The sequence below is a fragment of the Oryza sativa genome, chromosome 11 (genome assembly GCF_034140825.1).
Source record: "Oryza sativa Japonica Group chromosome 11, ASM3414082v1".
In the NCBI taxonomy this organism is placed as follows: Eukaryota; Viridiplantae; Streptophyta; class Magnoliopsida; order Poales; family Poaceae; genus Oryza; species Oryza sativa.
Window position 1 is genome coordinate 9,864,376 of NC_089045.1, and position 72,089 is coordinate 9,936,464.

A 72,089-nucleotide genomic window follows, 5' to 3' on the forward strand; every position below is an offset into this window, starting at 1 on the left:
AACCCCTCACCTTCTCACTTCACTCACACACCTCAAGCAATAGCTCTCTCATTTTTCTCATGTTTAGTTTAGTAGTATCTAGCTGGTGGAATAGAATTAGAATAGGAATCAGGAATCCGGAAGTGACATATTATTTCTTTTTAATATATGTCATCTACCAAATATAATCTAATGTATTACCAGAGGTTGTTTTAATCTTTTATCTCAATTATAAATCATTTGTAAATGGTTTAATTAATTTGGAATAGTCTTTTTCTTTAATAGGTTTAATTGGAATTAAATCTTGTAAAATTCATAACTAATTCATATGAAATCGGAATAAGGACGTTCAAGTCTCTAAATTCATCTAAAATCATGATCTACATGTTTGTTTACTTTGTATGTATTGTTTATTTGGAGTTTCTTAGTCTGTTTCCACGTTTTGCGTGTTAGCTTGTCGTTTCTGTCGTTTCGAAGGTTCGCATGTGCGTCAGGAGTATTCAAGAAGATTAATTGAAGACCGATTATTACAAGGCAAGTCACACAGATCCCAAACACAATTCCTTTGAGCATGTTGGTCCTATATTTAAATTCTCTATTTATTTCAACTGTGCATTTATTTTCGAATGTCACCGGGTGGTGTGAACTTATTCCTTTGTTATGGCCAATTTGCATTGATTACCCTATTTCTTGATTACCTCGGGTTATAATTTCACAGCTATTCGAATAGATTATACTCTGATCAGAGGTGTACATCTTTACCCACAAGACACATCTTCCTCATGTGCAACCACGTGCCACATACCACCACGGTATACAGACGGAAGACGTGACATAGTTTCCAACCCATCCTAGCCATAGACAAGAGTACCGACCCAATCCCACCTACGGCCGGAACCCCCGGGACAGGTAGGCAGGACTGAGCCCCTAGCAGCAGGACACCGGCCCTGTGCCATGACATCTCGACTACCGGGCCGCAGCTCGTGTAGCCTTCATTTGCCCTGGAGATGTCCATCGACCCCCGACTTCGTCCATCTCCATCCGTGTACTTTTGTTTATAACCAGACTGAGCCACAAACTAAGCCTTACCCACTAGACATGTGGAAGTACGGTAGTGCTTTGCAACAGAGGCCCGAAGACCGGTCCTTATATGGCCGAGGTGCTACTATCAAAACCATGCACCCCGAGCCTAGCCTAAAACCATTTTGGGGATTTTGAATAGAGGGGGCGGTGTGAATCCAATTCCACAATACTCCAACAATTCCAAAGTGTCCAGGTGATATGAATATTCCCAAAGTCTAGAGTTGAAAAACCACCTAAAGTTACCTAATTAAATAGCGAAGCATCTACCTAAAATCATACTAGTGGTACCATGAGTAGAGTGTCCACTAGTTGGGGTTTTGTTTAATCTAGGGTGAACAAGGTAATAATAACAATAACAATAATAAGGTCATAACAAAGGTAAATAGGCATGGCTAGATAAAACAGTGATAACGCGGGAATTTAAATAAAGCGATAATGCAATAATTTAAAGCAACATAATTTTATAAACTGGGATTCAATATGTTCAAAGATGATGTGACTTGCCTTGCTCGCTTTCCCAAACGCCGGCTTCAACTTCCACGAAGAGCGGATCTTCCGAGGCTGTAGCGTCTACACGACCAACGGAAAAGAAAAGGCTTTTACTCTAATAAACTCCATATAACAAGCAGAAACAAAGTACAAAAATGGGTTCTTGACTTCTTAAGGAAAAATTAGAGACTTGAACAGTCCAATTCCGAGTTCAAATGGCCAAGTTATGGCCATTTGAAGGTTATATGCTCTTTAAATGAATATTTGCGAATTTCTTCATTTAAATTTTAATTTAAAATGGATTTATTGCGTCAGCCGAGGGGAGGGGCGCGCGGACCGGGTCCACGGGGGTGGGGCCCACGCGGCAGCCCCACGGTCCACGGTGGACCGGGCGCACCCGGGCTCACACCGGCCGGCGCCGTGGGTCCCACGCGTCAGCCGCACCCGAGGGCGCGGGCGGCTGACAGCCGGGCCCCACACGGCAGCCGTGGGGCGCGCCCGAAGGCGGCCACGCCGGCACAGCCGACGGGAGGCGGCGCGCCCGCGCCCCTATGGTCGCCGGCGGCGGCCATAGGTATGGCGGAGCGGCGGCCTAGAGAGGGGAGGGAAGGGGGAAACGAATCGGCGGTCCACGGCTCACCCCGGGTCGACGGCGACGACGGGAACGGCGACCGGAGCGGAGGAAGGCGGCGGCGCGGCTCGGGTCGACGGGGACGGCGGCGTTCCGGCGGTCGGCGAGTGAAACGGAGGGGTGGACGAGGTCGGCGAGGATGCGGCGAAGCCGAAGGAGGCGGCGCCGAAGTGGGAGGTGGTCCAGGGCGACGACGGCGGCGGACCGGAGCTCGGCGGTGACGGCGGAGAGAGAGAGCGACGGCGCGAGCTCGATTCCGGCTGAGAGAGAGGGCAGCGTGTGGCGGAAACGGTGGAGGGAGGCACGGGGAGGGTTTATATAGGGTTGGGAGGGGGAGAGAGCGGTCGGACGAGGGGGAAACGGGCGCGGAAGATCCGGCCGCCATTGATGGCACCGGCGAGGTTAGGGGAGAGGTTTCCAAACGAATCCGAGGGAGAGAGGGAGGGAAAAATGGGGGGAAAGAGGGAGGGAATCACGGGGAATATTTCCCCCCACTTTATTGCGCGCGTGGACGGCGGGAGGCGGCGGGATTCGCGGCGGCGGCGGCGCTAGGGCACGGGCGAGGCGGCGGGAGCGGCGGGAGGAAGGGGATGACGGGTGGGCCCCACCCGTCAGCGAGGGTGGCGGGCGGGCCCGCCCGTCAGCGGCGCGCGCGCGGGGAGAGGCCGGATGGGCCGCGGGGGAAAGGAGAGAGAGGGAGAGAGATGGGCCGAGCCGGCCCAAGAGGGGGAGGGGGGGAAAGGACTTTTTAGGGTTTTTCTTTTTATAAAAATCATTTTAACTTTGTTTATTTCTTCTTAATTATTATTTGTGGTCTGAAAATTCCACTAAAATTTATTTAAGCATTTTAGGCTTTTAGAAAATATACAAAAATCCTCCAAGCCTTATTTGACTTTTAACTTAGCACATTTTAATTGTTGGAGGCTTTTACACGGATTTTAATTATTCTAGGCATAATTTCGAGGATGTATTTTAGAGTCATTTTGGGACGCGACAGGAGATGCGGGGGAGAGGGCGGCGACGTGGGCGCGAGGTGCGGGCGCGGGGCGCGGAAGGCGGAGGAGGTGGGCGCGGCGGTTCCGGTGGCGGCGGTTGGAGCTCCAGCTCCAACGGCTGGAGGTAGGAGACGATCGACAGGTGGGGCCCACCTGTCGGCGTCCCAGAGAGAGGAGGGAGGGGCGCATGGGCCGGCCCAACAGAGAGGAGGCCGAGCGCGGGAGGGTGTGGGCCGACGGCCCAAGAAGAAAAATGAAGGGGAGAAAAAAGAAAAAGGAAAAAGGAAAGGATTTTTCGTAGGATTAAATATTGCACTTGCTCATTTTTAATTGGTTAAAATTACTTTTAAGGCTCTGAAAATTCCACTAAAAATCTTGTTAATGTATTGTGACATGTGGAACCCAAGAAAAATCCCACAATGCCAATTCCAATTATTATTTACATTTATTAATTTAGGGATTCATCTCTAGGTTAATTTGAACCAATTTCTTCAGATGATTTATTTAACAAATTTTAAAGCAAGGAGGGAAACTTCAGGGCGTGACATCCTCTAATCATTTTCCTAAGACGTTCCTCCATATTTTCAGGCCTTGGTGGGTTTGGTAGCCTAAAGTGGTAGCGGTGGCTCAATATTGTTATATTGGCCATACCTAACATCCTGAGGGTATCCCCTATTAGGATCATTGTAAGCATTAGGTATATGTAGAGGAACTTGAGGATTAATAGTAGCTACAGGAGGATCATGTACATGAATATGAGATAAGAGACCGTTATTAGTCATAGGATCAACTTCCTGTATCGGTACGATTGCGCCAGTCTGACCGGCCCAGAGCCCGATCTGACCAGTGGCCAGAGGTGTGGTCGGACTGGCCGGTTGGCCGGTCTGACCGATATAGGTTTGTGCAGTCTGACCGGCCAGAGGATTGCTGGTCAGACCGTGAGGCAAAGCGGTTGGACCGGTGTGGAAACCGCTGGTCAGACCGGACGAAGGCACGGACAGACCAGTAGGGAATCTAGGGTTTTCCTCCCTGGTTGATTTCATGGTCGCCCCATCGGTTTTACTAAATACCTTGACTAGTACTTGCAACAAAATTAGGCAGCAAATCAGTCATATTGGAACCGAATTTGGAACTCATAAAAGCATTAATTTGCTTATCAAAATAAGAACTCATAGCATGCTCAAGTTTATTATTAAAAGTAGAATTAATAGATTCATCTATAGAACCGTGCATACCTCATCACCACTTACCTCATTGATGGTGATTTTCAGTGTAAAACTGGCTTCCGAACAACTCCTTGATGGGTCTTGATGAAGCATCCTATCAAAAACGCCTCTTGCGTCGCCTTGAGATGTTGTTCAATCTCCCGACATTGCTCCTCGTCCAAATCCTCCAATGAGATTGGCAGGACATTGGAAGGATCAATCTCCGGCTTGGTCATGATGAAGACGTCCCCAGCGGAGTCGCCAAAAATCGTATTGGTAACTTTCTTGACAAGTAGACAAGCACGATCGCAACACTTAAATACCTTGCGGTGATTTATAGAGTCGCCAACCACCCTAATCCAGCAAAAGCTAAAACAATATGGGTTTTGATAGATTAAAACGGCTAGTAGAGCCGATTTAGATAAAATGGTGGATAACTACCAGTCTTGTGGGCAAACAAGGTTTACGAGACAAACCTACAAAGGATTTCACAATCTCGCAGCGAAGGCGGACGATTTATGGCGCAAATCGACAAAGATGGATGAATTAAAGTATAGTTGTATGAAAAAGTAGAAGAATATTGAAAAAAGCGATTCGATTGATTGTGTGTTGGATAGATTACAATTGAACCGGCCTTATCTCTTAAATAGGGGTTGGTCTTGTCCTTTACAGGCCCTCCTCCACGTCCTACTCGGGTAGAAACCAAAAGAAATCCGAAACATAGCCTCGCGAGTAAAGAATCCCCAGACCCGACGAAACAGAGTCTTTATCAAACTCTGGCCACGTTCAGACCGGCCCAAACACGGTGGTTAGACTGGCCTGGCACATTTCCCAAATCTTAGCAATTTTCCCTATTTCGATCCTAGGTACCAAATTTTGGTGTGAACACATCCCAGCCGTTGATCTTCATTAAGTAACGTCATCCAACCAGTCTCACATTTCTTCGGAAACTCTGCAATTCCTGCCTGGTGCGTTTCTCCATTTCTTTCTCTGAACTTCCCATCTCTGACAACGGCCTCGCGTACGTGTGCCAACCCCAACTTCACTTCTGCCTGGTGCGTACTTCTATTGCCGTGGCAACAAGCAGCCGACGAGCATCGCGGGATGCCTTAGTGGTGCAAAAATATTTTTTGACCAAAGCACAGCCGTCTTTCTTGATCCCTACCATTCCAATTAATCAAAATACTAGCACTCCCTCCGTTTCGAAATATCTGACACCGTTAACTTTTTAGCACACATGTTTGACCGTTCGTCTTATTCAAAAACTTTTGTGAGATATGTAAAATTATATGCATACATAAAAATATATTTAACAATGAATCAAATAATAGGAAAAAAATTAATAATTACTTAAATTTTTTGAATAAGACGAATGGTCAAACATGTGATAAAAAGTCAATTGCGTCAAATATTTCGAAACGGAGGGAGTAATTAATTAACACTGCATATGCTTGCTCATGGATCTTAGGGTTTTTTTCTTTTGGCATTATTGGCCTTAGGGGTGAGGAAAAACGAGTCGACCGAATTATGTAGGCTTTTGTCTGTCTGTATATATAAACTCACGATCGAGAGGATGGCAAATGAATGCATTGTGAAATACTCCCTCCGTCCCATAATATAAGGGATTTTGAGTTTTTGTTTGTATTGTTTGAACACTCGTCTTATTCAAAAAATTTGTGTAAATATAAAAAACGAAAAGTTGTGCTTAAAGTACTTTAAATAATAAAGTAAGTAAAATAAATAAATAATAATTCCAAAAATTTTTTAATAATACGAGTGATCAAACAGTGTAAGCAAAAACTTAAAATCTCTTATATTATGCGACGGAGGGAGTAGTTGGTGGCAGTTCACCATGTGATAATCTATCTCCCAAGTGAAATTTTATAATGAAAGATTTATTGCAGTCCTAGTCTCCTAGAGGAGGTAATGAGAATGCCTTTTTCTTTTACCGTGAGGGAATGAGTATTGTATTGAGGTACTTAATTAAATAGAGATATTTTCTAGTTCAGTACTTTAGCTTTTATTTGTCTAATGATTATTTTTTTATTGCTACTAGGGCATACCATACTATTTGTAATTATAGTTAGCTATTGATAAATATAGTTTACACTTTACAACTATTTGTATTATTAATTGATAAAAGATATAGATATTGATTTATTGTTTTAGAAAAAATATTTAGATACATCTCTTGGTTGATCTGAGAGGTTCAGTATAAAGACTTTTTATATTTCAATAAATATCCGTTACCATATTCGCTACATTTTCATATTCGCTACATTTTCGTATTCGATAATAGTCGATTCCGTTTCCATATGCAGAGTTTTCAATTCCAATTAAAAACATGTGAAAACGAAAACGATAAAGATGGTTTTCGTCCGTTTTCATCGAACCGTTTTAATTTAGCAAGGTATTATCATGGTGGACGGAAATTCAGACTTGTGGAACCCATCCGCAAGCCTGAAATCTCATCTTACTAGTCATGAACTTAGTTGTGTTCGGAAGCCTATGTTCTCAACCCAAGCTGTACATACGGAAAACGGAGCAGTCCATTTACACGTGATTAATTAAATATTTATTTTTTTCTAAAAATAGATCAATATGTTTTTTTAAGCAACTTTCGTATAAAAACATTTTTAAAAAATGCACCGTTTTGCAGTTTGAAAAGCGTGTGTGTGAAAAACGAGAGTGGCGAGTTGGGAGAACATAAAAACGAGCTATGTTTAGTTCCACGCTAAAACTGGAAGTTTGAAGAAATTGGAATGATATGACGGAATGTTGAAAATTTGTGTATAGGAAAGTTTGATGTGACGAAAAAGTTAGAATCTAAACAGGGCTAGGCATTTGGATTGGCTCAAGCACCAAGGCATGGTGGAATCCCTAGGTCTGCCGCATGTCCTCGGAAATAAAAAAGAAAAAATCTGAAGTCCTCGTCAAGAAATATATCTAATTTAATGAATGTATAGGACATGGTGACCCCATTTTATTTTAGTATGAGACTGGAGTAGCTAAGTTGAAGTCAAAATGACTAATCAGGGTGTAGTAAATCGATCTCGACAAATGGAATCTTCTGTCTATTTGATCGTTGTCAATTTTTTACGACAATTTTTTTTCTTAATCACGTGGTCACCTTTATGTTTTTAGTTTTTAGACCTATGCAAAGATGAAATCAATGTTTAGCTAGGCACGGTGTTGATGTTGATCTGCCTTATGGAATCTTACATTGTTCAATGTTAGGCAATTTCTTTTGATACTAATAATTGCAATTTATTCAGAGGTATTACTTTCGTCTTTAAAATATAGGGAAATTTAAAGTTGGCTATAAATATTAATAAAGCTAGTGGAACTAAGAGAATCTTATGATCGGAAGTGAAAATTGGCCGGTTAAAAAACCGCCACTTATGACCTGTTCCCGACTAGCACCAATAAGGGATTCTGTATTAGTGTGGGTACCTACTATATATAAATATATATCCCAATGAAACACAATAAGATCTTGTTTGGTTTGGAGGGGATTGAAGAGAATTGAAGGAGATTGAAAGAGAATAATTTCACACCACAATAGATATGGAATAAATCCCCTCCAATCACTGGTGGAGAAACCATCTTTAGTCGGTCGGCTGAAATCCACAATAGTCCTGGTTCCATTAAAAACCGGGACTAAAGATCTTTAGTCCCGGTTCTAAAGATGTCAGGCTTTGTCAGGCCCCCTGGGATCTTTAGTCCCGGTTGGGGTTAAGATCCCCTTTATATATGTCTTCTTCCTCTTCCAGCCCGAGCAAGCTTCAAATTTTCTCCAAAAAAGAGGGGAGGTCATGCCAAAATTTCTTGTGAATTTTTTTTGTGATTATATACAAATCGGAGGTGTCTAAAAGGTTAGTAACTTTATCCTCCAATGTTTTTTTACAAGGTTGGATACTCGGACAAACCTTTTGTCCTTGCCAATGATGTAACGCAAGTTTTTTTACATGAAGGACATGTCTAGCAAAGGAAAGAAGAGCAAAGGGCCTGACGAACCAAAGCGCCACGTGGTTCTCCCAGGCAAAGGAAAAATCGTCGGAGTAGAGGACAAGACTGACGAGGATTACAATCAGTTTGATGGGCAACCCTCTTTCATGGTGACGATTGACCCTAACATCCACCTATCAAATGAAGACACCCCTTACTCACGTAGCGATCACAAGGAAGGAACAATAGTGAGGAGAAAGTACGTGCGGTCAACCGTCACCGCCGATGTATTGCCATAATTGTTGTGTACACGATGTAAACTATTTTTGATGTATTGAATATCCATATAAATCAATTGTTGTAAACTATTTTGGATGTATGATTATTATAATTTTTAATAAATTTAAATCATGCATACACTAGTTATATATGATAATTAGAATTTTTAAAAGTTTTAAATCATGCATATGTTTATTATATATGATTATTAGAATTTTTAGAAATTTTAAATCATTCATGTGGTATTTACATATGATTATTAGAATTTTTAACAATTTTAAATCATGCATGTAGTATTTACATATGATTATTAGAATTTTTAACAATTTTAAATCATGCATATGCTAGTTATATATGATTATTAGAATTTTTAATAATTTTAAATCATGCATGTGGTATTTACATATGATTATTAGAATTTTTAACAAATTTAAATCATGCATATGCTAGTTATATATGATTATTAGAATTTTTTATAATTTTAAATCATGCATGTGGTATTTACATATGATTATTAGAATTTTTAACAATTTTAAATCATGTATATGCTAATTATATATGATTATTAGAATTTTTAACAATTTTAAATCATTCGTGTGCTTATTATATATTATCCACTTAATTTACTATAGACAACAATATATTTTGAAGGTTTTGTCATTAATTTTGTGACTTTAAATCATTTTAATGCATTATTTACTATTTTAGAAACCCATATATAATGAAATTTAATATGCAGTGCTATTATCTTTAGTCCCGGTTCTTAACCCTAATCGGGTTAAAAAAGAATTTGAAAATAGCGGGAAAAGATCTTTAGTCCCGGTTGGTGATAACAACCGGGACTAAAGATATCTTTAGTCCCGGTTGTTGTCACGAACCGGGACTAAAGATCCCGGGGTATATATATGCCCGAGGCGCACTTGTCTTCTCCACCAATACTTAAAAGTTTTTCTCCGATCTCGACTGCATCACCTTCGCCGCCGCGCCTAGGGCATCCCTCGCTCCGACGCCGCCATCGTCTCGCTGTCGTCGTCATCACCGCTGACGCCGCCGCCGCCGCATTGGGGTGAGAGGCTCCGCGATCTCGATCTCGATCTCTCTCTCTATCTCTCCAAACCGGCCACCTTGCTCATCGTCGTCGTCCTCGCGCCACTCCTGACGCCGAAGCCGCCGCTGCCGCCACTCCCGACGCCGACGCCAACGCCACCGCACAACGTCACCGTCGCGCCTCGGCCGCTACGACGCGGCGTGGCGCCGACGCCACCGCCGCACCACGCCACTGATGCTGCGCCACGCCACTGTCGACGCCGATGCCAACGACGCGGCCGTCGTTGCGGCCGCCGCCACCGTGCAACGCCACCGCCGCCGTGCCACGCCGCCGCCTTTGCCGACGCCACCTTGGCCGACGCCGTGGCCGCCACTGCCGAACGCGAACGACATGTGAACGAACGGGAACGAAACGCGAACGAACGGGAACGAAACACGAATGAACGTGAATGAACCGCGAACGAATGGGAACGAAACGCGAACGAACGTGAATGAACTGCGAACGAACGCGAACGAAACGTGAACGAACGTGAAGTTACATGTCTCACAAATTAATCCATGAACCTAAACTTCTACTCCCCTCCGTCCTAGTTTAATCATGCAATGCACTAATCAAAATATGTTCCTTTGTGTTTAGACTAATATATTTTTTCCATGTTGCACAAAAGACGTCGTCGTCATCCCTCAAGCCGAGGTGGTAGCTAGCCCTATGAGGAATTTGCGTAGGCAAGTGATGTAAATATATGAGTATTAGAGTATTAATATATGATTATTAGAATTTTAATATAAGAGTATTAGAGTTTTAATATATGATTATTTAGACTTAGCATATATGATTATTAAAGTTTTAATATATGATTATTAGAGTATTAATATATGATTATTTAGACTTAGCATATATGATTATTAGAGTTTTAATATTAGAAACATAGACTTTGCATATATGATTATTAGACTCAGCATATATGATTATTAGAGTTTTCATATAAGATTATTGGTGTTTTAATATATGATTAATTATTAGACTTAGCATATATGATTATTCGACTTAGCATATATGATTATTAGAGTTTTCATATAAGATTATTAGAGTTTTAATATATGATTGATTATTAGACTTAGCATATATGATTATTCGACTTAGCATATATGGTTATTAGAGTTAGCATATATGAATATTAGACTTAGCATATATGATTATTAGACTTAGCATATATTAATATTTATCGTTTTAATATAAGATTATCAGAGTTAGCATAGATGATTATTGTAGTTTTAATATATGATTATTAGAGTTAGCATATATGAATATTAGACTTAGCATATATGATTATTAGACTTAGCATATATTAATATTAGACTTAGCATATATGATTATTAGACTTAGCATATATTAATATTTATCGTTTTAATATAAGATTATCAGAGTTAGCATATATCATTATTAGAGTATTAATATATGATTATCAGAGTTAGCATATATGATTATTTTAGTTTTAATATATCATTATTAGAGTTAGCAAATATGATTACAAGACTTAGCATATATGATTATTAGAGTTCTAATCAAATATTATATACGTAATTAACAAACGGCTGCAAATATTTCTTGTATGAACATATGGCTGATCGCGATGATGAACAGATACTATACGATACAATCGCAGAGGGAAGCAGCCAATACTGGAATGAAGAAGAGGGGAACGAGGATCCAAACCAGTACCTGAACAAGGAGGGGAACGTGGAGAGGGATGCAGAGGGGACTGAGGAGGGGAACGAGAAGGCGGAGGCTAGTGAAAATCAACCATCTGCTGGACAGAAGAGGGCACGCGAACAATGAGGTGCCACGAAGAAGATAGAGGGTCGGCACATCATAACTGAGGTGGACGAAGATGGCCGACCTAGTGCCCCGGCAAAGTAGCCAAGAATTTTGTACGACAGCGGTTGGGTTGTGAGGGATAAGGTGCCTGTCAGCAAGGTGTACTGGCGCAGAACAAGGGCACGGGGGGATTATGACAACTTTGTCCTGGAATCAGAGAAAGATATGCTGTGGACCACAATGCTCGATACGTTCATGCTCCCTGCGGGTACGGAGAACATAGCGAAACAGTGGACTCTTAAGAAAATAGCAAAACAGTTCCAGAGCTTCAAGGGACGTCTCTACAAGAAATACATCCTAAAGGGGCTAACTTCGACGTATTCCCGAAGCTAAGGGATCATTGGGACGAGTTCGTTGCTTACAAGACATGGCAACAAGGGCAAGCGATGATGGACAGAAACAAAGAAAATGCCGCCAAGAAGAAGTACCATCGCCACTTGGGGTCAAGCGGCTATACCGTCGCAATGCTGAAGTGGGAGGAGATGGAGGCCAGCTTGATTGAGACGGGTATCGAACCGGCCACCGCTAAATAGCCGGATCGATCGAAGTTCTGGTACTATGCTCACGGTGGAACGCTTAACCCCGTTGATGGCTCCCTGGTGTTCAGCAATCAGATACGCGAGGCTGCTAGTCGACTAACAGACACAGTGGAAGTCTCTTCTCAGGGCACGTTCCGACCCAACAGAGAGAAGGACGAGCTGTCACTCGCCCTGCAGACTCCCGAGCATCCTGGACGAATACGAGGGAACGACGTGGTTCCTTGGAAGATTGGATTCAAGGACATCCATACGTACAGGAGTCGGATGAGGAGCAAGAGAGATACCGAGGCGAAGATTGCAGATCTTGAGTACAGGGTATCGAGCTACGAGCTCAGCATGCAGGAGGAGGCGGCAAGAAAGGTGGATGAACGCATGGCCGCACATCGGTGCCAGGATCCCCAGCCGTACATTCCTCCTGTAATGGTCAGCCCCTCAGGCAATCGTAGCAGCTGCGCCTCAACGGAGCAGGTAGGATCACAGAGCATGGACGCCATGCAAACTCAGGACGAAACCACCTGCCCCGTTGATGAGATCACGCAGCGGACACCATGTGAGCTGCATATTCCCTTCAAGAACTTATCAATCAAGGTATGCCCGTAGTTTTATGTTTTTTGGACTTGTACATTCCGCAAGTTTCTACTTAGGTTGATTACTAATAGATAACATCTCATAACGTGAAGGTTGCGTCGGGAATGGCCATCCCAACGGACCCTTCAGGGACTTACCACTGCTGGCCGATTCCAGCAGGATACTCGAAGGTCGAAGTTGAACTGGTGGAAGCCGCGTACGAGGACCTCGAGTTGGACTACCCTGGAGGAGACGGTGAGACGCATCTACGCGACACAAGCCAAGCCATTATACTATGGCGCAAGCGCTACATCATCCTCCCTGGGCGACAAGCGGCGTCTCGTGCACCATCCCCTCTGGCTCCACCGTCTCCTCCTGATCAGGCTCCTGCACTGTCTCCTCCTCAGGCTCCTGCACCGACTCCTCCTCAGGTTCCTCTGTCGTGTCTTCCGGCACCTTCCAAGTCAAGAACTCACCAAGCTCCACCGCCTGCCAGCGCAAGGGCAACGAAGAAGGCGAAAGTTGACGCCGCCAAGAACAAGGAGCCCCGTACGATTGCACGCAAGAGGAGCTCTACGCTTACGTGGCAGAAGAAGTGAAGAGGCAATTGAAACCTTGGAGTCCAGAAAAGCAGATTACTATAGACCCGAGTGACAAAGAAGTTCTTCCAGAAGATGTCGGGACCACTCAAGGAGGCCTTAAAGCTAACGGACTATGAGCGAACACTTAGGAAAGCACATTCTGGAAAGTCCAAAAAAGTCCCTCAGCTTGGAGAGCAACCAAACCAGGAGGTCGAGCCGTTGGTGACCGGTTAAGAATTTGGAATAAAAGAATTCATTTCTGACACCCGGCTAACTAGGGCTCAGTTGCTTAAAGGCGCACCAATCCCTAAGGCGGAAGTGAGACACCCGTATGAACTCGGTAAACCGCTTGTCAAGACTAAGCAGCTGCAGTCCCTGCCGAAACAGATGTACTAATTCTATCAAAGGTACATGGAGATGAGCGCCAGCGGTAGTGAGATTATCGGAGCGAGGATCAAGAACGCTGACTTCTTACAAGGAGAAGATGTTCTCTGGATCAATTTTAAGAATATATACAAACTATACCAGCTGGATGCCCTCGACGTCTCTCTTCTGAGCGGATGGATTTTGTACGTATCGTTGAGTTATATTTCTTACGTTCGTTTAGTTAGCTCCTTGTATATATGTACACCATAAAGATGGCTTAGCTGGCCACCTGGCTGACCCATCTTTAGTCCCGGTTGTGACTAAAGATCGATCTTTAGACCCGGTTATTTCACCCGGGACTAAAGATAGCGATCTTTAGTCCCAGATTGGTAGTCCCGGTTTGAGAACCGGGACTACAGGAGGGTTACCAACCGGGACTAATAAGGGTTTCTCCACCAGTGAATTCCTACCTCATGGGGATTAACTGAACGACTGTTTGCTATTCATTGTTTATTGGCATGACGTAATATATACCAATGGTGTGGCGAATCACGACACTTTGGAAACACTCAACAAATTCATAATTTCCCACAGTAAGAAAACATTAATGACGACGAACTGATGTTTCCCTGTCGATCAATCTTCGCATTCAGTCGCTTCATTTGGCCTGATCAGTGAGCAATTCTTTTCGTTTTCGCCATCTACTCTTCATCGTCCCATTCATCCGTCGATTCATTTCGCTCATATATTATTACGGAGTACTACTCACCATAGTTAGCTGGTCTTGTACATTATCTTCTTCCTGCAATGTTAAAAGACGTACATATATAGTCATTATCAGCAGTACAAAAGGGATATATGGAAGTAAACTTTCAAGTGACAGAAAAACTATTCAGCTACAACAAAAATACTTTGTATAGACATTTCTTAATACTACATAGGCACTTTTTAGATGTCTCTACAATACTCTAGAGGCATATCCAAAAATGTCACATAAATATCTTCTAGTAAATTGTCTCTATAAATGAATAGGTACTTTACACAATGTCTCTATGTCTTCTGACATTCTCATAGAGGAACCTTTTTATGTCTATAAGAGAGTATATAGACTTTTTGTAATGGCAATATAACCTGTCACAACAATAGCAAACCAATATAAAAAAGGAAAAACATAACTCTAGACTTTGCAATTGCCAATCCTTAAACTATGGACCTCTTGAATATATCATTTTCAACTTGATTGGTTTAACCATCTGCTACTACTTGTACATTTGTGCCCCGTGTTACTTTTATCTAGTTACTTAGTATAGATTAAAATTTCTATAAGTGCCTCTATATATAGAGATTGAAATGACTCAAGATAAATTTAACAAATTATGCTAAAAAAGACCTCTAAAATATCTCTAGATTAAAAGTGTTTTTGGTAATATTTGCTTCCAAAAACTGTCTCTACACTTTAGAACACCTGATTTTATAAGCATTTTATAAACTGCCTCTGCAAAAGTGCATGAGGTTTTTGGTCATTATCAAATTATAATGAATCAGTATGAATTTAATTTGCACATGTAATAATAAGATGACGCTGGCCTAGAATTAATATTCTTTGATTTATTGTTGCATGCTGTGGTCAATGTATAAGCTTGGAGGAACTATAATTATGTAAACACGACTGGGCAAATGAAGAGAAGACGACGCGTTTACCTTCCATCGCCCATTTGGAATAATGTGTATAGAGATGATAAGATTAGATAAAATAAGCAGTAGAATTGAGTTGGATGAGTTGTGTGTGATTACATGATTTTCGTCTGCTTAATCTGGTACTGGTCAGATGCCCCATGTTTCTCCTTTTCCTTCTCACTGTTAGCCAATGCAAGAAAACAATGAAATCACATATATGGTCACGATAAAACAAAGTACTCATACACAAGCAGTTTTTTTTGGTTACATGTTACAATTAACTTCAAAGAACATTTGAAGTAGTCATAAAGGTCACAATAATATGTGGGAGCTATTTTACGGTCCTCCATTTTTACTCAGGGATTGAAATTTCTGAAATTTCTAACCCTCTAGCAGGTAACAATCTCGGCGACATTTTCAGGTTTTTTCCCCCTTTTTTTTGAAATTTGGTCAAATTATATTCAGATTTAGTTATAATCTGCTAAATTTTCAAAAAAATTCCGTGCAAAATAAAAGTGTGAACCTGTCTTTACCTAGCTATATGGCTACATATATACGGTGCTATGAGTAAACAATACATAGTAAATCGTAACTATTGGATTTTTTTTATTTATACTTTATCTGTTGACGAATATTTATACTTTATTAATGTCCATAATTACTTTTTGCATCCAAGGAATTTTTAGGGCGCCAAAAAAATATAAGTGCATATAATTAATTAACTACTTAATTGGTGGCAAAATAATCAGGATGGGAAAGACTGCACGGTTAACCTGACGTGGAGAATTTGCTCAGGAGACGACGGCCGCCGTGGCCGGGTGATCTCCATCCCGACGGCGGCGCAGCTTTCCGGCCACATCGCCTGCCTCGCCGTGGCGTAGTTCTTGCCGCTGCCGACCTCGATCCCTTCGAGCAGCTCGCAAGCCTCCGCCGCCACCACCTCCCTGTCGGCGGCGGCGGGGTCGTTCGCCGAGTACCACGTGCCGACGAGCTCCTTCCCCGTGCACGCCTCCGCCCTCAGCATCAGCAGCTTCCGCAGCCGCGCGTAGGCGACCTTGTCGCGGAGCAGCGCCGCCACGTAGCCCGGGAGTGGGCGCCGGCGCCGGGCCTCCGGGAGCGCCACCGCGGCGCCCTCCCACACCACGCAGTGGTCGTGCGCCAGCGCCAGCGCGAGGCCCAGCGACGTCGCGTCGCCGTTCACGGCGGCCGCGGTGGGCGCCGGCATCTCGAGCAGGAGCCGGACCACCTCGCCCACGCGCGCCGCCACCTGTTCGTCCGGCTGTCGGGCGGCGTCGTGGTCGACGCCGTCGCAGAAGGAGCCGAGCCTGGAGGTGGTGACGAGGCCTCTCAGCCCCGGCGTGTCCCGGACGGCCGTGAGGCTGGCGATGAGGTCCCCGATGGCCTCGTCGGTGAGATACTGGTGGCCGTCGCTGCTGGCCATGGTGAGGACGAAGATGCCATCGATTGGGGATTGCACCGTGCAGAAACCCATTGCTGATGGCTGTACTGTATCGAGTCAGTCAACCAATGAACTCAACTGATTAGCTTTCTACCAGGGAAATTTGTTTTTGGGAGTTTGGACGATGGAAAGACAGATGCGGGTCTGGGTGGGTATGTGTCACCATTCAGATGAATAAAAAATAGTTTAAATATTTTTTTAAGAAAAATGTAATAAATGGTTTTAAAAACAAATGTTTTTACCCATCTGAGAGAGGACAACGTGATATACAATATTGGTGAAATGTCATTGTGCGGGCTTGTCCTAAAAGTTTATTTTCAAGACTAATTTGTTGGAGTATGTTTCTAAAAGATCAGTTAAAAAGGATAAAAGTGAAAAAAAATCATCTTCCTGTTATAGCTATTCATTTAACTATTAGCTTGTTTCTCTCTAATTTTTCTTCATATGTTGTACTGAACTACTGATAAAAAAACTATTAGGATTTCATCCTTTCAATTATTGCCAACTATTATATGATAACAAACTGTGCAATTAATATTATCCAACAATATAATGTGCATGACGATTTTATTAATTTCAAAAGGACTGTATCATGATAAAGTTCGGATCGATCGAGTATATGGATGAAGATCGATGATCAAATACAAAGTCACAATCGCCAAGAGCAGATATCATCGATGAAGATCTGCCACAACACAAGGAGAAGGGAATTAAAATAGAATCAAAGGTGAACGTCGATCACGATGAGACGAAGAGCTCGTGTCCATGGATGCACGCTGACGCCGGTGAGACGATATCGCTCGAGATTATCCATTATTCGTCATGAACAATGGCACACACGGCCTCCCAGCTCTCCCGGTAGAGCTGCCTCCGCGTCTCGGCGTGCACCTTCCCGTCCTCGCCAGCCGCCGGCCACTCGCCGACGAGCCTCTCCGCCTCCCGCACCACGCCGTCGCGGCTGGCCGCCTCGCCGTCGGCGAAGTACCACCTCCTCATCCAGCTGCCCGTGCGCGGCCTCGACTTGAGCGTCGTCAGCGTGTACCACCGGTCGGTCTTCTCCCGGACGAGCGCCGCCACGTGCGGTGGCACGGCGACGCCGTCCTCGACGTTGCCGAGCTTGTAGTAGGCGTCGCTGAGGACGACGAGGTCGTCGTGCGCGAGCGCCAGGGCGAGGCCCAGCGACGCCGCGCCCCCCGTGGCCGCGCACACTGTGGGCATCGGCATGGCGAGGAGCTCCCGCACCACGGCGGCCATGCCGTCGGCGAGGACCCTGGCCTGCTCGGCCACCGGAGCGGCCATGTTGGCCCGGAGGCTCTTGTGGTCGATGCCGTCGCAGAAGGAGCCCGTCGTCGGCGACGACGGCGAGGAGGAGGAGGAGGAGGAGGTGATGAGGCCTCGGCATGGCTCCGGCGACGACGAGGCGAGCTCGCGGATCTCTGCGAGCTTCTGCCTGAGCTCATGGAGAGCTTCCTTGGTTAGGTAGTGATGGCCATCGACTCCGGTGAGCTTCAGGTGAAAGACGCCGTCGTCGGTTTTCGCCCACTCACAGAAGGAGGACATTGTCATTCAGTCACTACTCTAGCTGATGCAGGAGTGAGGACTGGACTCTGCATACTGGCCCTTTGCCTAGCGACAAACGAATGCTGCTCATGAAAACAAAAGAAACAAGGGACTAGACTACACATATTTATCACATAACTGAAATTTTGCTGAAAATTTAAGTCAGTATAACCTTTTTGAGCGCCATATAGTCCAATTTTAGGCCGAGAGAAGTACAAATTTTAGATTAAAATTGAATTGCAAAAAAAAAGATATATTGAGTTATTGTCACTGTTTTTTAATAAATATATTTATGTAATTAAGACCAAGGTTCAATTTCAATTTCGGCCATTTTGGTTATCCCGAAATTCTGGTATTTTTGGCACTTTCTGGACCTATTTATTTTTGAAATTTTAATATAATTTCACTAAATTTGATTAAATTTTAACCAAATTCGCAAAAAAAGGAGAAAAATCAAAAATTCCGGCCGAAATAATCACTTGCCGGGGAGGGGTGGGTGGCGGGTGTCCAAAATTTTGGAAATTTCGAACCGAAATTGCAATCACTGACTTCAACTTCAGATACAAGTCTCTCTGGCAGCTTGAAGTTTAGAACCAGACATCTAACCAATCCATACTATTTACATATCATATTACCGCCTAATTTGATTATGAACTTCGGAAACTCAAAGAAACAGTTTAATATAACATATTGATATATCGTCATTCCGCAACCCATATTTTATACTCTGGTAATGCCGTGCTAATATTTGTGTCTGTAAAAATGGATAAAAATAAAAAAAAATGCATTGTATTATAAATATATGTCCAATATACATATGCCACGTAGACAAACTTATCCATCTTATATACAAATTAGATAAACAAAACCACTTTACAAAACTACCTTAGGGGATTGATGTGTGTCCAATTTCAAAGCCTAGATTGCTAGATGCACTGCTAGTCAAAATTCAGGGGGTATATAGAATTATTTCCTAAAAATAAGACAGATAAAAAATATTCTTGCCTATTTTTTATAGGAAATAATAGTCTACCATATACGGAGTATATTATATATTTGGATATGTCTACCTAGCAAAGCCAGTACGTAAAATACTTGACCATGCATTTGAGTCACCCTAAACTAAACTTGAAACCAAGTGTCTAGATCATCAGTATATTTTCTCCCACTAAAATTCTAAAATTTAACCGATCATCATGCTTATAAACTATGCAGTGTGTGGCTTGAGCGGAATGTATGGGTTGTCAGTTTGAAGACCTTGTATGCCATGCATGCAAAAAGTTTCAAGAAGTGTGAAGATGATCATATCTTCTACAAAAAGTTTGTAGGTGATTAACCAGGTTAACAATTTAGTGAAAATTAATTAGTTAGCGACTTTATTTTCAGGAAGTCAAAGAAGCGTCCACAGTAATTTTTCAAGAAGTGCTCATTTTTCATGACTTTATTTGTCACAAAGATATAGTTTTTAGTAACAAAAATAATATCTAAACCATTGCACCTTAATTAATTACTCCCTCCATTTCAGGTTATAAGACGTTTTGACTTTTTTAAAGTCAAACTACTTTAAATTTAACTAAGTTTATAGACAAATATAGAAATATTTATAATACTAAATTAGTTTACTTAAATCAATAATTGAATATATTTTCATAATAAATTTGTCTTGGGTTAAAAATATTATTGCTTTTTTCAACAAATTTAGTCAAACTTAAAGCAGTTTGACTTCATCAAAGTCAAAACGTCTTATAACCTAAAATGGAGGTAGTACTAACTCATATCTTCTAGATGGCTCTCCATACGCGGTCTTTGATACTTTTACAAAAAAAAAGCAGGATATTATACATAATGGTGCTATACTTTTCAAATAAATAGCTAAACACACCTAGCGGTCTTTTATTTCACTTTGGATAAGATAGTTCTTAATTTTAGAATTTCTTAACTGAATCTATGTAATTTCTATCCAATATATTTTATCTGGCTATAGATGGGGATTTGTCCCAGGACCTTGAATTATTTACTTAAACTTTTATAACTCCCTGGTTGTTTACCATTTTTGCAGAGGGCAGGGATGTGAATCATTTTTAACTCTACGACCTTATAAGATAGTGGTGCCACCACCACCCCCAACTACCATGTGGGGTATGCAAAAAGTGAAAGAAGACTTTTTCCTAACCGCACGATCAAGACCCCATGCACGCAAGATAAATATATGATTTTTTGCCTTTATTGATCGTGCGGTTAGGAAATAGAATATCCGTTTATCCGTTTAAACAATGGCACTGTACATAGTACTTTCAAAAATTGTAGACCCTAACTCAATAATGGCTACAGTGCCGTTTAAACCGCAAATATCCGTTTAAACAATGGCACTGTACATATTGGCAACAATAATTGCACTACCTGGCTGAAACCAATATAAATATCACATAATGTCGACATTTTGCTAGGAATAACTTTCTGGTACATGAAATGACAGGTAATTAATCATTTTTATGAAGCCGTACTAGCTAGTAGTACATAATGATTTGTTGGCACATACAAACGGAAGGATCCCCTAATAAATATTTGAGCCATCCAGGTCACCATCCATCGCTACTTGTGTTGATCACTGATCAGACATCGTAGGGGTCAACTGACGCCGGTATTTTTGTAATCTAGATCGACCCCGGTTTACAGGCCTTCCTATATTGGTTTTTTTTTTTTTTTTTTTTTTTTTTTTTTGCTGCTGCTGCTGCTGCAAGTGACAGCCGTGAGTTACGCTGGTGGTTAGGTTGTAATCTATGTATGGCCCAAAAATATAGTGACCTGATCTGACTTGTGGTCAATTAATCTAACATCAAGTTGTGTAAATGTTTAGGTTAGGTGCCACATGTATAGGTGCTCATCCAATGGAATCTTGTAGTGGCCTAATGTTTCAATCACCCTTAAATTATGCTGTGTGATTAGACCCTTCCATCTAAAAATTTGACCAACAGTGTTAGTCATGGTCAGCAGATATATTCAATTACCACCATGGATAATTGAATATAGTTGATCATTTTGCGCAAAGCAAAATATTGTTGATCAACATCAGCAGTGATACATTTTCAGTGCCAGAAACCAACAGATCTTACAAATGCCAACATATCAACATCAATCCACACTACTACAAAAAAACCCTAATAGTTATCGGCTTATAGGTGTCAGTTTATATAAAACCGGTAGCTACAGACCTTTGCTATCTACGAGCGATGAAAAATATAGAACCGTCATCTTTGAGGAACTATAGGTGCCGGTTCAATAGGAAAAATCCATAGGTATCGGTTCATAGGTGCCGGCATTTAATTTGTTATATATCTCCACGCAATGAAACTATATAGAACAAGCACCTTAGGAACTATAGGTGCCGGTTCAATATGCAAAATTGGCACCAATACTATAGCTGGCTTTTTTAAAAAAAGTAACCGGCACCTGTAATACATTTTAGGTACCGATTAATTAAAAAGACACATATTATATATTATAGGTACTGGCTTTTTAAAAAACCGACACCCCATAAAACCGTTTGCCTTATCATCCTTATCCGCTGCTCGCTCTCCCTCTCCTCCTCTTCCTCCTCTTCCGCTCCCTCCATGCCACCCCTCTCCATTCACCACCGCTTCCCTCCCAGCGCAGGTGGCCACGAGGTGGCCAAGGGAGATGGTGACGGCAACAGGTGGCCACGGTGGTGGCCAAGGGAGGCGGTACGCTCCTTAACCACCTATTGAGGGAGTCAAAAGTCTTGAGGGAGCAGACGCTCCTCCTCCGGCACCTCCTTGCGACGGCGGAGACGCTCGAGGGACCATGGCTGCGGAAGCGGAGGTGGAGTTGGGGGCTCAGTGGGGAGGTGCCACAGTGAGTAGGTGAATTTTGCCAGTTCCTACTTGTGAAATTTGTGATGTGTTGTTAAACTGCTGCATTCGGATCAATTTGATTTTCCACTACTACTTGTGAATTTTGTGATTGTTGATGGAAAACACGGCGGTTTGGGAGATTTGCTTCACTCCAGTGCAGGTCTAAGACTTAGCTCGAGTGTCAAGAGCGTGCCAGCTGGTTTGATCCTACAACTAGCAAGAGAGACTGAAAACATAATTAGATGAATGATAGCCGATCAGCTAATAGGGCCGATGGCGTATCATCGGGACCTAGCCGATACGGGTAAACCTAATCGGCTGCGGCTTCATGATAGTCAATCAGAGCAAACCCTAAATATGCCCTATCGGCTGTAATACTGTCTCTTTGTATTTTATCAATTGTTTTAAGACAGTACTATAGAAATAGCCGATAGATCATTATTTAGAGCAAAGGTAGATAATGTACTGGCTAATACTCCAATACAGATTTATATAAATATATCAACCTATATAAACATACCAAACAACAATCAATCACCAGATATGAAGTTTAAGCGAGATCAATTTAACCTGATGTATCTATATAAAGTGGTTTATCTATATAAATGGCAAATATACATAAGCAAACCATGAAATATGAATTATCAAGTATATTAGTTAGGATCGGCTGAAACCCCAATAATATATATCCTTAGCTATGATTAATTCCAGGTTGGCAAGATTCAATCTCCTTTTGATTATATTTACCATAGCTACTCCTGATGTGTTGGATTGATGCGATTGATGAGTCAATTGGAGTGTTAGATTAAAGCCGCCAGGAAGGTGCTTGATGCATCGCCTCGATTTGAACATCAAGCCCTTTTTTTAATACATGAAACATCAAAGTTGCTGGTTGAGTCTTGGCTTGTAACCCAGTTGAGCGCCTATGAAGATAGATCCATAGGCCTGCTAGTCCGCTGCTGTTTATTTTTGTTTGTCAGGCCTAAAGAGCCATTGTAATAATGTAAATATTATCGCTATAATAATATCATAATTGTTGAAGGGTACACCAGCTTTTCCAGGGACGGAGATCAATGTACTATAGTATTCAGGAAAGGTATTTCCCGTAGCTAATCTCGGCCATTAGCACCAATCGGGGTGATTAGCGATAAAGGCTACCATAATTTCTCAAAAAAATAAAACAATTAGTTTTCAAATATTGACGTGCAAGTTTTCAATTCTAAGTTAAAAGTTTTTGAATTTTAGGTTGAAAGTAATCAATTTTGACTTGCAAGTTTTGAAATTTGAGTTGAATGTTTTGAATTTAGGTATGAAATTTTTTGAAATTTGAGTCGGATGTTTTAAAATTTTAACTTCAGATTTCTGGAATTTCATTTGAAAGTAGTCAATTTATAGTCAATGTTGATTTGAAATTTTCAAAACGTAGACTGAAAGTTTTCAAATTCTGAGTTTCAAAGTTGTCAAATTCAAAATGAAATTATTCAAATCCCTAATTGAAGGTTTTATTTTATTATTAGAAAGTTTACTCAAATTTTCAAAATTTAAGTTAGTCTAAAAAAACACGCTATATATAAAAATAGAATAAGTTGTAAGAAAAATGTCCAACGTGGAGACCCACTAAAACTGGAAAAGAAAAGGTAAAAAACACGTGAGAAAAAATGGAAAGAGTGCGGGAGAGACAGAAAAAAAAATGAAAATCAGAAAAAGAAAAAACAAAGGAAAGTCCGCATAAAAAGAGTAAAACGGAAAGCGCGTGAACCTGCATGCCACTTATGTTTGTCGCGCGTACGCACGAGATAGCAAATCTGGTGTGTGTATTCATCAGAATGGGCGCATTGTGATAGCTTTGTAACATGTTTCTCAAAAAAAAATAAAATAGCCCAAATATTAATTTTTTTCTAGGAAAAGTTCCGATAATCAGATTCAGAGAGACAGTACAGAGTATTCATACACCCATGGATATGTCCACATTTCACGAACTCGTACGATTGTCGTGCAACGAAGAAATTATTGAACCATTTCGGAATGCCGGAAATCTGGGCACATCTAGGCGAGGAATTCACAGACGGCCTTCCACGACTCCGGGAAGAAGCTCTTACGGGTGGCGACGTAGGCCTCGCCGTCGCGGACCTTGCCGATGGAGGTGGTCACGATGCCCGCGGCCTCGCCGGTCACCTCCTCCCTGCCGTCGCACCTGGAATCGGTCATGTACCAGTAGCCGCCGAACGTGGACCCGTCCATGGCCTCCGACCGGAGCACCAGCTTCGACCTCATCATCGGGTACGGCGCCTTGTCCCGCAGCAGCGCCGCGACGTACGGCGGCGGCGCCGGCGGGAGGTCGCCGCCGCCGCCGTCGTCCCGCCTCAGTCTCACCTCCGGTGCCTCGAAGGTGGCCTCCTTCCAGACGGCCATGTCGTCGTGCGCCAGCACCAGCGCCAGCGCCAGGGACGACCTGACGTCGCCGGCGACCGCGGCGGCGGTCGGGAACGGCATGTCGAACAGCGCGCGGACCGCCTCGGCCGTGCGGTACGCAGCCAGCTCGGCTGTCGCCGCCGCAGACGTGCCGCCGTTGTCGACGTCGTCGCAGAACGAGCCGCCCTCGCCGGCCGCGAAGGTGGTGACGAGGCCTTTGCTCGACGGCCTGGCATGGCCGCGGACCTCCTTGAGCTTCTGCTCCAGCTCTGCTATGAACTGCTCGGTGCGGTAGTTCTCGCCGCCGCCATGGCCGCCAAGAGTCAGGAAGAAGACGCCGTTCTTGGTTGATAACTGGCAAAAACCCATGGTGATGGCGGAGAGTATGGAGTCTCTGGAGTGAAGAGAGCATATACAGCGACGACCTATTAATTCTTCCTCAACGACTAATGCTCTCTCCTTGTCTAAATATTTAACGCCGTTTACTTTTTTAAACATGTTTGACTGTTCGTCTTATTCAAAAACTTTTGTGAAATATGTAAAACTATATGTATACATAAAAGTATATTTAATAATAAATTAAATGATAAAAAAAGAATTAATAATTACTTATATTTTTTAATAAAACGAACGATCAAACATTTTTAAAAAAGTAAACAGCGTCAAACATTTTAGGATGGAGAGAGTACATCAAAGGGGCCAATTTAATTTTACCCTGTATATTTGTATGGACTCTAACCTAAGTAAGATCCTCTGAATTCTAATATTTTCTTTAATTCAGAATTTCAGCTATTTTAAAACTGTATTTATGTATGGACTCTATTTTTTTAATTACGAGAATTTCCAAGCCATCGAGAATGGATATGGAGGATTTGTAGGATGGTTGGGTGTGTTTGAGATAAGGGAAAGGAGAAGACTTTCAAACTTGAAAAATGGATTAATATGATTTTTAAAAGCAATTTTTCTATAGAAATTTCTTTAAAAGTACACCGTTTAGCAGTTCGGGAAACGTACATGTGGAAAATAAGTGAGTTTTTCGTCTTAATCTGCTGGTGCTGAACTCAACGTCTTAAACTAGACATTTGTCTTTGGGTTTAGTAGATGGGCATACCATGAACGAATATACTACTTTTGTTGCTAATATAACATTCTTTAGCCGGTCGGCCCTATTTGTTATGTACTCCCTCTATCCCAGTTATATGGATAGTTTCTAGGACGGAGGGAGTATATATACGTGAATTTGTTGCATGGATAGTTGAGGACATCACTTTTTCAGATACACATACTAGCAACTTCTCGAGTTTTTTTTTCAAGGTCCAATTACAAGAGCTCATGTCGATAATTAAATTTACAGGTGATCTCGTTCCAAATTACTTCTTTATGTGCTTTTCATGATAGATTGCTACCTAATAATTTAATTATGATTGGAAACTATGGAGAGGATCATGCAGCACTTGGAGAGAGGCTAGGAGATGGACAAGGTCTTCATGGACGTTTAAGATAGAGGTCCAACTCATATCAAGTTCAAGTCCACCTCGGGCTACAAGAGTAGTCCACACTTAATTCATCACCCATGCTATATTCGGACTCCGGTTTCGACATTTTACATATGTATGAAAGTAATGAGACCACCTTTCCAGTGGATTAGTCTCACGTCAAAATTCCTTACGAGTCAACGGGAATCGTCGTAAAAAGAAGGCGTTCAAAATCTGTCCGAATGCTGTGGCACTGTCTTTGGACCTGTTGGGTCGTGTATCGTGTTGGTTACTAATAGGGATGTGTCCAGGAGTCCAAGGTCGACTCTATAACCTATCTATTCAGTAGCCATTATTGAGTAAGGGTTAGGTTTTGATTAGATTATTTCTGTCATTGCAGATTTGCTGCTAGATCGGTTTGTGTAACCCCAAATTCGAGTTCTTGATTAATCATTCATCTGTAATTGAGTTGATATTTTTCTTGTTTTTGCTTATGTATTTCGATTCACACGCATGGATTAGCCTTTTCGGTGAGGTAAATCAGGTTTCGGTATGGTTGATAACCAGAGGAGACGTGGTACAGCGATTACAGGGTTCGGATCTTGCTGATCGGAAGTCGGATTGTGTATATCAAGATTCCGCCAAATTGATAGTTATATTCACCTAACGAAAGATCAGGCATCCCGTTGCCATCATGGATGATGACAAAGCTGTGCATACGTATACAATGAACTGACCATGGAACAAGTAACTATGTACATTTTTTCCCAAAAAAGTACAATGTACATTTCGATAATTTGGAAATTTAATCCCCAGGTACCGACACTAAAGACATGAACCATAGTTTGGCCATTAGAATTGGCCCGACGTTGGATATAGCTAGGTCGATGACTGATCCTCGCCAACAAAGATAGAAAGGGAATTGAAGTCCTGGTCAAGCAATATATTATATATGGTACATGTGGTCACCACATTGTTTGTTTAGTTTGGGACCAGCTATCTAGTCGAAGTCAAATCTTTAGGCAAGGTGTACACCAAATGGAATCTTCCATTGATCGATTTGATCTTTGCCAATTGTTTACGTCAGAAATTTTCCTTACTTGCCGCAACTTACAACTTGTCACCATTATGGCTTTTAGTTTGAGACGCATGCCGAATCGTCAATGTTTAGGCAGGGTGTTAATTAATTATTGATCGATGTAGACGATATCCACATTAATTTGGCGTGGGGTCATTTAGGTCCACGATATCCTCAATTCGATTTTTGGTTCTACAATCTTATTTTAATGAACCATCCAGATCCAAAGCTCGTTTGACTGGGTTTGACCGCCGCTCGCCCTCGCCGCCCTCGCGAAGCTCCGGGGAGGTTGATCCATCGTTGGCGAGCTTGGGGGAGGCGGATCCGTCGGAGGAGAGCTCGAGGGAGGCGGATCCGTCGTAGTAGAGCTCGGGGGAGGCCTATCTGGCACCGCATGGCTCCGAGGCGGGCGTGGATGGCGGCGGGCCCCCGCGCGGCTCGGTGAGTGCGAATGGCGGCGGTCGCGGACTGGTGGCAAACGCGGCTCGGCGACGGCTCCCGTGACGGCGACGGCCAGGTGACAGGCGACGGGCGACGCAGTCGACGGCGAAAGCGGGGGCTCCCTCGCCCTCCCCCGCGAAGCTCCGATGGCGGCCTCAAGCAACGACGACGAGGCGGCGCCGCCGGCTTCGCATGCATGCGTGCCGGCCGGCCAGATAGGGTTTCCTTTTTTTTATTATTTCTTAATTTTTTTCGGAATTTGATTTTTTTGTGCGGGTGATATAACCCGACCGCACGCGAAAATTCAATTATTCCATGCGGTCCACCTAACCCGACCACATGGGAAGATGGATTTTTGTCTGCAGTTGGGCCGCCCGCACACAAAAATATTTATTTTCGCAGACACTTGGTTGTAGATGGGCAAAGCCTCTACACGGAAAAATACTCTTTGACCGCACGGTAAAATCCATTTTGTAGCAGTGAGTTTTGCATTTACCCTCCTCCGTGAACCCGTCTCCCTCTAATCACTATGGTGGCGTTCTGGGCGAGAGTAAGGTCATCGATCAGCCAGTCGACACGATGTCCTTGTGCGAGACGCATGTGCTGAGTGGGAGGTGGGCAGAAGCGTGGCAACTTACTCGCGGTGAGCCAGAGACACGGCGTAGGTTGGCGCTGGTGTCCCTTGAGGACCAGGTTGGGAGGCACGACCAGGGGGACAGGGGGTCGGCGAGGATCACAAGCAGGGCGAGGATCATGAGAGTGTGCCTCCTCCTCGCACCTGCCGCCGGTGTCGCCGCTGCCATTCTTGATGGCCATGCATGTTGCTAGGCTGGATAGTGCAGCTAGCTAGCTACACCTCCTAGTAAGACGGATGTGAAGATCAGCGGGCCAGTGGGGAAGGAGATGCTGATGTGCCCAAGCCCAAGGACCCCAACACCACCGTCATCACGCCGTTCAGGTCGTTCCTACTCCCTCCGTTCCAGAATATAGCAACCTAGAACCGGATGGAACCTTGGAACGTATCCTAGTACTACGAATCTGTACATGTAGTATTAGGATATGTCTAATCTGGTCTTAGCTTGCTATACTATGGGACGTAGGGAGTATATAAGATATTCTTCAAGGAGCATGAGTACAAGTTCAACGGGGCTGGCAAGGCTGGTCGGCATGCTGATGGGCAGCATGCTGCTGTATAGAGGAAGGAATTTGAACGGATGAAGGAGATCGCGCACGAGAGGATTGGGATGGACTTTGCGGTGAGCCAGGGAGTCGACAGCATCATAGAGGCAGTCAAACGAATTTTGGACCTGGATGGTACATCAAAACAAAATTATGGACCTAAATATCGAATTTATAAGATCGTGGACTTAAGTGACATTATGGCTCAACTATTAGAACCGACGAGATAATTTACTCTACGACAAAACAAAAGTATTTCCTAAAACAACAAAAAAAGAATCTATAGGCCAGCCCACTTGTCAAACTCTAGTACTAAATGAATTAAACTATATATAATTAGTTGTGACGACGCCTCTTCCCTACCGGTTATGCTGCCAATATTGACTAACTCAAGGACGGCCCCATGCTATAATTTAGTAGTCGTTGGGACTTATGTTACTTATAGTTTTATGCTCAATTTACGGGTTTTTTTTTCACCCACGGGTTGGTGAGTACGGGTGGGTATAGAATGGACCCATACCATGTACCAAAAGGATAAGAGTATTCACCCGTCAATAAACCGATGGGTATAAGAATTAGAACATGATTAGCTCTTAATAGAGTAAAAACCCATCGGGTGTCGGGTCATGGGTCCCCATTACCATCTCAAGTGCTAACGCCTGGGCATTGTGCGTCAGTACCATGCATCTCCTGCTCCTTTGCTTCGGACGTCACATCCATCCCGCTAGTCGGCGGCCCGGCCTTTGCCTCATCCAGCGGCACCACAGCCTACTCCGGCACCTCTCCTACACAGGCATCCACCTCCTCGGCCTCGGCCTCCGCATGGTCCTCAACTGCCTCTTCTTTCATTATTGTCGTCCTTGTCACCAGTGTTGTCGCCGCTCATATTGTCATTGTCGTCGAAGTCCTCCTCCTCTGACAGTGGGTTCTCGTTGAAGTCCATCTTTAGCAAGGACTTGTTGTACCAGCGCTCGAAGTCGTTGTCCACTTCATCGTCGGGCGTTTCGCTTGGCAATGGTGGCTGCGACTACAAGGTGGTGTAACCATCGTTGGAGCTACTCCTGATGTTGTTCTACTCCTCCTTGCTGGTGGTGATGTAGGACGGATGTGGTGGTGAACCTTCCATGACCAGATGGAAAGGAGAAAGTGTGGATGGAAAAGAGAGAGAGTGTGTGGCAATAAAATCCTTATTGCACGTGGGAATTGCGGAGGCGTGGCATGGTAGTCGAGGATGTGACCAGTGTCTGGCAGTAGGTCTTCTTAGAAAGAAGTGACCAGAGTCTATACGAATACCGATGGAATTGGATGCAGTTGAAAACTTGAAGTAATGGTATGAGGAAGATGAAAAGACAACACCCCATACATGACATTTAGCAGTGCATCCCCTAGAAAAAAAAAATGAAGACTACACATATGGCCATCTATACAATGCCTCGAGACAACCGATTGCGCGCTAAGTATTATTATGGGCCGCAACTTTGCCCGGGTAAACTAAAATAATTTTCATTGGCAACGTACGTCAACGGTCGTCCGTGGTATTCTTATTAAAGAGCAGCTCATAAACCCCTAAACATTCTGTATTTAAATCCATCTATGAAATTAAGGTTTATGGGCCTATAAAAAATCCTTTTTTTTTAATTTAGCAGTGATTGCCTGTGTAGGTTTGGACAAGTGGACTCACAACTTCACAAGTTAGGAGAAGGTTTCGTCTATTAATTACAGTATACAAGCCTATGGGGGGCAAGCAAACGAACTAGCTAGTAGCCCGACCAGGAAGAAAAAAAAAGCAAGAGAAAGCTAGCTAGCAAGCAGCAGCTGGGGGGCATGGCAGAGACGGCGATCACGGCGGTGCTGTCCAAGTTCGGGGAGCTGGCGTCGCGGGAGGCGGCGGTGCTGGTGCAGGTGGGCAACGACATCATGCTGTTGCGCGACCGCCTCGAGTGGCTGCAGGCCTTCGTCCGCGACGCCGACCGGAGGCGCCGGCTGGCCTCCGACGACTTCACCCGGGTGTGGGTGCGCCAGACGCGGGACGTCGCCTTCGACGCCGAGGACGCCCTCGACCACTTCTTCCACAAGGTCAGTCATCGATCGGGCCATCACTACACCATGCACACCGTACCCTAGCTAGCTCTCCTACGGTGGCGAACCACATCATCTTTGAGTTGCTGTACGGTGTACTTCCTCTGTTCCGAAGAAAAAAATCAATGCCGAGAATAAATCTAGATTAAGTTCAAATTCAAACCCGAAACTAAGTTTTTTTTTTTAAGATAGAGGACAGGAGGAGTAGGCGAATAGCTAGTAGAGTGGTCAACAGTGCTGGATCCAATCTCATCCAAGTAACTTTTTTTTTAATTTTTATGTTCGTTTAACGATGGGGTAATTGATTTCTGGTAAATACGTACTAACAAGATCGTTCTTCCGTAAGATTACATCCCAAATCCGCCATTTTCTTGTGACGACGAGCTCTACTCTTCGTTGTCTTAATTTGTGTTTTTCTTCGTTAATTTACTTTACTAGTCTCAATTAATCTCTAGAACTACATGAACTCACTTCGGTCCTAGTTAGTAATCGGCCTTAATTTGGTGTCGGATTCACATCCAACACCCGTCAGGCAGAACTTAATTATAAGGAGCTTCATTGGCGCCAGTTTAACAACCAGCACATATGGATTGTACGGTTTGAAAAGTAAAAGGCTCGGCTCGTGCTCCAAATTCAACCAAAATAAATCGAAAATCGAGAGAGAATAAAAGTCCATCATCGAAATCAAGCTGATGATTAGATTCCTTAAAAAATGAACTAAACAGATAAAAAAATCATAGAATAAACACATCACATAACCAATATTTCCAAAATTCATAACATGGATTTGGAAATTCAAGATCACTCGTTACCACTGTTCACCATGGAGAAGTCCAGGCACCCGCTGCCATGCAAAGAACTGCCGGCTGCAAGATTGGAGGAATAGAGGATATGGGAGGAGGGAGAAGACGTGTGGGGACACTGACCTTTGGCGTTAGCTTCAAGATTAATGATGCCTGTGTCGGTGCGACTCCAGATCTGGTGGAGCCATTGCCACCAAATTTGGCTAAGGAGGCTGAGGCCATGGTGACGACGACAGGAGGAGGGCCTGACGGATGGTTCGCCGCTGCCAACCCCAAGAAGCCGGCACCACACAGCCGTTGTCGTTGAGTCATTACGGATCCACCGTTACGTCATCATGGAGAAGTAGACCACCGCCTACACATCTCCAAGAAGAGGAGGGCCACCACCGCCGCGTCACTGGGAAGTGCTGAACCATCGTCTTCATGTCGCCAGCTAGGTTTTCAAAGGCGGAGATGGAGATAAGGTTCGAGTGAGAGATGCCATTGAGTTTGAGAGACAGATGGACATATTGGAGGGGAAAGAACGACATATTTGAGACCGATTGGCCTTACGTAGTAGGGTCCACTTGATTTTTTTTTCTCCACCCATGCGGCTGCTCCAATATGTTCTGGATAAATAAAAACCGACACCTATGGTTTCTTTATTTGTGCTAGTTTTTTAAAAAAGATATAAATGCTAGTTTTTTAAATGGGAGTACCTATAAAACATTCGACAGTTTTTTGAATGGAAAACTTTCAATTGTAACTACTATGTAATTTTACATTGTAACTACTATATAACTGCAATATAAGTAATATGTAACTCATATATAATTTTGAAAAATTGGATGGATCAATTGGTTAGTTGAACAAGCATGCAAGCTACAGGTCTCATGTTTGATCCTTGTTGCGAGCATCGGGTTTTTTTTTCATTTTTTCCTCCACAGCACAAATTTCAAAGCATATCGTACGGTTAAAAATTTGACAGTTTTCACCCCTCCACAGCACAAATCTCAAAGCATATTGACAGTTTTCACCCCTAAAAACTGTAGACAGTAGGATAGCAAATCCGTTTTTAAATAGACTGGCACATATAAGATCTTAGGTGCTGTTATTAGTTTTAGACTCGTACAAGGGGTCAGGACTTAGGAGGACAGAAAAAGCCTTATATGTACCGGTTCGATAAACCGGTGAATATGATCGGACATCCCCTATTATAGGTTTTGTAGTAGTGATTGTGGTGTGTTATAAGTTTAACAGGATATGAGAAAAGTTAAAGCTTGTATAGATATATTTCTGAAAAAAAAAACAAAATAGACAAGTTTAACATGCCGGTAAACTCAGCTCCACCTTTTAATGTGAAGTGATCGTCATAAATACTACTCCTATAACCAAACACAATTTAGGCCCTGTTTAGTTCCACAAACAAAAATTTTCACGCTGTCACATCGAATGTTTGGACACATGTATAGAATATTAAATGTAAGAAAAACCAATTACACAGATTGGGTGTAAATTGCGAGACGAATCTTTTAAGCTTAATTGCGCCATGATTTGACATTGTGGTGCTACATTAAACATTTCCTAATGACGGATTAACTAGGCTTAATAAATTCGTCTCGCAGTTTCTACCGGAACTATAATTTGTTCTGTTATTAAACTACGTTTAATACTTGAATTGTCTGTCCATATATCCGATATGAAAATCAAACCCAAAATTTTTCCCCAACTAAACAAGGCCTTAGGGGCTATTTAGATCCCAAAACAAAAACTTTTCACCTATCACATCGAATATTTGGACATATGCATGGAGTATTACATATGAAAAAAAACAATTACATAGTTTGCGTGTAAATTACGACACGAATCTTTTAAGCCTAATTGCGCCATGATTTGACAATGTGGTGCTACAGTAAACGTTTGCTAATGGTGGATTAGTTATGCTTGATAAATTCGTCTCGCAGTTTCCTAGCGGAATATATAATTTGTTCTGGTATTAGACTACACTTAATACTTTAAATGTGTGTCTGTATATCTGATGTGATAACCAAACCTAAAATTTTTCCACAGCTAAACAAGGCCTTAGTGGAAACGAAAGGCGTTTTCTGAAAAAAAAAATGATGCCGTGGCACAGCTAATCTCTCACCGTTCCCACGGTGTTTGAATTCTTGCTCTCCAAATTTCAAAAGTACAGTTTCCGCAGTGATGGCCTGAAAATGAGCAATAGATGTAAGCATGTAACATTTTGATGATTCCAATGGTATATGGATCTTCTGGAGAGCTGTATGGGGTAACATCAGCTTACCAAATAAAGTCTTGAAATCTGTAAAATGTTGAGCAAAGCGTCTGTATGCTAGATTTGCTTCAGGGTCTTGATGCTTCAATGAAACGGAAAATCGCTAAAAGTTTGAGAGCGGGCGGTGGCCGCGCCCGGTACGGCACCGCCACGACGTGGCACGGAGGCGGCGGCGCGGCTGCAGACCCCATTGCAGCGGCGGCGAGTTTGAGGAGGAGGACGCGCCTCGTTGGCCTGCCTCCTCCGCCCACCACCGCACTGCCGGCTTCGTGCGCTGCCCACCGTCGCCCCACTTCGCCCGCTGCCACCCCGCCGGCTTCACGCGCCGTCATCCTACTCCGCCAGGCTGCTCTGCCGCCCTCGCCCCATTCCACCTGCCTTCTCTGCCTGCCGCCGCCTCACGGGCTTCGTGCCGCCGCTCAACTCCGCCTCGCCGTCGCCACACTCTGCTCGCCGCCGTGCTCGAGGTCGTCCTCTTCGATCTCCCTCGTGCTCCCGCCGCCGCCACCCTTCCCTTCAGCCGTGTTGCCACCGCCTCATCGCTGGCCGGCCGTCGGATCTCCATGCCCCGGCGACCTCCTCCCCACCACCGGCCGTCCAGAGCCCCATATAGGAGTGAGCGAGAGAAGGAGGAGGAAGGGAGAGAAGAGGCTGACGTGGCATCTTCACATGTGGGTTTCACGTGGGTTCCACGCTTACTCAGCCACCACGTATGATAAAACCGGGATCAAAACTGCCGAGGGACCTCTTGTGACCGGTTTTGATTAGTTAAGGGATATCGGACATCTGGTTTTGCAGTTTGAGTATGTTTTTATAACTCGATGACAAGTTCAGGGACCTTCTGTGTATTTTTCCCAAAATATACCGAGAGCAGAACCAGCCTTCGAGCAGTCGGCCTAACCGGTCTCCTGCAGTCCGAGCCTAGTAACAAAAGTATTGCAATAAAATGACAGGAAAAAGAAAGCCTAGCTAGCCGTAAATGGGCCAGCCCTAGGTGGGCTGGCGCTCGCTCCATAGTGTTAAAAAAAAACTAAAATTGAGCGGTAACATGTCTCCAGTGGAATCAATAGTGGAATGGAAGAGAAAAGGTTAACAATTTTCATTGTAAGAACAGTAATAAAACTAATAATATTTTACATACCTAATGAACAGAAGATCACTATTGTAATAAGAGATAAAAATAAAGTCCATATTAACCTTTGAGCAAAGTCTATTTTCACCTTAAATTGTGAAACTGGATATTTTTAACCCTCAACTTTTAAAACTGGAGGAAAAAATGGATGGGGATATTTTTTGTGGTTTTGTTTCAAATGGATGTGTTTTTTTTTCTATCTGTATATATCTTTACCATGCATATTTTGCTGATGCAAATGTGAAACTTACTCTTAACTTACTCTACAACCATGAAACTTACTCTTAATTTAAGTTCATGCTAACAAAAAACTACTATTATATCAGTCAAAACCTCCACAAAATATGGTTTAGGGTTACGTGCCAGCTGGTTTTGAAAGTTAAGGGTAAAACAATAACCCTTTTTTTTACTTCAAGGTGAATATTGGATTTTGAATAGGGTTGGCAACGGGGCGGGTTGGGGACGGGTTGGGCGGGAACGCCCCCGCCCCCGCTCCCCGACTTCTCCCCCCGACCCCGACCCCACAGAGGTGGTCGGTGGAAAACGTCACCCGCCCCCGTCCCCGCAGGGGACCCGACGGGTGAGCGGGGCCCCGCACAACCCGGCTAGAAGACGACGAGGCGAGCCGCGGCGGACGAGATGAGGCAAGGCTCGCACTACCTAGCCATCGATGGACAACGGCGACGAGGCGAGCCGCCGCTGCCCGCACTTGGCCTGGCCTTCGCCGCCCGCGCCTGGCCTTCACAGCCGCCGCCCGCGCCCTGGCCGACGCCGCCGCCCGCGCAGGTCGCGCCTGGCCGTCGATGCTGCCGTCCGCGCCTGGCCGACGTCGCCGCCGCCGCCCGCGCCTGGCCAACGCCGCTGCCGCGCCTGGTCGCCGACTCCGCCACCCGCGCCTGGTCGCCGCCACCGCCCGTGCCTGGCGGTCAACGCCGCCGCCGCCTGTGTGGTGTGAGGGTGACGGGGAGAGGAGATTGGGGAGAGGGAAGAGGATAAGGTTAGGGTTGGGCTCTTTTATTTTTATATTTTAGACTTTTCTTGGGTTGGGCTCTTTTGGGTCTTACATGGACTACATTTTAAAGTTTAATATACATCCTCCGGGGCCCCGCGGGTGAAATGCCTCCCCCGTCCCCTCCCCGCAAAAAAACGGGGCCCCGACCCCGCCTCACCCGCGGGTCAAAAATTGAACCCGCCCCCGCGGGGGAAATTGCCATCCCTAATTTTGAACAAAGTTAAAGTGCAAAAATATGGACTTCACCCATAAAAGAACGAAGAAACACAAGACATCCATTGTCAATGCTGATAATTGTGAACAGATAGGGAGGAGGCAGTTTTTTTCAGTACAAACTAGGACATAGGGGGTAAGTAAATGATGCAAATCTGGTGTAGATGCATATGTGGATGGCTGCAGGTTCGTGAATTTTTCCCACTGTACTTGTACCTCCTATGCCAGAAATTCTAGCTACTGGTAACAACACGATGTGATGCTATGTGTTCAAAGAAGTGATATACGTCATTGGGTTACAAATGATTGGTGGTTCTCTTACATGACTGCAGGTCGATCTAGAGGCCCAGGGTTACCGTGGTTGGAGAATCTGGCGCAGATACTTAACCGGCTGCACCACGCAAATCTCTGTTCGACATGATTTATCAGGCCAGATAAAAAGAATCAAGAGCAGACTAGACCAGATATCAGAGAATCACAAGGAATTCAAGATCGAGCATACACCTGGGGCATGGACATCTTCCATCACAGAAGTTGCTGCATGGTATGCGACTATAATTGAATTTGAATTATCTAGTGAAGTCATTACCGATTCCTGCATGAAGTAAAACAAGCGTTAGGCGTTGTGAAGTTTAGGGGTATCTAATTTATTTAGGGATTTTTGTGGATCCATAAAATTAAGAATTTGGAAATGAAGCATCCTATGCAGAGTCTAGTCAAGTTCATCAAAGAAAAGCGATGTCTCAAAAGCAACATAGACTGCTGGACAGAGTAACATTAATATTGGACTAGGCACACAATGTTAGATAGGGATAGAGATTTAGGAATACCACAATCATTTAATCCTTCATGCAACTCAATTTCCAGGGACAACATTGGGGACGCTCCGGTGGGATTTGATGGTTACTTGAGGGCACTGGAGAATCATCTCCTTTCTCATGAACATACTCCACAGCAAAGATTCATTTCCATATTGGGGGAGACTGGTATTGGGAAGAGCACACTCATGTTGACTATCTGTAACAAAATCATTAAGGATCATGAAAATCATTTTGATAAGTTAATCTGGTACAACATGCCACCAAATTCTAGTGCAAATGATCTCCTGAAGCAAGTCTATGAAAGGGCACCGGATAAAGTACCATCAGAAGGGGAAGATACTGATATCACCAAGAAGCTCCGTTCTTTTCTGCATGATAAGAGGTATCTAGTTATCCTGGGTGGCATAAACTCTATAACAGTGCTTAATTGTGTGAAGGCAAGCTTGCCAGACAACAGAAATGGCAGCAGAGTGGTGCTTATCTTAGAGCCTGAGAGCCAGGAAGTTGCAAAGCATGCTGACACCCTCAACAAAAAAGTAGATGCTGATTCCAAAAACATTAGTGGAAGTACAATCCAGCTGGGCAGGTTGAATGAAAGCCAAAGTGCAGAACTGTTCTGTCGCAGGGTCTATGGTTACAACTACACGAAGCCAAGAGGGTATAAAGTCAGTTACAATGAACAAGTCTTTAAGATAACTGGGGGTCATCCTCTAGCGATTGTGGTTTTGGCAGGACTATTACGGTCAAAAGAGATGCCTGTCGAGTGGGATTCAGTGCTGCAACAGCTTATGCCTGGCGTAGAAGCGGGAGAGAGTCAAGGTAACAAGATAGCCGGTGTTCTCTTGACGAAAGAAAAGCCCTTTGAGTGGGATGCCTTGCTCCAGCAGTTGATGCCAACCACAGAAGCTAAACTGTCCAATAGAATGACAATTGAGAGGATCTTCTCAACAAGTTTTGATGACCTCCCGCATGACCTCAAATCATGCTTCCTCTACTTTGCTGCTTACCCTACAAATATCACTCACCCTGCGGATCAGATAATGCGCATGTGGATAGCCGAGGGCTTCATCAAGCCAGAAAAGGGCAAGAACATGGAGGACCTAGCCCAAGAATATCTCAAGGAGCTTATCTCAAGGTTCCTAGTTGAGGTTAAATATAGGAATGAATGCGAAAAGATTGAGTTAGTGCAGGTTCACAATCGACTTCTACGGTTCCTGCAATCAGAGGCTCGTGAAGCTAGCTTCATTGAGATTCATGATAACACTGATGTTCTTGCACCAGCAGCAGTGCGCCGCCTTTCCATTCAGAATGACAGTGGAAACTATATTCCTTTTGGAAACAGATTCCCCAAGCTGCGTTCCTTCATATGTCGTGTCGAAGAGGGAGAAGGTGCCAGCGCTACACCGGACCTGAAGAATGACCCAAAGAACATACCAAGGAAAGACCCATTAAAGTTTCTGTGTGGCTCTAAATTCCTTCGGGTAATCTCCATAGGTGGAATACATCTTGCTGAGCTGCCCGATGCGATTGGCGATATGATTCACTTACGGTACATAGGTGTTACCAGCTGTGATTTGGAGAATCTCCCATCAAGCATTGGAAGGCTCCTCAACTTGCAGACCCTAGACATAAGGAACAGCAAAGTCAAAATTATTGCGCCAAAATTCTGGAGGATTAAGACATTGCGGCACGTGATCGCTGCACAGCTTCAACTGCCAAACTCCGTTGGTGAACTGAATAACCTACAAACTCTACATGGTGTAAAACCTGCGGAAAATTGGGGTGGACTGACATGTCCATTGGACATGATGACCAATCTTCAGTCTTTGGAGTTGCATGGATTTAATGATGCCAACCATGGAGTAGCATTGGAACGTGCTCTCCAGAAGCTAGAGCTCCTTGGGCATTTGAAATTGACTGGGGACAAGATTCCATCATCTGTGTTCACTGCACCAAGCCTTCGCTATGTTGAGAGCTTAGTTCTTGATGGGGATATTAAATGGGCAGATAATTCTTCAAATACTTCCAACTACTCACCAGAAGTTGCATTGGGCATCTGTGAGTTGCGACCAAACCTTACTGTGCTCAAATTGAATAGTGTCAGTAAGGAGCTCGAGGAGTTCATAGAGAAAATTAGGCCCCACCTTACAGTATATGAATGTCCCACACGGACAGATGCTTAGAAAAAATTCTGAAGACACGCGTGGTTCAAATTTCATATGTGTTACAAATCAACAAGGAATATGGCTCAACAGGCTCACAAATAACGGAGTTAAACCCAAATTTCTTTCATGCATTATGGTCCTCTGTATATCGGTGCCTTCAGTTGAAGGCTTGTGTGATTTATGAGTAATATTTCTTTTGCAATTGGAAGACAACACAACTATTGATGTTTTTTTTATTCTGTCATGTGGCAGATCTTTCAAGAAATGGAGGACAAAATAGAAATTTCTTTGCAATAGTTAAATGGTTAGTACATGGTTCTCATGTTTTCCCGTTTGGGCAGCTGCAAGGATAAATATGACAACTTTAACTACCTTGTAATCTACTCCTATTCATCTTTGGCTCCTGTAATAACTGACTGGATAACACATAAGCATGTTTTCAAAAACTCTGGCTGAAAACAAACGGCACATGTTATTGTAACTTTTTTTTTCAGCGGCGAAGCTATTACAAAATGATTTATTTTCTGGTGATATGAACCTCCGTCATCCAAGAAAAAGACTAGATTCTCACACTAACGACATTAATATTACGGATGCCTTAGGGAGATCCCTCTCAAAAGAATTACTGCACAAATAAACTGTCACATCATCACAGCACAATGGCTTAGACATTCCCACAAACAGCTGGTGTGCACAGCACAATCCACCAGCAAGCGTGCCACAATGAAGAGAAAGGTCGAAAAGGAGAATGCAGAGGAGGAAAAGGATGTGTGGTACCTGGGGCTGGGGCCAAGAGGCGTACGTACGTGGCCTCCGGCTCGACGGCAACCGCGCGAGCGCGACCCCCTGCCGCCGGTCTGTGTCGTCGCCGCGTGGCTGCTGATCATAGCATGGCCGCAGTTGGGCAGTGCGAGAAACTGCAGGGGAAGGAAATCGCAAGGCGGTTCGGAGGCTACGAGATGAGCGGGGCAGACGGCCGAGCTCGGTGGAGATGGCGCCGCTGTCGCCAGGACAGGGGCACATCATATCATATCGGAGACGAAGCTTGTCAGCCACTCGGGCTGCAGTATACTCCATCCGTCCTAGTACTCTCTATGTCCTCTAATATAAGGAGATTTCGATATTTTATTTACACTTTAACCATTCATCCATCGTATTAAAAGTTTTTTGGAATTATTATTTATTTTATTTGTGACTTACTTTATTATCTAGAGTAATTTAAGCACAACTTTTTTTATATATTTGCATAAATTTTTTAAATAAGACGAATAGTTAAGCAGTGTAAGCAAAATGTTAAATTCCCTTATATTAGAGGACGGAGGGACTATAAGAAATATAAGCAATTTTAGAGATACATGGTATTGGAGGTATACCACGAAGGGCTTTCGGGCGGACCTACTGAAACCAAACCAAGAACTTGGGTAGCAGGCCCAGATCGGAGGCAGGCGGCGAAGGTCGAGAAGAAAACCATTTGGGCGAAAGCCACAAGGCGTAAGTCGTGGCTTGGAATATGCTAACTTCGCCAAGCGAAGACCTTGTCAAAGGACCGCACAGGCGAAGATGATGAGGCGAAAGCCTCGGCATTAAAGCACGGATTTCGCCAAGGTACCGAACCTCGCCGTTAGGAGGCCCAGCGGGCCGCTAGGCCTTCGGGGGATTTCAGCAAATAGATGGGCCAAGTCATTTAAGCCCAATAGGGGGCCATACGTGTAAAGGACACTGTGTGCCCTCAATAATGTCCCTATCATAAGGGTAACCACGTAAATTCCCCTGTAAAATCAAAACGCTAATAGGGGAACCTATAGTAATAGGGCTATAAATAGCCCCCTAGGGCCATGTAATAGGGGGATCCAAAAAAAACTTTCACTAAGCAATACAATTGTCTTTCTTTTCCAACCACTGTTGAGAGGACCACGCCTTTCGACATGGCGCAGTTGTCCATTCAATAACACATGGCATATCTTGATACGAATTAGGAATTAGCAGTAGAATGTGTCACATCTATCTATCCAGAATTCGTAGTACTAGATATGTCACATCCCTCCTAAATTTCTTATATTATGAAACAGAGTGAGTAACCCTAAATTTTTTATATTATGAGACGGAGTGAGTAACCAAAATAGTGTTCCTCTCAAATTATAAAAAAAATGTTATATTTTAAGAAAGGGTTATAGTTTAGGTGTAACTTTTAGAGCAACAAAACATCAATGTTTATGGAATTTTTTTACGATAAGTACGTCAGAGTACGGATGAAAAAGGTAGGAGTATGAAACAACTCTGTTATTGTTTTCACGGAAAATGTATCGATATGATAATTTATATATATATATTAATTTAACTAAATACAACTTTAATACGATAGAAATAAAATTTTAAAAAAGTCGGAAACAATTAGAAAGCAATATCATTTTTTAGTTTCTTTTAAGGAACGATATGTAAATCCGTTATATTTTACAATGGGAATTGCACTAGTTAAAAAAAATCTAAATCATGTACTACATGTAAGCATGGTATGGTTGTGTTTAAATTTTATCGCACATTATTACTCCGTTTGTTCTTGATAATTTAATTTAATTTTCATCAAAATATTTGTTCTAATTTACTTTGTTTGATAACTCATGGCCTGGTGGTAAGGCCGTGTTATCACAGTTATAGGGTACGTCTTCAGTTAGAGTAACCAAATTATGACAGTCAAACTGCTATGTACATGTCACACCATCCCCATATCCACGTAGTGGTCATATCGAAACTTCAATCTTTTAAATAAATTTGGCTTAAACATGCTATAAATTCATCCTAATATATACCAAATTTAGTCATTTATGTTTTTATTTGGTAAAAATACCACTTTTTCCAGCAAGAAATGTCAATTGATCTTCACTACTTGCACCTAGAAAGTCTTCACCAAACTCAACTGGAGTCATTGATTCTTGGTTTATTTAACCCAATTTCTGTTACTCCCTTGCATTGTCATTCCATACACCACTGCTCATACATACATGCATGCTATTTTCTTTGATACAACACAAAGTCTGAGAATTACTACGTAGTATGCATGCTGCCACTTAGACCATCCAATAGGATTGGCAGGTATCATGATGAATTGATCATCTTCGTCCGGGATTCACAACCCTAGAGCTTTGGTTCATAGAAAGACTCGTGCACATTGTCATGTGGGAGTTCCGTTTCACAGGCGTCGAGAGGGAATCGGCTGTCATGGATCATCGCACGGGATAAACAGAAACGCGCACGGCTATATAATTCGTTAGGAATTCCTTGTTAGAGATAAAGTTAATTAGGAGTTTGTTAGGGAGTTTGTTAGCCTGGATTTTTCACATTTTGGTCCTTTTAAAAAACTTATTTCGCAAATAGAGCCCTGAAAAAACTTATCCCAGAAATGGTTATTTTTGGGGCGCCAGAGTGGCTGGCGCCGCCATCCAACGGGATGGCGCCGGCCTCTCTGGCGCCGTCCTCCTGCCACCGTGGCACACGCGAACCGACGTGGCAGGAGGAGGGCGCCAGTATGGCTGGCCCCGCCCCAGGGAGGAGGGCGCCAGCATGACTGGCACCCCCCCTCCCAAACCCTCGCCTCCATTTCTGTTTCTCTGTATGGAGTTGCAACGGTGTCATTTTTGTTTTATTTCTCGGATGTTTTTTCACTCAACCAACCAAAAAAATTAAACTTGAACTACCACTTAGTCTACTTTGCACCTTCACTAATCTACCACTTTGATCTACCCTTTGATCAGCATGTTAAATATAATGCACTCTACCACTTTATGAAATTACTTAATCTAATTCAAAATATAACCACATGAAATGATAGCCATAAGTTAAATAGTACAGAGAGATGCAACTTTTTTATTTTTATTTCATTTTTTTGATAATTTTTTCACACTTAGGAGAACATAGGAACCAACCATATAAAAAATAAACTGAAACGGACAAAATATGTGACTTGTAGAATTTTTCAAAATTCTACCGAAACGGACAAAATATGTCATCTATTAAAATAGGCGTAACTTTCTCATACGGACTCGGAATCAGGCAAATAATATATGCACGAATATCTACAGAAAAAGTTACATCCGATTCTTTTGGCTTTGCTGGGTTTGGCGATATTAAAACCTCCAAATTCCGCTTGCAAGATTGTGTTTTCGAGGAGAGAAGTTTTTCGGTAGGGCTTTGGAAAATTCTACAGGCCACATGTTTCGTCCGTTTGAGTTTATTTTTTATATTTTTGGTTCTTGTGAGTTCCTAAGCGTGAAAAAAATATCAAAAAAATAAAATAAAAATAAAAAAGTTGCACATCTCTCTCCTCTGCACTAGTTCGGAGAGAGGAGAGGAGAGGAAAAATTCTACAGGTCACATATTACGTCCATTTGAGTTCATTTTTTCTATGGTTGGTTCTTCTGTGTGCCTAAGCGTGAAAAAAATATCAAAAAAATAAAAAAAATAAAAAATTTTGGGGAGGGGGCGCCAGCCACTCTGGCGCGCTCCCCCTAGCCACCTCAGCATTGCCCCGCCACGTCGGCAGGGATACGGCGCAGAGAGGCTGGCGCCGTCCAGTTGGATGACGGCGCCAGCCAATCTGGCGCCCCAAAAAGGACCATTTTTTAGATAAGTTTTTCCAGGGGTCTATTTGCAAAATAAGTTTTTCAAAAGGACGAAAATGTGAAAAATCCAGGTTTGTTAGCCTATATCATGTAATCAGTAACGATGAGGCAATAGATGAATCAGATCAATCTTCCAGCTAATTCTTCTCCTTCTCCTCTTCGGTGTGGTCTTTCATCTTGCGCACTTCTTTCTGTTCTTCGGCAAAGAAGAACAAATCAGGCGTCCGAGACCTCGGCCTCCGAGATTCCATCCGTATCGCTTGCGTCAGTTGCAAAGGGCGTGACACACATGCTGTGCCCTGCTGCTGCATCCTACAATGATCCAGTTAAGCTTGTTCATCTCTACTTCTGTCCCATCCACGTACATCATGTACCTCCGAGGTGCCAGAATACATCGTGACCGGATATTCATGTAAGTAAGCGCATGAAAATTTAAGGTAGTTCTGAAATACTCTATTTGATTTGGCAGGGTAAATTAAGTCTAAACATTGCTTTTGTTGTAAAAACCTCTTGAAAGATCTCAATTTGCATTGACTTCAACAGTTTGGAGACATGAGAATGAGATGAGAATATATATCATGGTTTAAGCTAAGGGCCTGAAAAACTCTCAAACTCAGCACTTATAATACTATAGTTAAGCAGACTGCTATTCCAATGTGGTTTTCCACATCTCATGTATATGTTAACAGTTTTATCATGAATAGGCCCACTTCAAAATATTTATCGCAGGAACGTCATACTTTCAAATAAATCGTAGCCAATCCCCCTTTATTTCCTATCGTAATACAAAATTTCATCTGTTTGATTCGTGTTTAACGTACTTAGCAACTAGAGGAGAAAAGGAGCAATTAAAACTCAAGATATCGAGGCATTAATTTAATTTGGAGCAATTTAGAACTAACTTTTCTTCCACACAAGATATTATGTTTACTGTCTTTGATTAGTAGTACATAACGTTAGTCTGGGTTTAAGGCATAATTGTGCTAATCCGAACATGTTTTGGGGTGAAAGAAATGTGTAGGCCAGGGGCAGATCGGGTAGGCTATTAGCAACAATTTAGCATCTAATCTGCAATAATTCACACTTATGGATTGTGAATTCTTTGAGCGCAATTGAGCCCAAGAATGCAAAGGGAGGAAGAACCAGATCCTAGATGAGCAAATCCAAGTATCCAAGTTACAATGGTGAAGCAAAGAAAGAGAGGGGCGTAGAGATGGGTTACTGGCAGTCTTTGGTTTCGCTCATCGGCGACAACTTCCCTTCGCAGCCGGCGCAGGAGGATGCGGTGGTAGTGGAGGATATTGCCAAGACGGACGAGCGCAGCCACATACGGAGCCGGTCTATTCACCGGAAGGGGCGGTCGATGTCCTCCTTCCGCACCGCACGCAATGGAGGGTACCCTCGCCAGAGCCAGGCAGCCAGCGCCAGAGTCCATCGAACCAGTCGCCACACCGGCGGCATCTTGCTCATCGTTATCCTCGTCCACCGCTTCCTCCGCTTCATTGACCTCCTCGAGAGGCTCCCGCTAGTGGCTACTGGCAATTCTTGAAGGACCACCTCCACCGGAGCAAGTCGGACGGTGCCAATAACCAACACCACCAAGACACCGCACCTCTACCTCCCGCATTAAGCTCCTCCGCGGAGCCGAAGAGGAGCCCTTCGCCGTTGTTAACGACCAAATTTGGTAATTTTAGTATCGGAGATGAAGATAAAATCAAAGCGGAATCGAAGGATAGATCGTTCCGGAAACGGAGCAAGAATCAGCTGAAGTCCGAATCGGCTGCGACTAGAATCGGCAGAGTTCGAGTCGGACAGGGTTAGCCGATGAAGCCGATTCCGACAAAACGACACGATACACGACATCGGGTTACGTTGAAGTACTTCATGTGGATTGCTATACACGGATTGAGTCCTGGAAAGGCAATTGTATCTATTGATTAGGATATTTTATGTAATTTCCTTAGAGATAAGTTTGGGTAAAAGTCTGCCGTAAAGACTTATGGTATCTTAGAGTTTGTTAGAGATACGAGTCATGTCCGACAAGGACATGTTTTGTATCTCGGGTATAAATATGACCCGAAACCATGTAATCAAACAACACACGTTCAATACAATCTCGACGCATCACCACCCTTTTACTTTCGTTTTGTCTCGACGAGTTCTTGCTTTCGGGTTGAGCTGTATTGGTTTCGATCTTCAACTAGAGGTAACAACTTGTTATGGCGACTTGCGTTCTCGGGATTAGTGCTTCCATCTTTATGATACTCTAATCTTATTTATGTGAATCGTCGAGTTATCACATATCTTATATAATCTTTGATAATATTGTTATTTAACCTTTAATCGGTTAACATCTATCGTTAGAAGGCAATCGATTAGGTTAAATACCAACGTTGGCTTAGATTATATAGGGTATGTACCACCCTATGAAACATCCAACGACTTGATTGTCTAGATATTGTTGTTCTTTTCATACTTATAGTTGCATCAGTTGAGTTTGACCTTATAATTCGTGATTAGAATCTCAATCTCTAGCCTGCTTTTGGTTGCCGAATAGGGTAGTATCGGGGTTTCAACCGATCTTATCTGATTTAACTACTTTATGTCTCATATACTTGATTGATATGTTAAATCTACCATTTATATTAAGATCTTGTTGCATCTAGATATATTAAGCTTCCTGTTTGGTATATTTTGCTTGCTTTAATATCTTTATTAGAGTAGTATCGGAGTATTAGCCAATACATGCTAGATCTATCTGATCGTCTATGCTATGAATAATTATAATCTTCTTGTTAATATATCTTTTAATCTAAGTGATTAATACTGTCTCGGCATGGCGACCGATCTATCCCAATCACTTGATTTAAGCATATATCGACATAATGATTATATATCATCAATATCTACAGCCAATCGAATAGATTTAGTTCTTTCTCGCTTACTAATGATTGTCGATCGATTCAAATATGACATCGTCTCAAAGATAAAGGATATGTCATCGGCGGCTGGCCAATCGACTATCATTTACCACAGTTTCTTTGTCTTTATTTCTTGTTGATTACAGGATCAAATCAACTGGCACGCTCATGAACCAAAAGGCAAGATTTTTTGACCTGCACTAAAGTTAAGCAGATCTTCCAGGCCTCGTGTTTTCACATCAGCAGCCGTATCAGTCGCCGCTGCCAGCGAGCATGAGAAGAGGGAGAGGAACAACGGAGAGGAGCATGAGGAGATCGGCGCATGAGAGGATGTACGAGGCGAGGAGGTTGGAGGCGGAGGAGATGTGGCAGCGCACGTACATGCCATGCTGGCAGGGCTGCTACTCTTTGGCTACATCAGCCTCGGCTCCTGCGGCTATAGCACCGTCCATGGGCTCACTCAGGGGGCTCAATGCCGCCGCCGTCGTCTCCTTGAGTTCATGACTCCAAACATCGGCTCCATAGAAGAAGATTTGGCCGCTGCCAGAGAGGAGAGGAGGGGCTCCGGCCGAGGGATGAGAGGAAGGTGCGGGTGGGAGGGCGAGCGGCAGTGCCGGAGCCCATGCGAGGCACATTCATTGGTCCTACTCCCCGCCGCTGATCTTCCTCGCCACCACCAACAAAGTCCGCACCATCGCCGCACCGACTCGAGGGCCGCGACCACCTCCACTCCACGATGAGGTCAACCTCCCCCGATCATTGCGAGGTGGGGATGGCGGTAGGTGTCGTGACCAGGGAGGAGGGCCGTGATGACGAAAAATGCGCGCTCGGCCGATGGTGTCAGATCTGTGTTGGCGCGAACTAAGTCGACAAATACAACGGGCTGGGAGATATGTTTAACTCCAATGCATGTCCTAAACTTTAATAAGATGTGGGCGTGCTAATTAGTTTGATCCTATAACTGACAAGATGTACGAATTGAAGATCAAAGAGCCAGCTGGCTAACAAGCCGATATAGTAATGCTAGTTGATGTAGATATCAGCCAATGTCGATAGGGTTTTAAGTAATCGGCTATATGTCCAATGTAGATTATGATAATTGGGTAGATAATGATATAAAGACAATCAGCCGATGATAATTAACAAAATAATAATATAATCCAATAGAAACCAATTAGTTAATAATAATATGATAAGATAATTGCTTGATCGAAAGGTTAAAGCATACATCGACTAGTGTTTAAATAATTAATTAAACCTTTGCTGTGGCTAAATCCAACTTGTGAGTTAATAAACCTTTTATGAGTTATTAATAAACCTTTTCTTTTTTATGAGTTATTTTCTTTTTTTACTTAAAAATTTGAAATTCCCTGAAATTTGAAATTTTCAACCTGATTTTGGCAAACTTTCAACCCTAATTTTGAAAACATTCAAGTCAAAATTTGAGAACTTTCAACTCAAATGTTGAAAATTTTCAACCTCAATTTTGAAAACTTTTAACTCGAATTTGAAAATATCCAACTCATATTTTGAAAGCTTTCAACTCGAAATTTAAAATTTTAAATCAAATTATTTAAAATTTCAAATACTTTTGACTCAGATTTGAAAAGTTTCAAGTGAAGATTTGAAAATTATTAACTTGGATTTGAAAACTTTCAACTGGAAGATTTAATTTTGATTCGGAGTTGAAAGTTTTCGAATTCGAGTTGAAAGTTTCAATTTTTGATTTGAAAATCTTCAAAGCCAAGCTAAAGGTTTTCAAATCTATATTTAAAGTTTCAAAATTGGACTTGAAAGTTTTCAAATTTGAGTTGAAAGGTTTTAAATCTGAGTTGAAAATTTTCAAATATAAGTTTAAACTTTCAGATCTAGACTTGAAAATTTTTGAATCTAAGTTCATTTAAAAAGTTTCAAATCTGAGTTTTTTTTTTCAATCAACACAAAGAAAAAGAAGAAAAAAGAAAAAAAAAACATGCGCCGAAGGATCTTTCCCTGTAAATAAAAGAAAAAAAACGAGAAACAAGCGTCCGAGATATTTTTGTCGTGATACGAAACATAAACTTGGTAACTTCCTTGAACGGCGTGTACACGTCAACTAGTCACCCCCCTTAAGTTCGGTAACTTTAAATTAAGCTGATTCAAATCGAACAAGCTTTTAGGGGGAAAATACCATGGTTATCTCCATAGGACACACTATTTTTGTCATTTTTACTCCGCCACTTTGCCTACCATATTTTAAACAAAGAGTATATTTTAGAAATCCGGCCCCATGTTGTAACACCCCAGGTAACCACGTCCCTAGAGTGCCACACCAAAAAAAAACACTCAAACCACTAACTTCCAAAATTATTAGAAATTTCGGCAGAGTCTTCCCTGTAAATACGAACATCCATGACAGGCAATTATAAGTTAAACTAATAACAATATCATTCCCACAATACGATCCATCCTTATAATCCATGAGAAAGAAACTATTAGAAATCTAAAAGATTATTACAAGACCAAACCAGGATATAATTTAAGTGTCATTATGGACTTAAGCAATATAGTTTGATAGTGTGCAAGTAGATGTGTATATCAATAATTTATAATTTATCAGTACAAAGCAATCACACAACACTTATGTTTGAACAATCAAGCGAATGAAAGCCACAAAAGTGAAACTAAAATAAATATTTAATGTTAATTCCTTTCTGAAAGTAAAAAACAAAATTAGAAATCAGGAGAATATTTGTCACCTAGTGATGAATGCAAAGTCAAATGTTTTCCTTTTGAAATTATTTCAGAACGTGCACCACGAATGAGAAAGTTTTTTTTTTCATTTCCTCAACCATAGTCACATAATAGAACTCACAAAAAGAAACTAATAAGGCATATCACCCTTGAATCTCAAGACTGAAAAATGGAACATCCTCTCTTTTTTTTCTCTTTTTTTTTCTTTGCTTTTCAGGTGAAGACATCACTACGTTGGTGCGTCAGGCATAACACATACACACATCACACCACTGTAAGAAAAATAATAGAATGAGTAGATGGCATGGGGGCCAATCCATCCCATACCCAAACTATTAACTCGATACAGTGATAGATGTATCACGACATAACACTCATACTCAGACAACCTCAGTCGGCATTGGGAAAAAAATAAAGAATAAAAGTCCCCTCCTCTAACCACTTTGCATTGCCTATACGAAAGAAAAGTTACCTATTATTAAAGGATCATTAAATCTTATAGGATACAACATTAATTACTTCTATAAAAGAGATTAACACAAGTTAGAGCCATGATCAAACTAGTTTAACTAAGGTCTAGGGAAACTAAAACTTTATCATGTACACTCACATACCTCAAGTATAACTCATTATTCCAACCCCATGTTGTTCTCCCTAATAGCTTTCCGAATATAGTTATGCGCAAACGTTAATCCCCACACTATACACCACACCAACGAATCAAAACTGAATAATTTTTTTTATACCTCCTAGCTTTACTTAATATGCAATCATGTCTTATTCGTAGAAGAGCATATATATCTAGTAACAGCATAACTCCAGAAATTACAAATACAATGAGATAGAGATCAGTAATCAATAAAATAAATCAGAAGTGTGATGCAAAGAATGACCCAATCCCATCCTATCGTGCACCAGTGTGTCAAATTTTATTAGTTTAAATCTAACTCAAATTTTACTTTTATTTTTCCCATCCTAAGGAAAACATGATCAATATTTTAAGTTGTCATATTTACTTCCCATGGACCTACCGCCAGCTCTGATACCAACTGTTTAACCCCTCCAAAAACTGTTCAATCTACTACTATCCAGATTATGACAGAAAAACAACAGTCATACTAAAAAAATTATATCTCCTAAATCACTTGAGATAAAATCGCGCCCTTTGGTCAGAAGATATATCCAAACATTATCTACAATTTCCTAGTTATAAACTTTTGCAGAAAATAATATTTAGAGCCCCGAAACATCGAAACACTGAAGCACTGCAAATCTGCCCACATGCAGAACTGCTACAAACCGAACCGCAACAACCCAAACTCCTTCTCTAGCCTTCCCTAACCACGAATTAAAGCACTAAAGCCATGCTAGAACAACTGATACAACAAGGGGATAAGCCTTACCTAGGGTTTCTTTAGAGAACTTATGAGGAGACAATAGGGGAGAGTTCGGTCTAACCCCTCCTTCTACTCCTCTCCTCCTCCTTGTTCCATTTTTTTACTTCGCTTCTTGATCCAAGCTATGAAGGTGGAGATCTAGGGAGAGCAATTTGCAGTAGATAGGAGAGATGCGAACACAGGAGGTGGGGAGGAAGGAGGCGCCGGCCAGGGAGAGGGGTGGCGGCACTATGAGGGGAGGTGGGATTCGGTTCCCCTCTCTCTAGGTTTTAGGGGAGAACTAATGGGCTGGGTTTATGGGCCTTCTCATGTTGGCCCACTTCTAAAGATATTTTTCTTTTATTTATTTCTGTTAACATCTTTATTTTAACAAGTCAACCCAAACTAAAAAAACCTAAATATCTTTTAATATACGGGGTATTACACATGTTGTATGGTTAAAGTCAATAAAAACAACTAGTATTATTATGACTTATGGCACACCTATGGTATTTTGGTCCTAAGGATTCGGAAAACCCACCCATATGCATGTTAAGAATGCACCTACTTAAAAATTTAGTCTTATAAAGTGTTGTCTATGGATTTTTTTTTACTATTGATTTAATTTCTTCATACGGGTTAGTTTTAATTCTTCCCTGTTTTAAAAAAATGTTTTAGATATGCTGAATTAAATTGAGATCATATATAAAATCTGTTATTACGTGCCACAAGTCACAATAATGACCTAAGAATTCCTCTCTCCATTCCAGGTTATAAGACGTTTTGACTTTGGTCAAAGTTAAACTATTTTAAGTTTAACTAATTTTGTAGAAAAAAGTATTAATATTTTTAACCCAAGACAAATATATTATGAAAACTTATTCAATTATAAATTTAATGAAACTATGTTGGTGTTGTAAATATTACTATTTTTTTCTACAAAGTTAGTAAAACTTAGAGTGGTTTGACTTTGAGCAAAGTCAAAAAGTCTTATAACCTGAAACGGAGGGATTAAATTCTAACGTGTAAATAATCATGCATAATCATGGCACATGTTTGTCTACACATTCATACCCCGCAGTGATGATGGAAGAAACATGAAGATTAATTAGCACCGCTTGATGTCCTAGACTCCCAGCCGTGCAGTGTGAGTGTGGCGTCATTACATTACACACAAGGCGTAACTGTGTTCTTAAGCACCATGGCCACGCGCGAGACCAATCGCAACTCCGTACGTGGTGCGTTCTTCAATTGCCGTGGCAACAATCAGCCGGCGAGCAACACGCGATTCCTAGGAGGTTCAAACAAAAATATCGGCCAAAGCACAGCCGTCTTTCTCGATCCCTACCATTCCACTCAATCAGATACTTGTAGTTAACACTGCATGCTTTTGCTCATGGATCTTAGGTCTTTTTGTTGTCATTGGCCTTAGGGTGTAGCATAGAGGAGGAAGGAGATCAACTCATGTAGGCTTTTGTCTATCTGTATATATAAACACACGGTCGAGCAGATGCAATTGAATGCATTGTGAAATAGTTTGGTGACAGTTCACTATGTGATAATCTATCTTCCCAGTGAAATTTTGTTAACAAATAGATCTTATTACAGTCTTTGAGGTGGTACTGAGAGTTTTTTTTTTCCGTGAGTCACTCACCGACAAAAGGTGGTAATCACCAGCAAGGTAGTGAGTATTGGATTGAATTTTTTTAGATGAAGCAGTACTGGATTCATATAATAGTATTGTTTAAGAGCATTTTTACCGTGCTTAAGAAGGTGCCACGAGGTACCAACGGTCAGAAGGAACCAACGAATTCATCCAGGCGCAAAAATAGCATGTCGTACATCCGCTCTTCATTGTGTTTAGGCCTCCTGGAGAACCGGTGTGGGTCAAGGAGGACTGGAGGAGGCGGCGATAAGCAGGCGTCAGAAGCGATGGATAGGATCCTTGCAAGGATCAACTAGGGAAGAATTTACTTTCCAGTTGTTAGATCAACCTCAATAAACGGTCAGAATATGGTACCTCTCTCTCCACGAGGTCTATTTTTATATTAGAGCATTTGAGATGTTGTAGAGCTCAAGTGAATTTTTGTCAAGTCTCCTGAGATGTGTAACACATCTGGTCGTGTCTCAGGATGAAGTTGACTAACACACTGAGTCCCAACAATATCTGCTACGCTCTCTACTCGAGGCTTCGGGTTTTATAGGTTAGGTCTTCCGAAACTAATTAATTATCAATTAATGATTGCTTTTGCTGGTTAATACTTAAAAAACACAACATGCCAGTTTGCCAAAAGTGAAGCCCTAATTTTTTTGTCATAATTAAGTACATGAGTTTGACCTCATTAAGTTTTACTAAGTAGTAATAGGAACATGACATGTAACATGGTCAAGTTGTGATCAATCTTTTGTCATTCCTTTATCTGCCTAAATCTGAATTGCTTCAATTCTCGTTGGCCATCGAAGAGGAAGTTCTTCTTTCTGAACCTTCTAGCTCATGGTCAGCATATTTATTTTACCTTTTCATGTCTTTTTGAACCTTTGATGTTGCCACTGGATATATTTGGGAACACATGCTTGAGTTATAAAAATAGTCTTCTTGTGAATGTGAAGGTTGTGGATGTGCAGGATGTGAATGAAATATTATATAATTTTTGTCATTTCTACCGGTTCTAACCAATAGGTGTTAGGCCCGAAACCGGCACCTATGAGGCCTTCCGAATCGGTACTAATAAGTATTCTTGTAGTAGTGGTTCAATAATATTCATTTATGGTGTTATTGTAAAAGTACAAGCGCAACGAATTGAGGCAACTTCTCAGCGTGTGTGACATTGCTAACTTTTTCAGAGTAGGCAAAAAAATTTAGCATAATCTGAAAAGATCATTGATATTATTACATTATATCCCTTAAAGGACTTCACATAGCACCATATATAGCTCGACTTTCCTATAGGATCACATAGATCAACCATGCATGTTGTACCATGCATATATTCTCCCAAACATCTCGCCCTATATATCAATTTTAAGGAAAGGATGACGTAACATTAAGGATTGGGAGGCATCTGGAATGTGAAAAATACTAGATCTCTCCACCATATGTTTTGTTGGAACCTTATGTCTAGACATAACTAGGGACTTCGAATAGCCGCTTTTGTGCTTTTATGCTCCATAGAACTATAGACAGCTCATCACTTGGTGTTTTGCTGCCTGGTCCTATATATGTGCCATGTCTGGGACATGGCAGCTGCATGAATCTGTCATGCTCTTAGGCATTTGCACGCTGTTGAATTTCCATTGCTGGCTAGATGAACTGGAGGGTTACCTAAGAATGGGAGAAGAGATTTGTGGGATGCTTGGTTTGCAAGACCGTGCTGTCTCCATGACTCCATCATAGGCGTTGCGGTCAAGTTCTACTCGGATGGACCGATTGCAAAATATGCTTAGGTTGGGTACATACTTGGATTGGGATGATCCTAGGACCAACAGATCCATCAAACCGATAGGTGAGGCTACCATCCGTCTGCTTTGGAACCGTTGAAAAAAAAAAGGAATATGAGTTAAATTTGATAGCCAAATTAGACAAGAAATTATCACTAGTACACAACACCGCATAGAGACCAGCATTATAGGTATGAAGCGTTTTATACCTTTTGACATGATAAATTTAAGAACCGACAACTAATGAAATATTGGTGCTGGTTTTTTCCATGCCCACAAAAATGAAAGACAGGTGAACCCAACCAGCACCAATGAAGGAGTTATTGGTGCTTGTTTTAGAACTGGCACCAATAACTACCCTCATTGGTGCTCCTATATTAGTGTCCCTGACAGATATAAGGGTTTCTCTACTCACATCGTTTGAGAATGTGAATACCCATGAACTTATGTGCGACGACGATTCTTTTGTAATCTGGCCATGTTAGGGTTTGAACGTTTGGTGATTCATTTCTTTGAGCTTTTTTTTAATTAAGAATGGGTAGGCGTGTCACGTGTTAGTCCTTGTAAATTATGTTTTTATTAGGCGTGGATTTAATTTACTCTATTCATTGAATTTCGAAAAAAACATCATTAAATTGGGGAATTATCTGCTTATTATTTTTTAGGAAAAAAAAGTGGACCAGAATGGTTTACCTCTTAGAATTTTTACAAAATAATTTACACTAGGGAATTACACATGCATGATATATTACTACATCAAGTTAAGGAAAAACGAGATGACCGTGCGAAACAATTCTTACAAACACTCTTAAAAAACTGACATGGTCCACTATGATCGCATCTTGATTTTTTTCTGTACCTACAAACTGATGAAATCAAATAGTTGAGATTTTTTTCGTAACTTTTTTTTCTTTAAATACATCATCGGCGAAATTCGCCTACCAGCATTACTTTCACTCCCCCTACCTCTCTTCCTATCTGTCTATCTTGAATCTTGATATCAATCCTATCATCTCCCTCTGTCCATCACGACCCAGACAAAAATGGTAAAAAGCCAAACGTCCAGGTCTAGAAGGACTCTGGTGATGCCTTCATTGACTCATTGTGATATAGTTGGTCCTTGACAGATTGGATGGGAATTAACCCACTTTCCTAAGTTCATGGTGGATAATTTACCCACCATGAACTATGTACGTGCGCGCATGATTATTACATCAAGTTTAGGAAAATCGGCAATTATGCAAGACATGCATGTTGTGGACATGAAAAATAATCATCCCTCTAATAGTTCCAAAGTAATAGTTTTAATGGAATCAAAAATCATATTGTCTTCTAATCTGTGATTTTCTGAAGTTCCTATAATATTTAGTTTCCACAAGTTGCATTTAATGACCGTAATGGCAAAAGAGATTACCAGTTAGGAAACAATGACAAAAGTGAGAAGTGTAAATGTTGTACAATCGGTGATTTTTCTCACTCCTTCCTAGGATACCATAGAATTGCAAGGCGTTTGTGCTTGCGTTGCATCGTCTACATCAGATTAGGTGAATCATTTATATTATATAATTTGAAAAAAATGATATTCATGGGGTAAAAAAAACTTATTTGGCCTCCTAAGTGCCAACCATGGTCCTTCAAAGACCCTTCATTATGTGGGGAAAATATATGGTGGAAACTACATATATACATATACAGTAAAAACTTAGAAACTACCGTTGGATTGAAAAATAGAAGTCTGAAATTCTTCCATGTCATCACGAATAAAAATTTTACTCGCAGATTCATGAGTAAAATTTTTACTCATGGTGACATGGATGAATCTTATATGTTCATTTTTCAATCTAATTAATGATAGTTTTCACTACATATGTGATTTGTACTACATATTTTCCCCATTATGTGAACCCCTTACACACACACACACACACACACACACACACACACACACACACACACACACACACACACACACACACACACACACACACACACACACACACACACACACACACACATATATATATATATATATATATATATATATATATATATATATATATATATATATATATTGTCATACTGACTGAATAAGTATCTCATATTCTATGGTGGCTATCCATGTATTCTTGGTTTCCCATAAAGAAGGCTCAAGCAATTTTGCAAGATTCGTGATTAATTATCAAATTCAGGGATTGTGAGGCATCAGGAATGTTAAAATTACTTTGTAGGTCGACGCATGCTCAACGTGCTCGCTTAGATGAGGGGTTATGGAACATTGGCCTCCTTGGTAAGATCTTTGGCATTGGAGGAAGAGGGGCTCAGCAAAAATAACATAACTTATTGTGAGACGGCTCATGCTCAGGGGTCAATGTCAGATCTCCATCCCTGGACTGACGATGCAAGAGTCATCAGCGATGCATTGCCGGATACGCTACAGGACAAGGACCAGATCTAGACCAAACAAGAGATGGGCCAAGACAAGGGAGAAGAAGCCCAGGGAAATCAGCACGCACACAGGCCCAGTAGAGCTCACAGTCAAGTCCATGACAGAAGAAGCACTGAAGGGTGTCAGTGTACCATTCATCTTACACCAATTAATTCAGTCGCAAACCCGTGAAGCAGTGCAGTGCAGTTGTTCTAGAAGAAAGAAAACAGGTTCTTCAATCTTCTCGGAGAAAAAAAATAATAAAACAGAATAAAAAAATGCCATGTCTCTGTATGCACACCAGCAAACTAATCTATTTGGACTTCATGATTTAAATACAACCATATTGAAATACATTCGTATATATGTGATATCTCTAAAAACATTGGCATGGCACTGTAAATGCTGAAATCATATAGGAAAAAAAAATCAGGCCTTGTTGAAACATCCAGCAGAGAGAAACATTAATCCCTCCCTTCCATGTTCCAGCTTTGCAAAAACATCTTTACAGCAGAATTTGCCTTGGTTATCCCTAGAGCAAAAGATAGATATCACTCTCATATTAACACAACCTCTAGACATTTTTTGGATGTTGTCACTTGTAAATATGTAATTCTTTTACAAAACACACACTGTAGCAGCCTCTCATACAATAATTGTCTTCAAAAAAAAATATAGTACTGTATTGTGAATTCAATGTCGGGGTGATTTTAAGATTTATTCAACAATCTCAAGTTATGATATAGTGTAAATGTGTAATAGGAGAGCAACGAAGTGAAATTTTGTGACATTGCTATCCTTTTCACAGTAGGTGGAAATTTTGTACTTTGTACTCACAATCTAACAAATTGATTGATATTCATGTGGTCACATAGGATTCAATTGCACCCGCCAACCATATTACCATCACCCTTAAAATGACTCTTCATTCTGTGAACACAATTTGTAGCTCACCTCTCCTCTTGGCTGAAGCATCATGTAGATATCAACCGTGCATGGTGACGTTGGTGACTAACCACATATATATTCTCACAAATGTCGCTCAGCAAATTTCAGATGAACCATTCAAATGAAAAAGGATCTAATGTTAAGGGTTGAGAGGCATCTGGAATGCAAGAGTTACAAGGGATCATCTTCTTATATTTTGTTGGAACCTTCTTTCTAGATTGTTGATGGAAGCAGGAAGTGTGAACACCCGCACTTGTCCTTTTCGCCACCACCCCACCACAGACCTATCCCGTCCGTCCCAACAAAAAGAACAATCCTACCTACGAACCTAAACATATGTGTGTCCAGGTTCATCGCTAGGAATTCGTTTTTTTTTATGGAGTAGTAGAGAATACCAGGTACTCACGTAGTGTTCTGTTGTTCGGTCCTATGTATTGTTGTGTTATTTCCAGTAAGTTCCCAACACACCTCTCTCGTTTTTCGCACGCACGTTTTTCAAACAACTAAACGGAACATTTTTTAAAAAAAAATTATATACAAAAGTTGCTATAAAAATCATATTTATCCATTTTTTTTAAAAAAATAGTAAATAATTAATTAATCATAAAAAATGTGTCGCTCCATTTTGTGTGCGCGGGAGTTGAGTTCCCAACCTAGCTACATGGTGAATATCCCATTCTCTCATGCTCGCAAGCATTTGCACCCTGTTGAAGCCTGAACGTGCAATGTTTCTCGGTGGTGTTAGACCAAAAGAAATTTGTAAAAACCTCCTGATAGACTTAGCAAAATGGTAATAAAAAAAACAAATGCGGGATAGCTTCATTGTTATTAGAAAACAACATTTTTCACTAGTACCGTCTATGTTTGGCAAAGTTATCCTTGGTCAAAACTCACCTTTATGTAATTACCATAGAAAAATATATGATGCTTAATAGAACTATAAGCAGTGAATTGAGTAATTGAAGGAAAATTGTTTGTTGCACGTATAATCGAGCCTAACAATAACAGAAGTGTTTTGCATCCCTAAACCAGCCGGTCAGATTGCCGAATCCATTTTCCCCCATTATTGTACGATTGCTTTGCTGGTGATTCCTTGTTGCCTGTGTGTGCAGGGTTTAGACGGAAGAGCATAAGTGATTCATTCGTATTTAGACTTGGCATGTGATTTGTACTAGTTACTGATTCTATGATTTATGAATAGGGACCATCAGAAGTGTAGTGAGCACCTCTAATATACATCTCCGTATGGTCTACCTTATCTGTTGGTAAGCAACATGTATATATTTTTCAGAAATGGCACATTCTTACCTAACAATCCTGAAAAAGAAATGGACGTCTTAAATATCTGATTATGGATATGTCTGCTGAAAAATCAGTGATCTGATCGACCTAATGAAATTGGGTAATTTACTGGCACGTACTAGTGTAACATTAGTTACCACATTTTTTTTAAATTGAAAACTCTATTGTCTAGTATCCAGCCAGATAGAAAAGTAAACACTTGTTACTTGTCATTTTCCGTTGCTGATGTCTCAGGGAGTTGGGCCCGTTAGTATGGTTCCCAAAGAACAACGGCTGATCAGGCAGCACTTGCTACCAAATGACACTGTATTGTACACTTGCTACCAGTGTTCTCTGGTAAAGATTGTAGAGAGCTGTAACATGTAATATGTTGGTTTTAGGTCACGTACGGCCACTAATTCAATTGAAAAGTTACTTGATGATTCTTTTGTTGTGATGATGGATGTCTCTGCCCCCAAAAGGCTCATTCTTTTCGCACAATTGCAGAGCCATATTTGTACTATACCCTTGAATGCATTAGTTTCAGTTAGCTAGGATGCTGTCGGATGTTCAGTCAATATTGTATGGAACATCGCCTTGCTGTGCAAATTCTTGTAGGTTTAGTCACCTGGTCATCAACTATGCCCATTCTAAAATGCAGAGAGGCAGACATTCCTCCACTAAGCAGATGCGAATCAATCTCATGAGATGAACGACAAACCATGCATTTTTTGGTAGGGCACTCTGTCCCACTTTGTGAAGTATAGAATACTCCTATGTTGTGTAGTATCGTCCCCAGCTCCCATTAACTACCTTCAGTTCTAGCACTTTCGAAAAAGGAAGGAGCATCGTCCATTTATGTGATGTTGATTTGTAATTTACAAAGACAAGGTGTAGTAAAGTTGCTTTTGGTTTATTATATATAAAGATCGATTTTTATTGCAAAACCGGCACCCACGGACGAGCCATCACCTCCACCCCTTGCTTTTTAGCTGCTTTTAGGTTAAACTAGGAAGGAAGCCTGCGCAGATGCGCGGGCAATTTATTAATTGTTTATTGAAAGAATACTAAAAAAAAATTCTACGTTACCATATTCACTATGAGGACCATGTACAATACCTTATTTTCTTTTGAAAGAATGAAAAATTTATAACCATACATTTCGATTTGCTAAATTATAAGAATGTCTATAGTCAAACAAAAAGTTATCCCGATTATATATGACCTCATATATCACCACTATGTATTATCACTGTCTTTAAATCTGGATGTCTTTTTAATTCATGAAATTGCCTTTGTACCAAAAGAATAACTTAGTAAATTATTAATACAATGAAAGTTCCATCTACATTTCACACCGAAGAGCGCCCATGTCTCGCTTGTATCCAAATCTATGTATAAATATTTAAAATTACTGTTTCTACCAATTAATAGGACAAAACCATTAAAATTAGATATAAATGCTCCTCTAACTGCTAAAACCGGCCGTAGTCGCCAAGGCTTTCTTATATGATGTCTTGAAATATGGGTCCTATATCTACGTAGTTATGCCCCTCAAGAAAAGTGTGAAGTATAATTTCAACTCTTAGTTTACTATTGACACATACATAAAGGATTTGCATCGATAAGTAAGCTGGTTGAGTTTCATTACCAACGGTGGCTTCTCATTGGGCCACCTCAACTTAGTAATATGCATGCCCCTGCCATACTTAATGTAATGTACTAAGCTCCGTTGACGATGATTTGATGCCTTGTAGAGAATAGCAGAGAGAAGATGAAGGTGATAGATTGTTTTTAAGTTTTGAGTCGATTTGTTGCATAGAGTATACGCAATTTGTCTGCCATATTAATCGGTACTAATAAATTTAAATTTAGTGGTACAAATATAATTTTTTTTCTCTTAGAAATGAGTTGGGTTAAACATTCGACATTACTTAAAAAAAATCTAATACCTTCAACGGTGAGAACCATGTGGAAAAATAATGCTCAAACAGTAATCATTCAAAAACATACGAGTCAATACGGGTTTTAATAAAAAAAATTAATTCACCTATGCATGTTTGAAGGGTAATATATATGATAGAATAATCTATATTTTCAAAATTAATTATGTTAATTATTAAGACTATTTGGATGAGAATGAAATGAAAAGAGACATAATGTGAAGAATGTGGCTCCATGTCAAAATATATATACTGAACATATGTATATATTTTCATAGAAAAAATGAGTGGTCAAGGTACATAAATGAATATAATACCGTAGCCAGCTATTTAAAAAGGAGAAAGAGTAATTATTATGATTATTTGGATGAGAAATACATTTACAAAAGCTAGAATATTTTTATGTGATATTTATTTAATCAAAATAGAAACAAAGAAGAGTGAAAGGAGTCATAGGGAGGGAGCGGGCAGGAGGGGACTGATTGTACATTCGTTTATACATATGAATAAGCATAAAAACATTTTAATTTTTAATTTTTAATTTGCGGATTAGGAGAAAAGATAAATAGTTTAACATCTTTATTTTTTTCGATCATACCATATGTATGTATGTTTTTTTCCCAGAGAATAAGCCTCTTGGAATTACGTGTATTTTCTACTTATTTTCCTTTCATTGATGTAGGATGTGTGTATGTGCTTCAATATAGATGAACGTGCATGGGTAGGATTTGCGTACATGCATTAATAGGAGTGAACGTGCACATGTTTCTTATGAGTGACAAAGTCAATGGTTAGATGTTTTGCCTTTTCTTAGAATTTTTAGGAATTTATTTAATTTATTAGAGTGTCATGTGGCAGTATAGGAGTGTTTGTAGGATGCTACGTGGCAGCCTAGGAATATTTGTTGGAAGTTTAATGGAATTTTAATTTTAATATATAATAGATAAATAGATTTTTTAGAGCGCCATGTGGTGAATTAGGAGGGTTTGTCAGATGTTTTATGAACTATTATCAACCCATGCATTGCACGTGCTATAATTATTAATATTCTAAATATTAAAATATTAGTTATATATTAAATACATGTTTGTTAAATTTTGTTGAAAGCAGTACATAAATTTTAGCTTTGAAATTTCTAAGGAAGTAATAATAATATTTTACTCATAATTGAAAACAAATTAAATAAGAATTAAAAAATACCTATGTCCTGTCGTAATTGTATTCGGTTGCTCTAATTTGTTTTTCATTAATCTCTTGAACTGATATTTTCTATTTTATTAATTTAATAAATTCAAAATTAGCAATTAATAAGCATCGTTGATATTTTCTACTTTATTAATTAAGGGCTTGATCGATGATAATCTCTGTCCAAAGCTCCAAGGGCATTCCGGTTTACATTGGCTGTGATCTCGCTGCAAAGACAGCAATAATAAGGATACTTTAATTTCCTTGTAAAAGAAACACATATGAAATGGGAAGCGTTACTACAGATTACATCCGAATTCTATTGTGTAGCATGAAAATAGGAGATTGAGCGCATGTAGGGATTTTGTTAGTTTGTGGAGGCTTATATACGGGAAGGGAAGGAGGTGGGTGGGACCGGTGTTTCTGCCATGTGGCGATTTAGGAGCGTTTGTATGATGACACGTGGTAGCTTAGGAGTGTTTATAGGATGTTTTATGGACTTTTAATATATAATAGATAGATAGATATTTATCCACCTGCCATTGGTTATGATGCATACCGGTTCGTTCTTTTTTTTGCCCGTCCCTTCCCCTGCCGCTGCCTGTCCTCCCCACCACCCGTCCTCCTCCTCGCCAAACCGCCGCCACCGCTTCTCCTCGCCGAGCCACCTCCCCGCCGCCGCCGCCGCCGAGGCCAATGGCGACGGCGAAGGCGTGTCGATGGCCATGGCCATCTCCATCTCTCCCTTTTCTTTTTTTTTAAACATGTGTATGACATGTGGGGCCCGCTTGTTAGCGGGACTAGTTATTTCAAAAGCCACAACAGTTGAACCAAGCGAGCTTTTTTAAAAGCCACAGCCCATAGCTACTTTTCCAAAAGCCACAACTCAACAAAACACACCCTTAAACTTGTTTGTAGGGAAACTCTGTTGCGGTGAAAAAAACATTTATGCCTATTCTCTTTGTTCCAAATGTTGTGATCTCCCATTCATTTCTTCTTCTTCTTTTTTTTGTGTTCTTGTGGCACGATCCTAATCTAGCTACTATTGCTTTTGGTTGGGAGGGGAGGGGCTCTATGAATATGTTGCGAGTGATCAAGCTGCCTCACCATCGTCTGCGCTCACCGGCTCATTGCCAGGAAACCTACCTGCAGCCGTTCTCTCGTCTCATCGTGCTCCTCTAGATTGCAGCAGTTTGAAATGCCAACAGTGGCTGTGGCTGTCAACAAGACCGAGGTGGTGCTAGAGCTCTGTCAACAAGACTAATGGTGATGATCCTCCCACCCCCATCCGTCAGGATCTGATGCCTCATGTCGCCGCCTTTCTTGTTATCCTCCATTGGAGGTTGGCGATGCGGTTGGGAGAGAATCCACACAGCGGTCGTCGTCGACTCTAGCTCCACACCGCAGTCGTCTATGGCTTTTGCAGCGGATCTAGGTAAAGTCCTTTGCATCAGCAACTCGCCGCAAGGGAGCCCTCCTGCTACCCCCCGGCTCTCTCATCTCCAGCCATCAGCGGCGTTTTTTTCCTTATTCAAGATGAATTTGTGTTCGACAAATGTATAATGGGAGACGTGTGTAATTTTTTATTCATATAGTTAAAACATTCACGACCATCATTGTCACTGGCAAAACAGGAAAAATATGCGGGAATGTGTATTATGGAACGTTATGGGATACCATGGTAATTTTTTTTTCAATCGATGAATATTTTTTTTACTCTAATCATCGAGGTATACCATGAGAAGCCACCATTCTTCTTCAATTCATTGAGATGAAGACGCAGGAGAACATAACATTAGTAAATCTTTTACTCTATGAATACAAACATCAATCATTTTTATATACCTTTTGTTCTATCATGTTTGAAGATCAAACGATGTATCAAAGCGAGGATTAATCAATGAGTAAATAGTTTACTCTATCACATGAGAACCATTTTTTTATATCGATTAGTAAAACCTTTACTCAAGTACATCAATACGAAGATTAAACGATGAGTAAATATTTTACTCTATAGCATGAGAACCATTTTTTCATATTAATGACTATAATAGATCTTTTACTCAAGAGGAACAGAGATAAGAAATGAAGCAAGATAAGGGGAGAGGGAGCGAGAAAAATGGAGGCGGTGAAGAGGTGGAATGGGAAAAAAAAAGGAAAAGGAACGTGGGGTTGGAAAAAAGGGAAAAAACGGAAGTGTGTGAGATGGGGGAGTGCTACGTGAGGTGCTCGGAGAAATAATCCAAACGCTCCAGGTGTATTAGGTTTACTGGTAACTCGATGTAATAATTTTACCTATTTGGTTATTCACCGAAGTAAAAAAACCGAACTACACCGAATTAACCAAAATGGTTAAATTAATTTCTTGGTTAGTAGGTTTTGCTCATTAGGTTCAGTCGGATCTTTCTCACCTCTACGTATTATTAGGTGAAATCTATTATGTAATTTGACAAAGTGATATTCATGGCCATGGGTCACAAATCTTATATGCATCTGGACCTCCCAAAGTGCCAACCACAGCCCTTGAAGGACTCCTCACTATGTGAACCCCATGTATATGTAGCGTGCCTCTCGCGCGTAGCGGATAAGAATAATATAGACTATGGTAACTGTCCATGTATTCTCGGTTTTCGGCCACAAGAAACCCTCAACCAATGTGGTCATGAAAATATATAAAGAGATAAGGGTTGCGAGGCATTAGGAATGTGAAAATTGCTTTGTATCTCAAAGCATGTTCGATATGCGCTTGCTTAGATGAGGAACTAAGAATCTTTCCTCACATCGGTAAATATCTTCTGCGAGGAGGATGACGGGCAAGGTAAAAAATATTGGCGAAAAATACGGTTTTGTTGATTGGCACAACAAGAATGGCCATGACTACAAAATCTTGTATGGAGTGGAGACTATGTGCTCCTACTAGAATCCTGGATCTTTTGAACCATGAATGTAATCCTGGTTTCCATCATTAATAAAGCTCTCTCTTTACTGTCAAAAAAAAAGAATGTGAATTTGTCTGAGAAAACTCAAAAAATATGGTACTACGAGAAACTATGTAGAAAATCAATTTTGTCCTCATATTTTTCTTCGTTCTCTCGGTCTTCCTACGGAACCGAGTTTGCCACCGCCGCAGCGTGCATTCATGCCGCCACTCCTAGTTCGCACTCCCCTTGCTGCACGTGAGTGCACATTCGCGCATCCCGCTGCAAGGTCACTACCACCACACCATCCTCACCGTTGCACCGCCCCGCCGTGAGGTTGCCACCGCCGCTCTGGTCCTCACGTGTGCATCCCTTGTTGCGCTTCAGTCCGCATGCCGCTCACACGCACCGTAACACAAGTCGCATCCACTGCCCCGCCGCCCCACTGTGCAGTCCTCACCACCACACCGCTAGCCGCCTCACTGCAAGGTCACCGCCGATGCACCGTGCTGTTGCACCGCCACATCACGTAGTCTTGCCGCCGCTCCCGCCGTGTACCCCTGATGCGCATGAGAGGAATGGAAGGAGGAAGAAGATAAGGGCAACAAAGTCATTTAGTTAAATTTTCTCTCCAGCTCTAATAAAACTAATACGGTCTTAGTGTCCTGCAGCAAATTACGATATTTTTAAAGTGTCCTCGGGCAAATTTACATATTTACGATGCTTACGACCATACTTTTAAATTGTCCCGTACCAACTTTTTTTAAAAAAAAAAGAATATTTGTAGCCGGTTCATGTTGAGGGGATCATGTTGATAGAACAACAAATGAATGGTGTCCATGTGCCATCCTCTTGGACCCCCATTGGTTGCCTTAATTTATGGGCCACAAACCCGTAAAATCTTAATCCCATTCCAAGAGAATAAACAGAATCAAAGTAAATACCAATTCTACTGTTTGCACAGCAGCAAACTAATCTATTTGTACTGCATATGTGTATGTCATATCTCTTCAACCAAATGACATGACAATTAATGCAATTGCTAAATTCATATACTAGTAGAAAACAAAATACTGTGACTTTGTTGAACCATCCAGCAGATAAACTTGCTGAAGTATAGTAAGTCTTGTGACTTAATAGTATGGCCGAATTAAGATTTGTTCAACAATCTCAGTAGTACTGTATTAGTGTAATAGGAGAGCAACTAAGCGAAGTGACTTCCCAAGACATGTGTGACTTTACTATCTTTTTCTTCACAGTAGGTGAAAATATTGTACCTTGTACTTACAATATAACAAAGTGATTGATATTCTCATGTGGTCGCATAGGATTCAACTGCACCTGCCTACCATATATGTAGCTCACCTCTGCTACTAGCTGAAAGCATCATGTAGAGAACAACCATGCACAGTGAGCTGGTGACTAACGACATATTCTCACAAACATCGCCTCAGCCGATTTTGCATGAACAAGAATCTATATTTTTTTTAAAAAAAAAACTAATGCTGAGGGTTGGGACGCGTCTGGAATGCTAGAGTTACTAAGATTCGACCTTGAATATTGTGTTGCAACCTTCTTTCTCGTCTGTTGAATGAAGGTAGAATGCCCACTTTTGCTCTTTTTGCCACTACAGATCTAGAAACTCCTCACCAAATAATGTCCTGCTGCTCGGTTAGATATATGCTAAGACTTTGAGCTAGGGTAGCTACATGGTTAATATCCCAGTGTACATGCCTAAGAGATGTATGCTAAAACAGGCATTTGCACTCTGTTGAAGTGTATAATGCTTGGTGTGCAGTCTTGTGCTGTGTTGTCCATCATGGGCATGTGGTCGAGCATTATTCTGAGCTTGGCTAACCTCAAGTTTGGAACCAACAGAAAAAATGCAATGATTTTAATACAATTCGATGTGCCTGTTGTTCAAATTATAAAAACAACCTGCAATTTATGGAACTCAACTTATTTTGGATGCATTTTTCTATAGGTTAAGAGACTTGGTGTCGACCCTCTTCTTCTAGCACGTAAAGTTTTTTTTTTCATCGAAAGCAATAGGAGCCCTGCCAAAATTTTAGTACTTTATTTTAAAAGAGAGAGTTGTGTAGATATTAAGAGCTAGGAACTGGAATATTACAATGTACTGTTCATCAAGCTCGCCACAAATAAACGAATAATTTTCATTCATCCTATGCATATGATCGAGTTGTTGTGTTTAATTACCACCAAGAGGGAGTCTCCTTTCAAAAAGTTGATAAATGCAACGGTTCACAAAACGGATTTCTCTAGGGGGTTTTGCCATGTACAGATAAATTAATATTTATCTACAAAGCTGATAAATTCAATGATTCAAAGAAGTGTCAATGATTTTAAAAAACTCACATTAACGCTATCATGTTCTATCCAGATTTGTAGACGAAATAATTTCAATCATAAACATGTAAGGACACTTCCAAAACTCTACATCACCTTGCTGTGTCACGTAATTAAAGAGGAGAAAGAAAGGAGAAAACAATGTTTTACACCAGACTTTTTCGTAGCACAGAAACAAAAAGAGAAACGACTACCATTTTAAACCCACTAATAGACACACAATATACAATATGCGTTGTGTTGTTTCTGTTGCAACGTCACAGGTACAACACAGCCACGTCCTGTGCATGCTCCTCAATCCTGACATCCCCACTTTAGCAATTGGAAATTTCTTTGTTATTTTCATCTTTCTTCCATACCACAAGCATGTGCACTGTTAGAATTAAATCGGCTAGTTTCAATTTAATTCTAGTAAATCCCATGGGCCCACAATTGACGTTAAGAGATTAATACCACCTTAGAATCCAATGCGAAAGTACCTCAACTTAAATAGGTTGTTAATTGAGATCACTTGTTGAACGGTTGAGGGGGTGATGGGACTGCCACACGCGCACCAAGTCAGGTCGGCCAGTCGGGTCTGGGGTGTACGAGACAATGGCTGCTCTCCTTCCGGACGTTTTTTTTTTATGAGTAATGTAACTGACAGAGACTCCTTACCACTGAAACGGACAGAGCAATCAATCGGGTTTAATCTCTCCCAAAACATATCTCTCTCATTATCCTCCACCTCCATGATAGACAGAGAGATTCTCTCTTCCTGACACTTTGCTTCGGCTCTCCCCGGTCCTGATCACTTGCGCGCACAAGTGTTCGCGACGAGCAGACCTCCAGAACTCCATCCACCTAAGTACATGCACTGATAGGTAGGCAATCAAGTTTTTGCGGAGCGTGAAGAACACGCGACTACTCTCAGCACTGCTTCCTCTGTATCACGTTCTTCTTGCTCTACATCAACAACTCGGATCATATCGATCACCAATGGAGGAGAAGACGGCAACAACAAAGGTGGTGACATCACCAACACCTTCGCCTTTGGATCCAAAGCGTTCTTCAAGTATGTCACTCTATTCACATTAGTGTTAAACATGTTACTACATAATCGATGATGCTATTTATGTTATTAGTATGTTTAGCATTATTACTAGATCATCCTTTTATACACATGTCACGTTTATATCTTAATTTTTGGATTAAAATATACCGAATTATGACCATGTTTTCAACATGTACTAGGTTGAGGAAATTGAGCTCCATCTCAAGCATTTGATGCTGCTGTTTACACCCAAATTTAGCACATAGGATCAAATTAAAGAAGAATTGCAAAGATTTGGGAGAATCACCGGGTTTCCTCCACAGGGCCGGTCTGACCGTCGTTTGATGGTGGTCAGACCATTGCTTGAGGGCTGGTCTGACCGGCGGCATGTGGCCAGTCGGACTTGCAGAGTCCGAGACCAAGTATGTTTTCATCGGGTCTTGGGTTTCCTTACTCGCGAGGCTATGTTTCGGGTTTCCTTTGGTTTCTATCCCGAGTTGGATGTGGAGGAGGACCCGTAGGAGATAAGACCAACCCCAATATAAGGGATAAGGCCGGTTCAACTGGAGGAGAATCTACACACAATCCAATTTAGCCAATTGAATCGTTTTTTTCAATATTTCAATCTACTTCTAGTCTAGTTCGTCCATCTTTATCAATTTGCGCCGTAAATCGGCCGCCTTCGCTACGAGAGTGTGAAATCCTTTGTAGGTTTGTCCCGTAAACCTTTCGTTTGCCCACGAGATGGGTAGTTATCTATTGTTTTATCTAAATTAGCTCCGCTAGCCGGTTTAATCTATCAAAACCCATCTTGGTCCAGCTTTTGCTAGATTGGGGTGGTTGGCGACTCTACAATCACCGCAAGGCGTTTAGGTATCCCGATCATGCTTGTCTACTTGTCAAAAAAGTTGCCAACAGCTGCCGCCGGTGGCAGAGCTCCAGTGCAAGCACTACGCTGCTTGAGCTGTTCCCGGATGGGTGGTTCCTCAAGCCTGACAGGGAAGAGAGAAAGAGAGAGGAGAGAGGGAGCTACAGGTTGAAGAATAATATAGGCCCAAATTAACTGAAACAATGTGTAAAGATTAGGTGCAAAGTGAAAGATTGATTTGCCCCTTGTTCAACTTACAACAATGGTAAAACAGGTGACCCATTATGCGATTTACTATTAAATTTATCTTAAATATAGCTACATAAGGGATGTCAACCGTAAATTCTGGCATAAAACATCCCACGTTACTTCCGGTAGTCCATATAGCCCCAACCAGAGTGGGTCCCGCACCCCACCATAATGCGGCCATCTTTTACCTCCTAACCCAATAGGACGGAGGAACTATTAATTAAGATGGGCATCGCTATAAACACAACATGTCTATTATAAACTAACTAGTTGGGTGCCCGTGCGTTGCAACGGGAAATGCCATATATCAATTTCAAATTATGTCCAAGTGAAAAGCTGTTAAATAATCATTGAGTGAAAATCTATCGAGCACAGAAAAAAAAAATCTTGCAAACTAGAGAGACTACAAATCAAAATTGCTCAGTAGACTAATTCCAGTGCGAGAAACTTATTACCACTACAGAATCAGAGTGGCTTTCTGGCGCATTAAACAATATCATGATGTTTATGATATTATAAAAAGGCAGCATAGACAGAAGACCGCTACGAAAATTTGATGGTGACATACAAATTAAAGCAAAAAAAATCTAGAACATTAAGCATATACAGATATGATATTTGTCATGGATGAGCACATTAAAAATCACTCTGCTATAGATATTCTTAGAAGATAGAGAGTTATTCTATTAATTTGTTGAGAGAGTTATTCTATTAATTTTTTGCGAGCATAAACAAAGAAAAAAATAAAAAATTTGATACAATATAGGATATACCATGTAGGTAATAATTACCCTAATGTTGTACATTTGCGATACACTTAAGAAAATTTCGTGCGCCGCTAAAAATTATTCAGATAAATGTCAAATTTCCATCAAGAAATTTCTGCCACGAGTTCACGTGTAATGAACCTGCTAATCTCTATTGGCGTCTCCAGTTCGTGCCAATGTATGGAGCAAACTTCAGTAAAGAAACTATCGACAAAAAGCTTGAGCGTCTAGCAAAATTTGCACTCAGGTGGTCTTCCCTTAGATTCTCAAACTTTCATGTAATCCCCTCCAGCGATTTCTCTCTGACTGAAAACCATATGAACATAATTAGGCTTGCCATATAATCCACGATGCAAGTTTTCATCAACATGATATACTAATGTTAGGAATTTGTCGTATATTTGGACACGATATCTTATAGTTCCAAAGGATCTTTAACTGCTTTTTGAGGACCAGAGAGTCTTTTGTTAGCATTGATTCTATCTGTATTTGAGTGCATGTCTTTAAATCACATAGCAGAAACACTTTTAAGGAAATCTGTCTCCACTATAGCATTATCACCACCAAGTGCAGCGAAATGATTCAACTCATCTTGACAGACAGTAGCAACAGCCAGATAGGATGCATAGGAGTGGGCAGTGATGGTGGAGACCTGAATAATTTGGCAAAACCTGAATGTAATTACTAAAAATCGGCCCCAAAAATCCAAAATTGGCAAAACAATACTTACCACTGGAAATCCCTGCTGGCAGCCGCTGGAGTTTTTACAATCATATATCTTATATAACTGCTAAAAATTTTCACATATAATGCTAAGTTGCTAATTAAACTCAAGCTCTAAATGCATTTTCACATATAATGCTAAATTGCTAACTAAAATCAAGCTCTAAATTCATTTCTATGCTTTCTGATAGAAACTTGCAGATTAGCGTGCAACTTATCTTGATGCCTATTTTCGGTTCAATTAAGAACGAGAAGGAATGCGCTCACCACAAGAAACGAGCACTGACATAGATGCGGTGTGGCGTTGAGGAAGGCCGTTGATGCCATGGCTTGGAACAACGGGAGAAGGCAGCGGCGACAGCAGATGCAGTGGGGGGAGGAGGCGGCCGGCGCGGTGGATGGGTTGGAGTAGCACACAGTTAAGGTTGCACTCCAATTATAATAAGAAGATCAACATCCAATTTTGTAAGAATGTTGTACCTAAAATGTTAACTCATATATCCTGTCAGAAGAAATTAATTTAGAACAGCACATTCAACACGTGTGTGTCTTTGTTGTTTAGCTGTAACTTCACACTTGGAAACAATAACTGAGTCCATTGTTCCCTCAATTTTAACACTTTGATTAGTCACTTTTTGGTCAGTGAACAGTGATGCCGTTAGAGGTGGCATATAGTTAACGTTGAAGTTGAAGCACTTAGGATAGAAATCTTGAAAGAAGGAATGACACTGCAGTAAATAGCACATGTGAAAAGGCTAGATTAAGATGAGGGGAAGAGATCAAAATACATATCCAGTACAAAGCCCAGACCTAAATTGAACAATGTCAAGTGGCTTAATAGTAACATTTGACAAACAATTGCCGCAAATTGCATAATTTAAATGTAAATGAAAGCTTTAAAAAATACGCAGTTGAGATGCAATGCTGACAAAATGCAGTATCACCTTAGACTTATCAGTTCTTCACGAGTAGGCATCACTCCCCTGTGATTTAGCTGAAAAAAAAAATGATTGGTCGGTTCAAATAACCAGAGACATGAGTTATACTCGAGCAGCAC

The 72,089-nt window shown here is 41.5% G+C and overlaps 4 protein-coding genes and 3 long non-coding RNA genes across 10 annotated transcripts in view; 1 reads left to right on the forward strand and 6 right to left on the reverse strand.

Annotated features, from left to right (window-relative positions):
* Window positions 1-14,068: 14,068 nt before the first annotated feature.
* On the reverse strand, window positions 14,069-16,852 carry LOC4350260 (enoyl-CoA delta isomerase 2, peroxisomal). The gene is made up of 3 exons (XM_015760484.3): window positions 16,039-16,852; window positions 15,383-15,445; window positions 14,069-14,390 (listed from the first exon to the last, which is right to left on the reverse strand). The coding sequence occupies exons 1-3, from the start codon at window positions 16,755-16,757 to the stop codon at window positions 14,363-14,365; spliced, it is 810 nt and encodes a 269-aa protein (XP_015615970.1). The 5' UTR covers window positions 16,758-16,852; the 3' UTR covers window positions 14,069-14,362.
* Window positions 16,853-17,274: 422 nt separating this feature from the next.
* LOC9266177 (enoyl-CoA delta isomerase 1, peroxisomal) lies at window positions 17,275-18,375 on the reverse strand. The gene has a single exon (XM_015760521.3). The coding sequence runs from the start codon at window positions 18,288-18,290 to the stop codon at window positions 17,538-17,540; it is 753 nt and encodes a 250-aa protein (XP_015616007.1). The 5' UTR covers window positions 18,291-18,375; the 3' UTR covers window positions 17,275-17,537.
* A 5,827-nt stretch (window positions 18,376-24,202) lies between these two features.
* On the reverse strand, window positions 24,203-24,937 carry LOC107277541 (uncharacterized). Its single transcript, XM_066305830.1, has one exon. The coding sequence runs from the start codon at window positions 24,935-24,937 to the stop codon at window positions 24,203-24,205; it is 735 nt and encodes a 244-aa protein (XP_066161927.1).
* Window positions 24,938-30,426: 5,489 nt separating this feature from the next.
* LOC4350261 (putative disease resistance RPP13-like protein 2) lies at window positions 30,427-39,524 on the forward strand. Its single transcript, XM_015762553.3, has 3 exons — window positions 30,427-30,817; window positions 36,588-36,799; window positions 37,123-39,524. Exons 1-3 carry the CDS (start codon window positions 30,566-30,568, stop codon window positions 39,257-39,259), a joined length of 2,601 nt encoding a protein of 866 aa, XP_015618039.1. The 5' UTR covers window positions 30,427-30,565; the 3' UTR covers window positions 39,260-39,524.
* On the reverse strand, window positions 30,795-36,024 carry LOC136354020 (uncharacterized). Its single transcript, XR_010737705.1, has 3 exons — window positions 33,908-36,024; window positions 31,633-33,812; window positions 30,795-30,924 (listed from the first exon to the last, which is right to left on the reverse strand). It is a non-coding gene; the product is annotated as an uncharacterized lncRNA (long non-coding RNA).
* Window positions 36,292-40,316, reverse strand: LOC4350262 (uncharacterized). 3 transcript variants are annotated; one of them, XR_010737703.1, is made up of 6 exons: window positions 40,019-40,316; window positions 37,818-38,698; window positions 37,398-37,716; window positions 37,086-37,272; window positions 36,760-36,850; window positions 36,292-36,663 (listed from the first exon to the last, which is right to left on the reverse strand). It is a non-coding gene; the product is annotated as an uncharacterized lncRNA (long non-coding RNA). The 3 variants fall into 3 exon arrangements; XR_010737704.1 differs by lacking the exon at window positions 37,818-38,698; XR_010737702.1 differs by having other exon boundaries at window positions 37,398-38,698.
* A 29,959-nt stretch (window positions 40,317-70,275) lies between these two features.
* Window positions 70,276-72,089, reverse strand: part of LOC9266110 (uncharacterized) — a 3,044-nt gene continuing 1,230 nt past the window's right edge. The window contains exons 2-4 of one of the 2 annotated variants that reach the window (XR_010737873.1): window positions 71,977-72,026; window positions 71,300-71,534; window positions 70,276-70,615 (exon numbers count right to left, since the gene is read on the reverse strand). This is a non-coding gene — a long non-coding RNA (uncharacterized lncRNA). Of the gene's footprint in view, window positions 70,962-71,299; window positions 71,535-71,976; window positions 72,027-72,089 lie in introns of both variants that reach the window. The other variant, XR_010737874.1, reaches the window with a different exon arrangement.

Coding starts and splice junctions, on each gene's coding strand:
- LOC4350260 (XM_015760484.3), bottom strand. CDS start 16,757: ATGGGTTTCTGCACGGTGCAATCCCCAATCGATGGCATCTTCGTCCTC. Junction 15,446..16,038: donor GAGCAAATTCTCCACGTCAG/GTTAACCGTGCA, acceptor ATTGGCTAACAG/TGAGAAGGAAAAGGAGAAAC. Junction 14,391..15,382: donor ATTAAGCAGACGAAAATCAT/GTAATCACACAC, acceptor TTAACATTGCAG/GAAGAAGATAATGTACAAGA.
- LOC107277541 (XM_066305830.1), bottom strand. CDS start 24,937: ATGGGTTTTTGCCAGTTATCAACCAAGAACGGCGTCTTCTTCCTGACT.
- LOC4350261 (XM_015762553.3), top strand. CDS start 30,566: ATGGCAGAGACGGCGATCACGGCGGTGCTGTCCAAGTTCGGGGAGCTG. Junction 30,818..36,587: donor TCGACCACTTCTTCCACAAG/GTCAGTCATCGA, acceptor ACATGACTGCAG/GTCGATCTAGAGGCCCAGGG. Junction 36,800..37,122: donor ATCACAGAAGTTGCTGCATG/GTATGCGACTAT, acceptor CTCAATTTCCAG/GGACAACATTGGGGACGCTC.
- LOC9266177 (XM_015760521.3), bottom strand. CDS start 18,290: ATGACAATGTCCTCCTTCTGTGAGTGGGCGAAAACCGACGACGGCGTC.